Below are 72,089 nucleotides of genomic sequence, written 5' to 3'. Positions count from 1 at the left end.
TGTAAAGACACAACTTGTGCTCAAAGATTTGTGAGTGTGTGCCAACCTCCATTGTGCTCTAGTGAACATACAAATTAGAGGAGCACAAAGACAGTTACACTCATGTGTTCGGACTTGTGCGATACTAGTAAGATCTTCGTCAAATATGATTTTATTGAAGACACATCGCGATTTACCGCGTGGATGTGTGCCCATTCATGTGGCCTCGATGAAAAGTATGGATTCGGGAGTATTTTGGTGAAGCACTGTAGCAGTTTACTATAGCAATTCAATGCAACAAAATTACTGTAGCAGTTACTGTTCATAGCTCGCAGAAATTCAATTGCGGGAAATTCACACAGGCGTGTGGAAATTTCACACGCCCGTGTGAATGCCCGATTCAAGCACCATTTGAGCCACAATTTCAGACGTTTTAGGGTTCTTTTTCCCATCTTTTCCCCACTTTTGGAGGCTCTCGCGGCTAGGGTTTGGAGAGGCTTTGGTTAGGTCTTGGGAGTGGTTCTATGGCCTTTGACACAGCGTTCCTTTGGAAGATAGTTATTGGGAAGCTTTCGTCAGCATCGATTCGGCGAGGTGTGCCCTAGGCTTGATTAGGGAACCCTTGGAGAAGATGAGGCTATTCCACAAAACAATCGATACGGACTACAAGGGGGTTTTAATAATGGATTGCACGCTTTTACATTTGATTTCACTATTGATTATATCTTGCTCCATGGAGAGCTAAACCACTAGTGGGTTCTTGGACTTGTAAACCCTAGGATGATTTTGTTTCATTAACCTTTCATTATGTTTCTTTAGTTGATGTTTTTAATTGAGTTCCAACCTTGAATGCTTGTTAAATTGATTTTCCCTTAGAGTGACACTAGGGTTAAGAATCTATCTTGGTAATCTTTGCGGATGAGTGACACACCATGAGGGTTAGATAAAGCAAAATTGGAGAGGGTCAAGAGGGTGAGTCGGGAGGTAGCGGAACATCCCTTTTTCCTTCTGATGTGATTTAGCCTACCTCCATGTTCCAAGAGTTCTTTGCGGTCATAATAGAGTGAAGTTCTAAGAGACAAACTCTGCTGGGGCTTAGTTGCGCAAGCAACAGAGTGGAGCGTTGAAGTAATTCATTATGCTGGGGCTTAAGTGTGACTAGGGGTCTTTCGCCTGGACCAAAGGATTAGATCTATATTAGGGAATAGGATTTATTACTTGGAGTCCCTAGAGCTTCTTGCAACCCCACACATTGTGAGACGTCGAGAGTATTCCTTTCTGTCAGGGTATAGTGTAGGGTTAGTCATGGTTGACCTTAGGTTTGGGACTGTCTTTAAAGATTTCCATGACTCATTAAACATTATTTAGGAGACATAGTGAGTGGTCTTGCACTTGAAATAATAGTCCTAGGGAGAGCAATGTCTGGGTGCCCCACCTTTTATCGATTGTCTCTCCTATCATTTCATTGCGTCTCTTTCTTCTTTACTTTATTTCTATTCGCATTGATGTTATTCACACCACTATAGAATCATCTTTACTATAGTTAAATAGTAATACTTGTGTTTCCAAGCACTATTCCCTATGGATACCACTACCCACTCACTAGGGTACTTTATTACTTATATAATCTGTGCACTTGAGGTACGTACTCACAAGGGGTGTGTCAACTCATTAGGCATATATGAGAAGTATATTATAGAATTTGATGCTAAATATAGTATGTTTTACATTCTCAATCTTCAAGTAGCACTTAAAGATGAGACGGAACCAAAAGAAGCATTCCAAACCTTAAACGAAGAAGATGGAATTCTCTCGGCATCAATTAAATAAGGACAAGGCAAATAGGATGGCTTACGGGCTACTTACAATTGTAAGCCCCTTCCAAAGAACCTTGTCGGCATGCTTATGCCCATAAGGAGGAGTATAAAACCAAATCAGAGGACTTTATGTGCAGGACTTATGCCAGTAAGCATGACTATAAAGACCATCCAGAGGAGTTTATGAGCAGAGCTTACACTTGTAAGGGCTGTCGCAAGGGAAACACAGAGAAGCTTACCATCCAGCGCTTAAAATCATAAGCTGGATCGTAAAACAAGACAGAAGACCTTATAGATAAGACCTACAGCCATAAGTGATCCTGTAAGCCTCATGACCAATCATCTCCAGTTCCTTATAGCCACATCCTTATGTCTATAAGTTGCTCATTAGCTGCACAATATAAATAGATATGGGGAGGATTTTTAGGGTAATCAAGGATTTTACTCTTGGAGGCCAGACTAAGGAAGAAATGAGGTAAATCTATAGTGTTTTAAAGGTGACTTTTGAAGGAGATTTGATTCCATCATCGAGGAGAGGAGGATTGTATCTATCAAACTTACCTTGGAGGTGTTTGTGGAAGGTCCTTGAGCGTTCTCCGGCGATCAACCTTCGGCACGATTGAGAATGAGGTTTTAATGCTTTGTTTTAGTGTCTTCGTGCCTTATAATTTGAATGCTTTCCCTCCATTAATAAAGGGCTAATTTTATGGATGTTTGGACATAGCTAAACTCTAGTGTTTCATCTTTTGACATTGGTTGTGTATTCTTGTTATTTAGTTGTTTCCTAATTTCAATCCATGTTATTTGAATCTAATTACATGTTTATGTTTATTGATTGTTATCATGGTGAAAGCCCTAGTTATCATATTTAATGTGCTTTGTCATGAGTAGAAATACACACCTAGCATAGACATTCAGTGATTAGAAGGGATTGTTAGTAAGCCTAGCAATGGGGTACTTTGGAGAATTCTTCTCTCTTAATCCTCCATAGTGGTTAGCAAGTTATTTCCGCAATCTTCGCAATCATGTGGAATAGATTTTATGAGACATCGCATCTTTATTATGTATTCATATTAGGAGTAATCTCTTTGTAAGAAGGATTACCTATTTAAGAAATTCTTGTTAATTCACTTTAAGACTTCACAAAGTGTAAAGAGATTGTGTGGTGACTGTATCAGCACTGTACCAATTCAGTTACTATTTATCCTCCAAAGAAGGGTTTAGTATAATTTAGGAAATTTCTTGATTCAAATAGGATTGCATGTTTAGACAACCTTTGTCCTGCACTTAACATTCTCCTGATTTCTCTATCCCTTTTAGTTGGTATTATTTGCTTTTGCTTACTAGTACTTTTGCACAACATCACAATTTTGATTAGGCTAACTTTCAAGATTAGAGTTAGTACTAGTAATCTCAATCTTCTTTGTGGACCTACATCCTGCTTTTGATCACTTCATTACTCGATCAGCATGTACGCTTGCGTCCCTATCAAATTTACTTCATATGCTTTACCTTTATATTGACTAATATCAAATTTATTATTTTTGTTTCTATTATTTCAGTATTTTATTTTAATTGTCTATTGAATTATTATTATATTTGTTTTAATAATTTGATATTATTGCGAATATAGCAAGATGAGAATTTGAGGTTGTTATTATCTCTTGGAGCAATTATATATCATGGAATCTCGATGTTAAGCTCTTTCTAAATTCAAGAAACCTAGCAAAACAATTAAGTATGGTAATAATGAGCCCATTGATAATAAATCAAAAGCTTTGATATTCATATGGCATCATCTTAATGATAGCCTAAAAAATGAATAATTGACCAGTAAAGATCCACAAAAATTGTGCTTTTCCCTAAAAGAGAGAACTTAAAATCTCTAAATGGTCTAATTCCAAAAAACTCACGATGATTGGGCAAATATCATATTTCAATATTTTAAAAGTGTGCAAGAATATAATTTTGATCTATTTAAAATAGTTTCATTGCTACATTTACATTTCTATGGCGAAACATTAATAGAATATATGATGCTTGAAAAAAATTCACAACATTTCATACTCGAGATGTTATATTACAACAACAATACAAAGAAAAGAATTTACCAAATTTTCTAAAGTGATTTCTTGTTTCTTTGTGGAAGACCAAAATATTGAATTGCTGATGCTAAATCATCAAATCCGACCATCTAAATCAATACCACTACCAAAAACTAATTACAGGTGACAACGCCCCTTGCGTATATCCCGCAAGTGCATAGGTTTGTCGAAGTAATAAAATCCCAGGTGAGTGGTTATCGTATCCACAGGGAGTAGGGAGTAAAAATACTTAAATTGTTTCTTAACTAAGTGAAATATGAATAGTAATTTGTGTGACAAGATGTAATGCAAACAAAAGTAAAAGAGACAAAAGAGAGAGAGAGCACAAGTAAAGGAGAGGTAAGGCAATCAATATAAATGGGGTACTCAGATATTGATCCACCTATGACAATCATTTCAAGTGCAAAAACCCTTTATTATGCTTCCTAACTAATGAATTAATGAGTCGTGGAGATTCTTTAATACATGGTCCCAAATCTAAGGTCAACCATGCCTAACCCTATACATGTCCCGGAGGAGAAAATGAACAATCTCTCAACCTCGCACTCGTATAGAATTGCAATGAGTTCTAAGGATTCCAAATGATAAATTCTCTTCCTATATGTAGACCTAACCCTTTGGTCCAGGCGGAAGGTCCCTAGCCACAATTAAGCCCTAGATGCTAAAATCACTTCAACGCTTCACTCCATTGCACTCGCAACTAAGCCCCAGCGGAAGGTCATCCCTTAGCCCATTCACTCTACTATGACCACAAAGAATTCGAGGAATTGGAGGTAGAATAAATCACACCAGAGGGGAAAGGGGACGCTCCGCTATCTCTCTACTCACCTTCTTAAACCTCTCCAATCTAGCTTTGTCTAACATCGTGGTGTGTCCCTCACACACAAGGGTTACCAACAATAACTCTCAACCCTAGTGTCACTCTAAGGGAGTATTCATACAATCAATGCATTCAAGATTGGAACTCAATAAAAACATCAATTAATGAAAGCATAATAACAAGGTTCAATGAAACGAATACATCCCAAGTACCCACTAAGGGGTTTAGCTCTCCATGGAGCTAATTACAATCAATGAAATCGAATGTAAAAGTAATAATTCCATAGAAAACCCCCTCGATAGTCATGACGATGGTCTTGTGGAGAGTCCTCTACTCTTCTAAAGGTCCCTTTGTCCGGCCTAGGATACACCTCGCCGGATCGGTGCCGACGAAAGCTCTTCCACTAACCTTCTTCCAAATAGAGCACGATATCGGAGCCGTAGAACCTCTTCCAATCTCTAGCTAATACCTCTCAAAACCCTAGCCGCAGTCCTCTCTCAAGTTTTGGAAAAGATGGGAAAAAGAATGCTAAAATCGGGGCTGAAATCGGCTTTTATAGGGCTGAAATCGGGAATCCACATGGCCTTGTGGATATTCCACACAGGCCTGTGGAATTAACGCACGGGCATGTGGAATTTTCCACACGCCCATGTGGCTTCTCCGGACAACTCCTTCTTTGGGCGGTTGTGAACAATACCTGCTACAGTATTTTGCTACAAATATTGCTAAAGTGCCCTGCTACAGTACCGGTCCGAAACACTCCCGAAACCATGCTTCCATCGAGGTAACGTAAACAGGCACATGTTTACATCATAGATCGCTTCGCTTCTTCAATGAACGACTGCGTTGGTGGAGATCTTGTTACACATGCATAAGCCGGAATACTTAGAATGTGACTGCCTTTGTGCCCCTCCAAATCATTGTGCTAGCTTGAGTACAAGGAGGTTGGCACACATTCTAGCATCTTGAACCCGACTTATGTCTTCACGTTTGAACCTTCTCAAGATTTCCTCCAAATGGTGCACTCATGATCTATATTGGCTTCTTTCTCTAAGATTCGGCTTCATAACCTTATATGCATAAAAGTAACATAAATACATACATATTAGTATTAAAACCCGATAAAAATAATGCTCATCATAAGGAAAGAACACTTCGCATTCTTATTACCCAAGCACTTATCAACAGGCAAGAAAAATGCTATTGTGATAGTGATAAGTGCTTGTTTGTACATATTGTAAGTTAATATTTTATATAGATTTAACATTACTTTTATTACTTCCATGTGCTTATTTCAGGGGGTTTAAGCTGAAAATAAGCCCATTACAGATAGTAGATGATCACATCACCAATCACACATTCATTGGAGTTCATTGGATACTATACTATTGCATCGAGGCATAAATGACAGAGAGCACTATGGCCATGGGAAGCACTCCACGGCCGTGGAGTTGCTTGATTTTACTCTTTCTAGTCAAATTGGAGGACCTTTGCAAAAGTCTTGCTGAGGGTTTCTTGGAGAGAAAAGAAAGGAGCTTGGGCAAGAGCTTCATGGGAGGATAGATCCGGCCAAGCGAAGGCTCTAGCATCATTCTTCATCATCTACATCATCATCCACACAACCAACAAGCTTTGGGAAGCATCATTCGGCCCTTCTTGGTGAACCATCATTCGGCCATTTGGAGGGACAATTGTTGGGGGTTTCACCACGGACATGGAGAGAGTGTCCTTACTTTCTTTGATGTATTTGATGCTCATTCTTGTTTGTAGATTGCATTGCTCCATGAGGATTAAACTTTTGTTGGATGCTTGGGTGTATGTGTTAGGATTATGTCCTCGAATGCCAACGAGGATACTTGTATTAGGGCATTTCATTTGTATTATACATTCTTATTCTTATTAAATAGGCATTTATTTTGATGTTCATATAAATCTTGTGATGGCATTATAACTAGTTTGGAATATCATGTCCATGTGTATTAAGTTAAACCTTCTACTCTTTGTGGAATAAAGAGGAGAGCACTGGGAGGGTTTGGTACTTATACACTTAAATAGTTCACAAATCGGAGAATTTTTAATTGGACGTTAAAGTTTCTTAAGGATTTGTATAACATATACTTTGACAAATAGTGCTAGTTAAACACTATGGAATAGTAGGAGCATATGTCATAAATGCATCATTGGGAATTGGTGTATTCGAACATGACTCGCAATAATCCAATCACATGGGTTTTACTCTTTGACAGTCAATGATTGGAATTGTTGGTTTTGATCATATGAGTGGACCTGAGACCTGAGGTATCATGATCACAATGTACTTGTGATGTCTAGTCTGTTACTAGAGTTGTTAGGCTCAGTTTATCTTTTGGTAGGGCTGAACTCGAAGTGTGACTATGTCGGGCAAGTAGCAATTGTGAGTGATCACCAAAAAGGAATTCGTTCTTTTGGAAGTAAACGAGTTGGTATCCTATGCGATTATAAGTATGTGAGATTAGAAGACCATGGCCAAGGCAATCAAACTAATCATATAGGATACTAAGGATGGTTTGGTAATCTCACCCCACTATAGTTATTTGTATATGATCGAATTCAATGAGTTTGACAATTGCCATGCCTCTCACTCGGTTGGGATATAAGAACGAAAGGTTTATAGACATATGGTAATCATAATCGGAAAGGTTTGTAATGATCTACTCATTCATGTTCAATTGGGTTATGACGTGGGGCCACGGGGCTGGCTAGGTGTCACCCACGTCCTTTGGTATCCTCCATTGTCAATTGGAATCAAACTAGGGAGTCATGCTTAAAGGGATAAAGAATCAGTCTTGTTTTGAGTACTATGGTAAAATTGTCAATTTACAATTTTTCTTCATGGGATAAGTGAAATTGTAAATTGGTCTAGGGTTTTTGTCTTAAGTTTAAATTTTGATTTAAATTGGATGGGGTCGAATAGATAACTTAGATTATAAGGATTCAAAGACAAAAATGGTTTTAGTTAGATTAGGACTCATATTCCTAATAGAACTTCTATGGTAATGTTTATCATATTATGAAGGTTCATATTTTGAATAGGACTTTATACTTGAATGATGTTTATCATATTATGAAGGTTCATATTTCAGATAGAACTCATAATTGAATAATATTTATCATGTTTTATTAAGTCTTTATAAATATGACTCCTCTCTAACCATAGTATCACTCATTTAATTCTCTTGTGACAAAATCCCCAAGATCTCTCTTCCTCTCTAACCTTAGCCGCTATTTGGAGAAGAAGAGGAGATTATCTCTTAATTCTGGTGTGTGATCTAGAGGCATGGGACTTTCGTTCGGCGTTAGGCGATCTACGACAATCTGAGAGATTAATTAGGCACATCAAAGAAAAGCTTTTAAACATTAAGAGGTAATTTTCTACGCATTTTAATTAAATTATGATGTTCATTAAAACAATTAGAATATATCACAAATTTATTATGCTTCCGTATGCCTTTAATGATGTTATTTGATTTTTGCGATATTACCTAACGGTATGAACCCTAAGGTTGTATTTTGGTTAATTTAATTCATGCTTTTCTATTTCTTGTTCATTTGAGTTTCAACCTTGTGTTTTAATGCCATACTTCCATTTATACCAAGAGCTTAGATTGTCTGCTAGGCTTGACTTAGTGTTAAGTTAAGAAACCCACTAGGGCTAGACCTACCAAAGTTGGAGAGGGTAGAGAGGGTACAACCTTAGGTAGAGGAAAGCCCATTTCCCCTTAAATTTGATTACAACTACCTTCACACTCCTGTGAGTGTTAGGTGATCATGTGAGCCTTAGTGAAGAGAGAGATCACCGCTGGGGTTTGTATAGAATTAGGGGTTAATTGTCTCATGAGAGCTTTTGATCTATTTTTAGGAGTCTAGTTGATCATTCAAAATTCCTAGAACGCATTCCATTCATAATTGGGTTAGTCAAAGAGAGAGATCACCGCTAGAGCCTTTTAGGGGAACAGTCACCAGTTGCCATGAGAATTGGATTGGTGTATTTAAGGATTACTGAGACTTATCTCAACTTGAGTAGAAAGCATGTGTTAAATCCTATATTTCATGTTTATAACCCTAGGGGATCATCACCCAAGCATCCACTCCATTCCAAATTATATTCTCATTTTAAATTACTCTTGCATCTCTTCCTTTTCCTCTCCTTCAGTTAAATTTATAATTGCATCGAATAACTTGTTTAAGGCTAGATAATAGAGAAAAAGTGATTACTAGTACTCTCAATTTCCTTGTGGAGTCGACTACTAATAAGTGCTTGTGTATAACTATTACTAAGTATACTTTTCTTACATTAAGCATCACTTTTATCAGATTTCATGGCTCATTCATGTGTATTTATGTTCTTTTGTGTATTTAGGGTTGTGGAGACAAGTTTGGAAGAAAGGAAGCAAAGACAGATCATAAACGTGATTTTTAAGGAATCTCTTATACCAAAGAAGGACCAAGGCACAAGTTGTGATCACAGGCATGTGGGTGTATGCTAACCTCCAAAAATATGCAAGTGAATTTACAAATTGGAGGGGCACAAAGGAAGCCACAAGCATATGCTCCAACTTGTGTAATATTGTCAAGAGCTTCGCCAATGTGTTTGAAAGTGAAGATGCAACATGATTTACAGCATAGATGTGTCCCCAACCATGCCGCCTCGATTAAGAAGATGATTTTGGGAGTACTGTATCAAAATACTGTAGGAGTGTTACAAACAGATTTAGAAGAGGTTCTTGCGACTCAGGTTGCGAACCACACTGAGGTGATGGCACGTCTCACGATACTTCAGCAGATTCTTAAGCGAGACATGTCCTCACCGTTTGTTATGAGACCCCAAGCACCACTAGGTTCACCAATACCTCCAGTAGTACTAGGATCACCAGTAGCAGTAGCACCACCACCACCAGCAGCAGACGACACCAATGCTTGAGGCATCTTTTCTTTATGTTCCTTTATGTTTCTGTTATTTTATTTCAGTATTTTAGTTTGGACTTGTATTTCCAAGAGTTCTTTGCGGTTATAGTAGAGTGAAGGGCTAAGGGATGAACTCCGGTGGGGCTTAGTTGCATGAGCAACAGAGTGAAGTGTTGAAGTGACTTTAGCACTTGGGGTTTAATTGTGACTAGGGATCTTTCGCCTGGACCAAAGGGTTAGATCTACACATAGGAATAGGGTTTATCACCTAGAATCCCTAGAACGTCTTGCAACTTTACACAGTGTGAGGTTTGGGACTGAGTATTCAAGGATGTTCGCGACTCATTAAGCATAAATTAGGAGACATAATAGTTGGTCTTGCACTTGAAACATTAGTCCTAGGGGGAGCATTGTTCGAGTACCCCACTTCTATCAATTGCCTTTCCTCTCATTTATTTGTGCCTCTCGTTCTTGTTTCTTTTATTTTTGTTTACATTACATTTCATCAACATAATTATTGTTCATCTTCACATGGTTAAGTAGAAATCTTAGTATTTTAATTCCTTACTCCTTGTGGATAAGATACCCCACTCACTTGGGATTTATTACTTTGACAAACCCATGCACTTGCGGGTAACATGCAAGGGGCATTGTCATATTTCATTTTCTTATCTTTATAGGCTCAATTTTATTTTGTTTGTTGAGCTTTATTGAACCCCCTTGTGTATACGTATAGATGGTCTCGTGAGTTTTGGAATTGAGGAATAGTCATTAGCATGGTCATGTGGCATTCCATATGGCCGTGTATGCTCCACAACCCATTAAAACTCAACTCTCAATGAATATAACTCAATCAAATGCAAAATTAGGAGTACAGGAGAATATTGTTTTAATTACCCATCTTCACACATGTTTTACTTATTTTATTTTTTATTGTGCTTGCTTGCATACATTGAGGGTAATGTACATCTTAAGTGTCTGTGTGTGTGTGTGTGTGGGCTGGGGTGGGGTGGGGGTGGGGGGGAGTTCACATTACACATATCTTACACCTATGTATTCTATGTTCATGCTCATGTAGCCAACGATGGTTCACCTTAGTTGCAAAGGTTGTATTCCTAAGTCTAGGAGAATTTTGAACATTAATTACAATTATGCTCTAGTTTTACTTGAATTTTAAGGAATTTTTTGGCCGATTATCTCTTGTCACTTATAGGATTTTAGTAGCATTTTTTTTAGTACAAATACTTGTTTTAAAAAAAATTAGTCTTTTTATTGTGCATTGGGGGAGGAAAGAGCTACTACCTATAAAGTAGGAAGCTACTCTCATAAGTCGAATACTAGTTATGCCATAATGTGAGAAAGAGTTATCTAATAAGATGAGTGAAAGCTGCTACCCGGTAGAAAGAGCTACCACCTCAAAAGTGTAAAAGCCACCTTAGCAGCCAGCTAGGAAAGGTCTACATTAGAGGATGTATGAAGCTACCACCTATGAAGTATGAAGCTACTCTCATAAGTCGGATACTAGATATGCCCTAATGAGAGAAAAAGCTATCTAATAGAATGAGTGAAAGCTACTACCACGGTAGAAAGAGCTACCACCTCAAAAGTGTGAAAGCCACCTTGACGGCCACCTAGGAAAGGGCTACCTTAGAGGATGTGTGTAGCTACTACCTATTCTTGTTGTGTATAAATAAGTCCTTTTTAATAAGAACTTTGAGGAGTACATGATGGGTTGACTTGAGTAAGTTTACACACACTTACACAATATCGGGTTTGTCATCCTTTTTGATTTAAGTTTTAGCTAGAGCATTGAATTTTCTTATTTGAAGTTTGAATTTTCCTTGCTCTTAGAATGCTTCTTTTACATACTCTTGGTGAACCTAAGGCCGAGCACTTTCAATTTTACCTTTTTACATGCTTTAATGTTTTATTTTATTTTATTTTATTTTTGCTTAAGGACAAGCAAAGGCTTAAGTGTGGGGGAGTTTGATAAGTGCTTGTGTATAAGTATTACTAAGTATACTTTTCTTACATTAAGCATCACTTTTATTAGATTTCATGGCTCATTCATGTGTATTTGTGTTCTTTTGTGCATTTAGGGTTGTGGATACAAGTTTGGAAGAAAGGAAGCAAAGATAGATCATGAATACGTTTTTTGATTAATCTCTTGTACCGAACAAAGATCAAGGCACACAATTAAGCTCCAGCACTAAAGATTTCTCAGCACTTCATTAGGGAATATGGTTCATCACTTGGAATCCTTAGAGCTTCAAGCAGTCCCACATAGTGTGAGGTGTTGAGAGTATCCCTTCCCGTCGGGCATAGTGTAGAGGGCTAGTCACGGTTTACCTTAGGTATGGGACCGTGTATCTTTGGATTTTCATGAATTTTTACTTCAAGTAGGAGGCATAATATTGGTCTTGCACTTTAAACAATAGTCCTAGGGTGAGCATTGTCCGAGTACCCCATTTTATCAATGGTTACTCTCTCCAATTACTTTTGTTTGCTCTCTTTTTCCTTGGCTTTCATTTAATTTTCATTAATTGTTTAAATCACAATCACCAATCAATTTTCACTCTAGCTAAGTAGCATTACATCTTGTTTCTAGGCATTTATTGTCTTTGGATTCAACTACCCACCCGTTTGGTGCTTTATTACTTTGACAACCCATGCACTTGCGGAACACACATGCAAGGGGTGTGTCAACTACCCGACGTTTGGGTATTTATTACTTTAACACCTTGCACTTGGGGTACACACACACACAAGGGGGAGTGTAACATAGTGACAGTTATAAGAACTGAGGTGGAAAAGGTTATTGTGGTAATCATGATAAATGTCTTTATGCTGGGAGGTTGAGATCCGCAAATGCAAGGGTCATCAAGTAATACCTCTCACACAAGCACGAGTGGATCGTATTCCTTGGCGCCTGAGAAGCTACTCTTACTTCCTCTTTGTGTGTTGTTTAACCTATAACTTCGAGTGGTCCAATGGAATTACAAATAACAAATAAACTCTACTAGAATGTCTACTATTAAGGCAAATTATGGGTGATAATCAAGGAGGGAAAGTGGTCATGGACGAGGATCCCCTTAGGGCTACTACAATGTGAAGGATGCTAAAACAATCATTCAATTGGTAGTTTGGACTGAGAAAATCCTAAGTTAGGTCAACCTGATGATCACGGCGATAAACTACTAATCCGGTATGAGTATTGATACAGAATTTGTTCCGACCAAATCCTCCTATGATTGCAATGAAGGTGGTGGATTTCTCAATTTAGGGTCGAAACACAAACTAGGAACAACCCTAGAGTTGCAGGGGTACAAAATACCTGATGGTCACTACCAATTCGTACATGTATCCCTTCCAAGCATGGTGTGTCTAATACAAAGGAAATGGTCATTCAACCTTGTATAACCTAGAAATTGATACACAGAGTTCTCATGCATACCAAAACATCAAAGTACACCAAGCATGGATCACAAACATACCAAATGCAATAAATAAGTCAAAGCATAAAATCTACACACAAGTTCACCCCCAAGGTTCACCCACATCTGGTGACCTTAGGGGTTTACTTGTCCATACTAGCAAAATACATAATCAAGTCCATGAAAACAATTAAACAAAGCATGACAAACTCTCTCAAAAGATCGGAGGCCGAATGACTCTTGGAATCCCTTGTTGAAGACACTTTCCTCTATCGTCTTCAACCCTCTAGAATGTACCCTAGCAGTAGATCTTGCCAAATCATGCTCTTCCTGTCGAATTCCACATCAAAAATGCCCTCTCTTGCATTCTTCTACCTTAGATCGTGACTGCTATAACAAAACTGCTACACTAAAACTCAAGCTCAAATGCAAAAAACTTCACAAGCACAAGTGAGAAGAAATCAAGATAGTGAGTTGTTCTATAAGTAATCAAGTAATGATAGTCCTATTTTATCTAAAGGGCTCCTATGAGTGTGTGTTAGCTCCCTATCTTAATTTCCATACCCTGGATTACCCCAGGATGCCCATTCACCCCATGCATAATGAGATTGGTATCATAAGTGTTAAAGACACTCTAAATAATCAGTTATGAGTCCCTTGGTTCCTATATAAAACTCTAGCATTCAAGTGACAATGCAACATGCTCTAATAGATCAGTAGAGATATTTTATTTTCTTTTACACATATATGCGCATTTTTTTTTGAGTTTGACTAATGTATACCGCACAAAAATAAAATCTTTCTGAAGAATGCACATGCTGATAAAGCACAAAAGCCACCCAACTTACTCAATTACAGTCTACATAGACGTATTTGTTCTAAATTAGCAGAGGAATATTGTCATAGACTCTTTTTTTTATATGTACATACTATATCTCATGTTCGCTGGTATAAAACCTACTATAAAACTTTACTTAAGGCTAAAGACAACAATGAAGGAGCCAAAAGCTCTTAAAAGAGTACTGAAGATAGAATTTAACATTCCAATGCTGATATCATTGTGATGGGTTGGTTGGAGTGTATAAGGTGGAAGTAATCGTGAAAAAGTTTGAAGGTGCATTAAATATAAAATAGGACTACATTCTAGCACATGTAAGAAATACAACTCACATCTATCATTCTCTCAAGCTAGGAAGTTCTTAACAACGAAATCATAGCTATCATGGGTAATTTAAGCATGCAATGCACTAAAATATTCCATCCCCAAAGCTGTAGTGTACATTGTCCCCAATGTGCATGTGTTAGCAGAACATGGTGAAAGATATGCAATAAAAGTAAGGAAATGAGTGAAGAAACTTCCCCAATTAGTTGGTAAGAAATGCGATAGATGGGTATGGACATGGGGCAAGCTGTACAATGAGGGCCACAGAGTGTGAAGCTCCATTGATGATAATCCAGAAAGTAACAAAAAGCTTATCACAACTCAAGAAACATAAATAATGGAGATGAGCATAAAAATAAGAACCAAAATAAAGAAATAAAGTTTAGTAGGGACAAAACCCTTACTAACTCAAGTATACAAGCTACAACAAAACAATACAAAGTATGATAAAACTACAAGAATAACATAACATAACAAGAGAAATGCTCAGGTATGCAGTGAGCCTAAGGGTCTGGTGAAAGCGATGATGCCAACCAAGTAGTGGCAGCAGAGATGGTGCCAATTGATGATGATAAACCATGAAGAAATGCCAGGATCTCGGCCATGCCGCTCTCATTGCGGTGTTGTGATGTAGCCAAGTCCCTCTGCCCCCTGTCAAGAACCTGCAGCTGGTGGTGGACCTCAGTATGGAACTCCTCAAAACTCGCCTCAAGTGATGGTTGACTCTCCTTGGGCTTAGGCTTAGGCTCAGGCTCAGGCTCAGGCTCAGACTCTATCTCTATCTCATGTGAGGGACCAGGGTCTTGTGCACTTATCTCTTGATGCCGTGTAAGGTGGTATGTGCCCCCTCGTATCTCAACTATCCCAATGGAAGCAAGAGTCTACATCCTAAGCGGGGCAATGGCACCCATAACCTTCATGCCTTTGGTGCACTTAATGAGGCCCATGCCTCTAATCAATATGGTAATGTATGATCCGGCAAAAATAGCTCCAAGGCGGACACATTTCCCTTGATGTGCAAGGATTTCGGTGAAGAGATGGCCCATGTGAAGAGGGTAGCACTCAAGAACACTATAAAGCATAAAAAGATCGGTACATGAAACCACCCCCGTCGAGTGCAGTTGACCCCCTATGCCTCTTGTCAATAAAGTGTGGATGTAGCAATGAGCGGGGTTCAACATTTGGGAGGCCTTCCTTATTCTCGAGCTACTTGCAATGGAAGTCCAACACGAGTCACTTGACACGGGATATGCGAAATCTTGAGGTAAAGCCTTGAACTTAGGTGTTTGTGTGAATTCTTCCGTATAAAGTCCCAAAAGAACATCCAATTGGTCTTGAGAAATTCAATGCTTCTTACCAAATGCCTAAAAGGAAATGGAACTCTCTTGGTGGGTGAAAGGGCATTGTTTTGCAACCTCAACCTCGACCGTGCTTAACACCTCCAAGGTGAGTTCTTTATAGGTGGGTTCTTCAATGGAAAATATTTTATCCCACCCATCATGAGAAATGTATTCCAAGATGACACCATCCAACTCCAAAGTTTTTAACACATCCCAATCAATCTTTCGGACAGTGTCAAACCCTTTTTGGGACAATAGAGCGAACCTGATCTTGTGGTCTTCATTTGTAAATCGTGGCTCATCAATAGGAGATGAACGATCCCTCCTTGCTTATTTTGAGGCTACTTTCTTGATCTGCATACCGAGAAGACAATGGGTGCATCATCAAATCAAGATACAAGAGAGTAATACTCAATGGAATGAAGAAATTGTGAAAAATGGCCAGTGCTACAGTAAACCAAAAATATTTTTCAAGAGTTTCCTTTGTGAAAGTGATCAAGAAAATTTACAAACATCTAGAATCATTCCACCAGTGGTTTAGCAAGAAAAGAAATACAAAAAATCAAAGGTTCCACCCGAATAACCAAGAAAATCCAAGAGAATAGAGACAAAGAACACTAACCTTGCCCTAGAGTTTATGGAGTGGATCAAGTGTGAAAACCGGCTAAAATGGAGGTAAAACCTTGAAATATCTTCACAAAATCAGTTATTAGGAGGAGGAGAGTGATTTAAAGTAAGAAAAATGAGAAGAAATGGTGGATAAATGGAGGAGAAATGTGAATAGTAAGAGAGAAAAGATGGTGGCTCCTTAAGAGCCACCACCTGAGCCTTGCGGGCAAGCTTACGGGTGCAAGATTTCTTGTGAGGCCTTACTGACTTGCTTGCAGGCAAGCTTGCACCCACAAGCTTGCCCCAAAGAGGTCACTGGCTTGCTTACAGGTAATCTTGCGGCCCACAAAGCCTCACTGATTTGCATACAGGCTTCTTCATGGTCAATAAACGGGTGTTTTCTAGTTTTCTCCAAGTTTTCCTCCTAACAACCACAAAAATGATCAAAACAAAGCCTATTTCAACAAACAAATAGTCAAGAAAATAATCCTCAATGCACCAAGGTAAAGAATAACTCAAAGGGCTCACAATATGCATGCAATAACACAAGTAAAGGAGTTAAGAAAAACGATGGAAAACACTACTACAATACAATCATAACTAAAGAACATTTCCTAAAAAACACACAAAGAATACGGAAACATGAATGTAATGAGTTTAAAATCTTGGTTTGCCTCCCAAGAAGCACTTGTTTAATGTCATTAGCTCGACGTACCTTCTCTTACCTTGATGGTGGGATGAATGGGGGAGAGTTACCTCCAACTTTTGGTGTGTTGCCACATGGGAAGTAATGTTTCAATCGGTGACCATTGACTTTGAATGTCCCATTTTTCAGATGATTTATCTCGACACACCGTAAGGGAACACTTGTGAGACCGTATATGGTCCATGCCACCTTGAATTCAACTTTCCTGGAAAAAGTTTCAGTCTAGAGTTGAAAAGTAGCACTTGATCCCGCTTTTGGAAGTGTTTAGCTTATTTGATGTTTCGGTCATGGTACTCTTTCACTTTCTCCTTGTAGCGCACTAAGTTTTCATATGCCATCATTCGCCATTCATCTAGCTCATCTAATTGGAGCTTTCTCTTATGGCCAATTAGGTAGGGATCGAAATTTAATTGCTTTTTGGCCCAATAGGCTCTATACTCCAATTCAACAGGAAAGTGAGATGTGTTCCCATAGACCAATCTGTAGGGTGTTACTCCAATAGGCATTTTGTAAGCTGTTCAATAGGCCCAGAGTGCATCATCATGCTGATCTGCCAAATCTTTTTGGTGATGACTTATCATTTTCTCTAAGATTCGCTCTAATTCCCGATTCGATACTTCAACTTGACTGCTAGTTTAGGGGTGATATATACTCAAAGTTCGATGAGACACCCTGTACTGTTTCAAGACCTTTTTGAACTGAGAGTTACAGAAATGAGTGCCTCAATCACTTATGATCACCCTTGGTGTGCCGAATTGGGAGAACAATTTCTTAAGAAATTTTACCACCATTCTTGCATCACAAGATGGAAATACTTGTGCTTCCACCCACTTGGAAACATAATCAACTGCTACGAAAATTAATTTATTACTTTGGGAGCTAGGGAATTGGCCCATGAAGTCAATCCCCCACACAATCAAACACTTTGTAAGCTTAGTTCCAATTTTGCAGCATTTCTTCCCTTTTCAAAATATTACCAATCCTCTGGCACCTATCACAGTGTTGAACAAATGTTTGCTCATCTTGGAATATAGTAAGCAAGTAGAACCCCGCATCCAAGATCTTCTTAGCCATCCTATTTCCACTGAAATGGCCCCCGATCGGGCCTGAATGGTAGTGTCTTATAATGTCTTGCCCCTCCTCTTGAGAGACAAATCTTCTAACAACTTGGTCCGAATAGATTTTGACAAGATAAGGGTATTTCCAGATATAGTACTTCAGATCGGTGAAGAATTTTTTCTTTATTGATAAGTAAGCCACTTTGGGAAATTTTTCGCTACCAGATAATTTGCAAGGTCAGTGAACCATGGGGTTTCTTCTTCCTTCACTAACTGAATGCTACACAACTGCTCTCCTGGGAGTATGTCATCGATCTCTCTTCTCTCGAAACCATTTTCAGGAGATCCCTCAAGGCATGACAGGAGGTCTGTAGCTAAATTCTCTACCCCTTTCTTGTCTTTTATTTCCAGATCAAATTCTTGGAGCAACAGGATCCAATGGATCAGTTAAGGCTTGGTATATGGTTTGTTCAACAAGTATTTCAGTGTAGAATGATTTGTATAATCAATTACTTTGGAAAGCACTATGTAGGATCAAAATTTGTCAAATGCAAAGACCACTACAAGTAGTTCCTTCAAAGTGGTGGTATAGTTCTCCTGGGCATCGTTTAAAGTCTTGCTTGCGTAGTAAATAGGATGGAAATGGTTATCCCATCTTTGCCCCAATACTGCCCTAACTACATAATCATTTGTGTCACACATTACTTCAAATGGCAAGCTCCCAAAACGTGGTGGGGAAATTGAAGAAAAGTTCTTGACAAATTTTCTATAGAATCCAACATGTCCCAAAAAGCTTCTGATAGCCTTTACTGAGGTTGGGGGAGGTAAATTTTCAATGGTGGAGACCTTCGCCTTGTTTACCATGATCCCTTTTTGTGAAATCTTGTGTCCAAGCACTATGCCTTCTTTGACCATGAAGTGATATTTTTCCCAGCTAAGAACCAGATTGGTTTCCTCACACTGGGTCAAGACTCATTCCAAATTTCTGAGGCACAAGCTGAATGAGTCACCAAAGACCGAGAAGTCATCCACAAGCACCTCCATAATTTCTTCCACCATGTCTTTGAAGATGGCCATCATACATCTATAAAAAGTGGCTTGTATATTGCAAAGGCCAAAAGGCATACGACGGTAAGCAAATGTGCCATAAGGACAAGTGAAGGTCGTCTTCTCCTGATCTTCTAGAGCATTGGGAATCTGAAATACCCAGAGAGACCATCCAAGAAATAGTAATAAGAGTTTCTTGCGAGTTGTTCAAGCATCTAATCAATGAAAGGTAGGGTAAAATGATCCTTCCTTGTGGCATCGTTGAGTTTCCTGTAGTTATGCAAACACTCCAACCTGTAACAGTTCTGGTAGGAACAAGTTCATTTTTCTCATTGGTGATAACCACAATTCCCCCATTTTTTGGCAGCACTTGCATTGGACTTACACATGCACTGTCAGAAATGGCGTAGATTATACTTGCATCCAGTAACTTTATAACCTCATTCTTTACCACCTCTTTCATGTTGGGATTAAGTCTTCATTGGGATATCACCATGGGTTTGTGATTATCTTCCATGAGAATCTTGTGTGTGCAAAAAGATGGGCTAATCCCCTTAATATTAGAGATTTTCCAAGCAATCGCCTTTTTTATGCTTTTTTAGTACACTTAAAAGTTTGTCCTTCTGCTCAGCTGTCAAGTCAGATGCAACAATGACTGGGAGCTTGGACCCTTCTTCTAGAAAGACATACTCTAAGTGTTCAGGAAGTGGTTTTAACTCAAGGACTGGGGGTTCTTCAATTGATGACTTTAGTCTCCCATAATTCCCGAGTTTGAACTTCTCAATTTCTCTGTTTTCCCCCTCTAATGAGCTACCACTATTCAAATCCTCTTCCATGATTGGAACCTCATCCTTAGCCGCATTTGAGTTACTTCCAAGTGTATAATCCATCTCTTCTAAACTATTGGGCCTTGTTTGATCTGTCTCTTCCTCAACTAGCTTCATTAACTTTGAGGGGTTATCCAAACTACTTCTTGGATCTTCACTAACAAATTCAGGTTGACAGTTAGGCGAGCAAGATTCCACTACAGGGTTCATCCCTTTTGATTCCATATACTGCTTGAAGAAATCATGGACCTTTTGATTCTTAAGAGTTGGGATGGTTGATTCATCACAATATTGTTTCTTCCACTGTTTATTGTCGAAAGATATACTATTCAACCCTGATGATTTGCATGGGCGATGGAGGTATGGATCCTGTGGATGGTAGTAGTTAACCCAACCATTAGTCAAAGCCATGATTAAAAGAAGAGAAAGGAAGTATGTATGAAGATAAGAGTTAACACTAACAAATTTAAAAGATAGTAAAGAAAGAAGTAAGAAAAAGAAGATAAACAAACAATGAACAATAAACAAAATAAACACATAAACAAATAATGGTGAAACCAACAAGGTCTAAGTTTTCTAAGTATTCCTCATGGGATCCCCGACAACGGTGCCAAAAACTTGGTTGAGATCCAAAATCACACGGGTTGTCAAGTAATACCTCTCGCGTAAGCATGAGAGGGTCGTATTCCCTGGAGCCTGAGAAGCTACTCTAACTTCCTCTTTGCGTGTTGTATGGTTGCTTACCAGCAAGTGTACGGGGTCGGCAAGTAATACCCTGTGAGTGACACAGGGGTCGTATTCCATGGGGCTAAGGAGCTCCTATTACTCCTCCCTCACTTACTTTCTAACCTTACAACTTAAACATGTTATTTCAGTCTAATACATGCAACAATACTAATAAATCACAAGTATAACAATTCCAAGGCAAGCAAGAAATCACAAGAGCAATAATGATGATAAATAGGCCTAGGGATGAGGATCCCCATGAGGGGTCATCACGATATATGGATGCATAAGAACAACATGGCAAGGGTGATTTAGACCGATGGATCTCAAAATTAGTTCAAACCCAATCTCTCGGCGGTTAAACCCTAATCCCATACGAATAATGACAAGGATCTCTCCCTAATCACATTCCTATGATTACATTAACTGAAGGAAGATCAAGCAATAAGAATACACTTAACCTAATTCCATCCTTATAATTCGGAGGGGCTACCAACATCCAATTTCTTGGCATGCGAGTAGGTCACATCTACACGTACAACTCAATAAAGAACTAAGGATATCTCAGTTTTATAGTTCTAGACATGAAGAACAATGAGCCAAACCATAAATCACACCAATGCATTCCAAAATAAAAGTATAGCATCCATAATACATGATGAACCCCCAAGGTTCACCTACATCCGGTGGCCGTGTGCCATCATACAAACAAATATCACAAACTCAAGAAACATAAGAAACAAAAGCATAAATGGCACTCCCTAGTCCGAATGATGGTGAAGAAGGACAATGCCGGCCGAATGATGCTTCCTCTAGCCCAAGGAATGCCAAATGTTCCTCCTCCTTTGATGATGAAGCTCTCCCCTTGAAGTTCAAGCCCTTTATCACCTCCAAGTCTCAAGCTAAACTCTCCCCAAGATGATGTCTTCGTTTCTCCTCTCCCCTCCAAAGTGTTAGCTGCCTAAGATCATCAAAAGTTTTTAAAAGAGCCTCAAAATGCCCTCTTATACCCCCGGTATACTCCCTCTCAAAACCAGCCCGTATGTCCTAAAAATAGACTAAAAACACCCTCAAAATGGCCTCCATATTGGCGGTATACTGGCTCAAATTGGCCTCCATACTGGCGGTATACTGGCTCAATGAGCTCCTCATTGAGGCCATTGGGGGTAGGCAAAAATGCACTCCAGATCAAGTAATATTATCCAATTTGGCTCAATGAGCACCTCATTAAGCCAGTATGCCTTCAAACACATTATCCTCTTCTCTGGCTACAATAATCATCTCGAGCTCAATCCAGGGCAGCATTGAGGCCGAATGCCATGGTTCAATTTCTGACTTGAAAACTCTCCAGGTGCTATAGTGGCAGCTACAGTGATCTTGTTACAGTGCCGATGCTACAGTACCACTGCTACAATCTCTATCTACAATATTTTGCTACAGTGAATGCACTATGGTACTGCGACCTGGTTTTCTTCTCTTTTTCACCCAAATTGTATCTTTGTGTCCTCTATGGCTCTTAAATGCCGTGCGAAGCAAATAATACACGATTAAGCATAAAACGGGTATCAATTCTTATAAAAAGACATCCTAGAAGTATAGAATACATATACTAAACTACATATATTTAGACACTTATCAAATATCCCCACACCTAAGCATTTGCTTGCCCCCAAGCAAATACATCATAAAAAACAAAGATAATGATAAGTGGCTAAATGTATTACCTCTGGCTCAAATAAATACAAGACTCTACAAGCATTGGAAAATGATAACTAGATAATGAGTTACAAAACATTAAGCACAACAAAAAGATCCTGTCTCACCTCTTATATGTCTGTGCTATGTATGTAAATCTTGTATTTCATCTACCCTGACCTGGTCTAGCCTACTGACTTTAATCAGTACAGCTCTAGATGCTAATCACTCCACATGCAAACAGTACTAAGTCCTAAAATCCTAAGTGCTACTTCAATGAACAAGTCAGATACTTCCAAGTCCTGAACTCGAACTAAATCCCTTTTCCTTTTCAAAGCCTCTAGTAGGTAGTCAACAAGATCACTAGGGTTTTTATTTTCACTTCATTTCATCAAATTTTTTTCGAGTCCGACTAACATAGACTTCACAAAGAAATCTTTCTCGAGGGTGCACATGCTGGTTAGGCACAAGAGCCACCCAACTACTCGATTACAGTCTACATAGACGCATTCATGCTTCATTAGCAGAGGAATACTGACATAAACTCATTTTTCTTTTTATCTTTTCATTTTTTTTTCTTTTTCATTCATTTTCATCATTTTTTTTCACATTTTCCTTTTTCACATTCACCCTAGATCATGTCTTCAGACTACTCTACATGGCACAACACTAGGGCTAGCTCAACATGACTTACAAGTTCTTAAGAGTACATTGAAAGAAAGAACTTAGAATTATAAAGCCAAGTACTCAAAGTTGTGTGTTAAGCATTCAAGAGAGATAGAGTAGTCAAGTTGGCTATTCCTAGGGCATCAACACAAGATTCAGTGCACAAGATAATACTAGAGGTGAGATAAGATTCAATAGAGCACAATAACAAATATGTAACTCAAATCAATCATTAAACCATGCTAGAAGAGTCTTACAATAATGAGCAAGCCATCATGGGTAACACTAGCATGCAAATAATAACCCTAATACATACAATACACCCATCCTCACACCTAATATTGTATATTGTCCCCAATGTACACTAGTAATGAAAAACATAATAATATATGCAATGAAAACAACGGAGGAGGGTGGAATGAACTTCCCCGGTTAAATCTTGTGCACACGGTGAGTGGTGACCCGAACAAAAGGTGTTGTAAGCTTATCATGTCAGGTCCGGCTTCCATGGAATGTGGAGAGGCTCACCAAGCTCCCTTAATGCCCTGCAAGGCATAAAGGGGCATCATCATTCAAAATAAAAATTGAAATCACATAAACTAAATGCTAAGGAGTAGCTAAACACAAACATACTAGATAAAAGGAAGCAAAGTTCAACACAAGGTTTGTAGGGTGACAAGATCCCCTTGCGTATATCCCGCAAGTGCACGGGTTTGTCGAAGTAATAATCTCGGATGAGCGGGTATCGTATCCCCAGGGAGTAGGGAATAAAAACACTTCATTCGCTTCTTAGCTATGTGAAAGATGAATAATGATATGTGTGATAATGATTCAATTCTCAAAAGTAAAAACAACAAGTAAGAGAGCACCTAGGAAAATCATTTCAAGTGCAAGAACCCACTATTATGCTTCCTAATCAATACAAGTGAGTGGTGGAAATCCTAAATTACATAGTCCCAAATCTAAGGTCAAGTATGCCTAACTCTATACATGTCCCGGAGGAGAGATTGAATAACTTTTCAACCTTGCACTCGCATAGAATTGCAATAAGTTCTAGGGATTCCAAGTGATAAATCTCTTCCTAATTGTAGACCTAACCATTTGGTCCAGGTGGAAGGTCCCTAACCACAATTAAGCCCTACATACTAAGATCATTTCTACGCTTCATTCCGTTGCACCCGCGATTAAGCCCCAGCGGAAGGTCATCCCTTAGATCATTCACTCTATTGTGGCCGCAAAGAACTCGAGGAACAGAGGTAGAATCTAACACAACGGAGGGGAAAGGGGATGCTCCTGTACCTCTCGACTCACCCTCTCAACCCTCTCCAACCTAGTTTTGTCTAACAATCGTGGTGTGTCACTCACTCACAAGGTTACCAACAAGAACTCTCAACCCTAGTGTCACTCTATAGGAGTATTCACATAATCAAGCATTCAAGGTTGGAACTCACAATAAACATCAATTAATTGAAAGCATAATAAAGAGATTCAAAGAAATGAATACATCCTAGGGTTCACAAATACCCAAGTACCCACTAGGGGTTTAGGTCTCCATGGAGCTAAATACAATCAAAGAAATAGAATGTAAAAGCAATAAATCCATAGAAAACCCCATCGATAGTCGTGTCGATGCTCTTGTGAAAAGTCCTCTACTCGTCGTCCAAAGAGCCCTGTCCGATATAGGATACGCCTCGACGGAAGCTCCCCTAACAACCTTCTTCCAAGAGATTTCGATGTCAGAGCCGTAGAACCTCTCCAAAGCCCTAGCCAATACCTCTCAAAACCCTAGCCGAAGCCCTCTCTCAAGTTGGGGAAAAGTTGGAGAAAAGAATGCTGAAATCGGGGCTGAATTGGCTTTAAATAAGGCTAGAATCGGAGATCCACATGCCCCTGTAGACGCCTGTGTGGATTTTTCACACGGGCATGTGGAAATTCCACACGCTCGTGTACATTCTCTGTTCTGCAGCTTTCTCGGCCGGCTGTGAACAGTGCTGCTACAATACTTTATTACAGTGTTGCTACATTACTTTGCTATAGTACCCGGACTGAAATACTTCCCGAATCCATACTTTCATCGAGGTAACACAAACGGGCACACATTCACGTCGTGGATCGCTTTGCTTCTTCAATGATGGAAAAGTTGGTGGAGATCTTGTTCTATATGCATAAGTCAGAATGCTTGAGTATGACTGCCCTTGTGCCCCTCCAAATGGTTATGCTCACTCAAATACGAGGAGGTTGGCACACACTCTAGCATCTCACACCTGACCTATGTCTTCGCGTTTGAACCTTAGCAAGATTTCCTCCAAAATCGGTGCATTAAGATCCACATTGGCTTCTTTCCTTCATAATCGGCCTCACAACCCTACTTGCATAAAAGTAACATAAAAACACACATATTAGTGTAAAAACCCGAGAAAGGTAATGCTTAACATAAGGAAAGAATGCTTCGCATTCATATCACACAAGCACTTATCATAGGGCATCCCTTTCCCAACTTATTAAAATCAAACAAACACAACTTGCAACAAAAGTAAAGCGAAGAAACAAGCTGCAGAAATAAAAACAAGTGTCCATGCTCAAAAGTGGAAGATATCATCAAAAGGTGCTGCAGATGGCGGGGCGATGGAGCAGGAAACGGTAGTAGCCTGTGAGGATGATCCATGGGAGGAGATGACAAACTACTAGAAATGCTCTGTGAGCTGGCGCTGACCCTCTAAGACATGGTAAATCTGTCCTCGCATCTCGCGCTGCTCGTGACGGATAGCCTGAATGTCATCCTCTACAGTCTTGAATCTAGAGTCGAAGTCTGATAGAAATGAAGTGCCATGAGGGTCCTGAGTGGGTGCTCAATCAGATTCGGACTCTGACTCATCATGGTTATGCTGCCTAGATTCTCCTATGGTCAAGTGTAAAGCAAGTCTGCATATGCCACTCTTTTTCTCTAACAAACTAATTGCTCGCAAGACAGGCACTCCAAGAGGTGCCACATCCCCAACTATTGTCATGCCTCGAGTGCGGTCTAACAAATTTATACCGCAGATTAATCGTGTGATGTAGGGTCCTGCAAAGATAGATCTCAGACAAACAAATTGACCCCGATGAATGAACGGTTCTGCAACAAGATGCCCAAGATGGATAAGATACTCCTCGAGGATGCCATACATGGTGAACAAGTTAGATTGTGTAACTACGCCCGTGCTATCTTTCCAACCTCCAATAGAACGTGAGATGAGAGCATGAATGTATCTGTGGAGGGGGTTCACCAAACGAGTAGCCTTTCGCGTATTTGTGGTGTCACTAGGTACTAAGAACTTCCAATATTTGCTTGCACTCATGCCAAATGGATAATCAATGCGGGGCTGATTAAGCAACAACGTGCTAATGAACTCATCATCATAGATTCCCATGTATTTTGCAAACTCCATGTGGTTCATTTCATGAATCTTGCCAAAAGCTTGGAATCTAATGGCACCTTGTTGTTGAATGAGAACACTCCTCTCATCTTGCTTCACCTCAAATGTGCTTAACACCTCCAATGTGAGTTGGTGAAAAGTAGGTTCATTGATTGAAAATAATTCCATCCAACCATTTTGAGCAAATAAATCTTTCACTTACTCATCCCACCCGAGTTCTCCTAGGACATTCCAATTAATATGCCGAAAAGTACCAAATGGTTTGGTCTTTAAATTTTCATAGCAAGAGTTGTGAAGAGAACAAGAGAAACGGGGTTCTTCGGAGGTGTAAGTGTCGTTCCTCAACCATTTAGAAGTGAGTTTCTTGACATGTGGCATTCCTACGTCAATAATTGTTCAAGTAAGAATTAAAGGAATCCAAGAGGATGCATAATGTGGCATGAAAATAGATAAAAACATGATGAAACTCAAGAGAATAGGATCCATACGGGCATATGGAGCCCGTAAGGATACTATTCAACTTGCAAGAGGTTCCCATCAATCATGAGTTCGAAAAATTTGTACATATTTTCAAGAAATTCAAAGACATGATATTCATACCACACAATACAAGCTAAAAGATTGAAACAATCCACACAAAAACTCAAGAAAGAAAGAAGAAAAGAATAGAATAAATTTTTCACATCAAGTTTCTTACCAACAAAAGCTTGAGAGCACTTGAGTTTAGCTTGAAGAAGAACATTAGATCTACTTCCCAAGGAGATGAGGAGATGATTTAGAACAAGAAATGGTGAGATTTAGCCATGGTTTTATGGATAATAAAGGTTAGGGTTCGTTTAGAGAAGAAGAAGAATGAATAGAGACAAAAGGTGGGAAGGTTCCCATGTGAAAATAGACTCCAAACGGCCTCAATGAGCACCTCATTGAGGCCGTTTGGAGTAGTGAAAAGTTTTTGAATTTTCCAAACGGCCTCTATGAGGAGCTCATTGAGGCCGTTTGGAGTAGTTCAAACTTTCTGGATTTTCCAAACGGCCTCAATGAGGAGCTCATTGAGGCCGTTTGGCTTAAGCCAAACTTTTTGGAATTTCCAAACGGCCTCAATAAGTTTCTCATTGAGGCCGTTTAGAGTCAAAATTAAGCTTTAAGGCTTTTAATGCTACTCCAAACACATGGGCATGTCTACAAAGTGTTCTAAAATCATCTCCAACATAAAATAATGATTCAAAATTTTGATCTAATGCATGAAATGATAGCTCAAACAAGTGCTACTCAACAATAAAAATAAGTAAATAACCACATGTACAATGATCATGATACACAAAATAATGAGAGCATGGACTTATTCAAATTAATAACTCCAAGAGAATACGAAAAATAACAATGACATGAACACAAAGAGCACACAGACATCAAAATAAACACCCGCATGCTTGGGTTGCCTCCCAAGAAGCACATGTTTAATGTCACGAGCCTAACATACCTTGTCACTTACCTCACGGGGGTTCGAATAATTTGAAATTTCCCCCGGTCATCTTCGAATTGTTGTTATTAAAATATAGCTTCAACCTCTGTCCATTCACCTTAAAAGTGCCTTTTTTGGGGTGAGTTACTTCAATTACTCTGTGTGGAGAAACTTGAGTGACCATATATGGACTAGACCAACATGACCTGAGCTTTCCTGGGAATAGTCTTAGCCTGGAGTTGAATAGTAAAACTTGGTCTCCTACTTGAAATTGTTTAGGGTGCTTGATATGCCTATCATGGTACTCCTTCGCCCTTTCTTTATAAAGTTTGGAATTTTTGTACGCCATGGCACGCCATTCATCCAATTCATTCAGTTGAAACTTCCTTTTTTCACCTGCAAGAGTAGAATCAAGATTTAGAAATTTAATAGCCCAATAAGCTTTGTGTTCAAGTTCAACAGGTAAGTGGCAGGGTTTTCCATAGACTAATCTGTATGGAGTGGTCCCTATTGGAGTCTTATATGCAGTTCTGTATGCCCAGAGAGTGTCATCCAAGTGATCTTCCCAGTCTCTTCTATTCTGAGCAACATTTTTCTCTAAGATTATTTTTAAATCCCTGTTGGAAACTTCCACTTGCGCGCTAGTTTGTGGATGATATGATGTTGCTAGTTTGTGGTAAACATTGTAGTGCTTTAGAATTTTTGCAAACTGAGCATTACAAAAGTGAGTGCCTCGATCGCTAATGGTTGCCCGTGCTATTACAAACCTGGAGAAAAGTTTCTTTAAGAATTTTACCACTACCCTTGCATCGCTTGTTGGTAGAGCCTGAGCTTCCACCCATTTAGACATGTAATCGACTGCCACGAGAATGAACTTGCAGCCATGTGAGCTTGGGAATGGCCCCATGAAGTCAATCCCCCACACGTCAAAAATTTCACAAGCTTGATTCTAATTCTGGGGCATCTCATCTCTGCGAGAAATGTTACCTATCCTTTGACATCTATCATAAGATTGTATGAACTTTTGGGTGTCTTGAAATAATGATGACCAATAGAAACCTGAATCAAGAATCTTTTTTGCAGTTCGATTTGCATTGTAATGGCCCCTAGTTGGTCTCGAATGACAGTGTTTCAAGATACATAGACCCTTAGTCTGCGATACACATCTTCGAACAATTTGGTCTGAACAAATTCTAAAAAGGTAAGGGTCCTCCCACACATAGTGCTTCAGGTCTGAAATTTTTTTTTTCGTTGTTGATGTGTAAACCATTTCGGGATGACACCCCCGACTAAATAGTTGGCAAAATCGGCAAACCATGGTGGTTCACACTCTTCTACTGTTCGAATACTGTACAAGTGTTCCTCAAGAAATGAATCATTGATATCCTTCTAACTCAAAGTATCAAGATTGAAATTCTCTAATCTAGATAAATGATAAGCTGCGAGGTTTTCGGCCCCTCTCTTATCCTTAATCTCCAGATCAAATTCCTGGAGCAATAGGACCCATCCAATCAAGTGTGGCTTGTCATCAGATTTGCTAAGTAGATATCGCAAAGAAAAATGATCAGTGTATACAACCACCTTGGATAAAACTAGATATGATATGAATTTATCAAATGCGAACACGACGGCAAGTAACTCTTTTTCTGTTATGGTATAATTCTCTTGGGCATTTGTCAATGTTTTGCTAGCATAGTATATAGGATGGAAATGTTTCTCTCGTTGTTGCCCAAGAACTGCACCCACTGCAAAGTCACTTGCATCACACATTAATTTTAATGAAGAATCCCAATCTGGAGCTACCATTATGGGTGCTTGAGTGAGTTTTTCTTTGAGTGTGATAAAAGCTTCCATGCAATCATTGTCAAACTTGAATGGTACATCTTTTTCCAGCAATTTCGTTAAAGGTCTCTTGATTTTGGCGAAGTCCCTGATAAACCTTCTATAAAAACCTGCATGCCCAAGAAAACTCCTAATAGCTTTTACTGAAGTCAGGGGAGGTAATTTCTCTATAACAGAAATTTTTGCTTTGTCTACCTCAATTCCCTCCTTGGAAATTTTGTGACCCAGAACTATCCCTTCTTGAACCATATAGTGGCATTTCTCCCAACTAAGTACAAGGTTGGTCTCCTCGCATCGAGTAAGAACACGCTCAAGATTTCTGAGACATAATTCAAAGGAGTCACCAAATACAGTTAAATCATCCATGAACACCTACATGACATCTTCCAGCATATCCTCAAAAATTTCCAACATGCATCTCTGAAAAGTGGCAGGGGCATTATACAGGCCAAACGGCATTCGGCGATATGTAAATGTTCCATAAGGGCATGTGAATGTGGTTTTTTCTTGGTCTTCTAGAGCAATGGGGATTTGAAAATATCCTGAAAAGCCATCCAGAAAATAGTAATATGAATCCCAAGCAAGCCTCTCAAGCATCTAATCAATAAATGGCAGTTGGAAATGGTCCTTTCGGGTGGCATCGTTCAATTTCCTGTAGTCAATGCAGACACGCCACCCTGTGATTGTTCGAGTAGGAATCAACTCATTCTTCTCATTAGTGATCACAGTCATCCCTCCTTTTTTAGGAACTACTTGCACCGGGTTCACCCATTCACTATCAGAAATTGGTTAGATAATACCTGCATCAAGAAGTTTGATGACTTCAGCCTTTACCACTTACTTCATGTTTGGGTTTAATCTTCTTTGTGGTAAGGCTGACGGTTTATGATTATCCTCCGGCAGAATTTTGTGAGTGCAGAATAAAGGACTTATTCCTTTAATGTTAGCTATCTTCCAAGCAATTGCTTCTTTGTGCTTTTCAAGACATTAACCAAATCTCTCTTTTGTTCAATTGTAAGATTTGAGGCGATCATAACTAGAAGCTGAGTTTCTTCCCCAAGGAAAGCATATTCAAGGTGCTTAGGTAACTTCTTCAGTTCTAGTTCAGGAACTTCCTCTGTTGAAGGTCTCAGATTTTTATTCATAAGCATGTTACTTTGTTCTGGCTCCTCTTCTCCAGCTGATATTGAGCTTTCATCTGAACTATCAAATATACCACACACAAGCTGCACATTGCCCTTGGTCTTTTCCCTTTGATCTATGCTAGGTTCAGCTACTGGAATTGACTGAGATGTTTGCAGTTTATCAATGTCCAGCACAGTCAAGTTAGTCGGTATACCAATTTCTTCCTTTAGTGGAACTTTTTCAAAATTCATGAAGTCTGTGAGCATAGCCTTACAAATATTATTTTCATCTGCTATGACCATGCCTTACCATGGTCTAAATCTACAAATAGAATTATCGTGTATGCGGAATAGGTGCTGCAAAGGTGGTACCGAATCATGCCAAATATCAAGCATAATTTGCTCACTCCCTGGTGTAGAGTCCAAACCTGCCATGATTAAGCTTCTTCAACTTTCTCTAGTCCTCGATGTAAGGTTCTTTAAATTTCACTATCTAGTTAACTAGGTTTGATGGATTTGCACGTGTCATGCACCGTACCTTGCAAAGTCAATAAAGATAAAGAAAGTTCAGCTCAAAAAGAAGTAAAACAAATGAAAAGAAGAAATAAAAGAAAATAAAAATGGTTAGAACAATAAGCTAGAAGTTTCCTAGAATTCCTTAAGTCCCCGGCAATGGTGCAAAAAACTTGATTGCTTGCCAGCAAGTGTACGGGGTCACCAAGTAATACCCTGTGAGTGACGCAGGGGTCATATTCCATGGGGATAAGGAGCTCCTATTACTCCTCCATCACTTACTTTCTAACCTTACAACTTAAACATGGTAGTTCACTCTATTACACGCAACAATACTAATAAATCACAAGTATAACAATTCCAAGGCAAGCAAGAAATCACAAGAGCAATAATGATGATAAATAGGCCTAGGGATGAGGATCCGAATGAGGGGTCATCATGATATATGGATGCATAAGAACAACATGGCAAGGTTGATTTAGACCAATGGATCTCAAAATTAGTTCAACCCAAATCTCTCGGCGCTTAAGCCCTAATCCCATACGAATACTGACAAGGATCTCTCCCTAATCACATTCTTATAATTGCATTAAGCGAAGAAAAATCAAGCAATAAGGATACACTTAACCTAAGTCCATCCTTATAATTCGGAGGGACTACCAATGACAAGGTCCTCTTGTGTATATCCCGCAAGTGCACGGGTTTGTCGAAGTAATAATCCCGGGTGAGCGCGGTCGAATCCACAGGGAGTACGGAGTAAAGACACTTAATTCGATTCTTAACTATGTGGAGTATCAACAATGATAAGTGTGGTAATGATTCAATTCTCAGAAATTAAAATCAACAAGTAAGAGAGCAAAAGTAAGGAGGAGGCAAGGCAATCGATAAAGATGGGGTACTCGGATGATGCTTCACCTAGGATAATCACTTCAAGTGCAAGAACTCTCTATTATGCTTCCTAATCAATGCAATGGTGAGTCATGGAAATCCTTACATACATAGTCCCAAATCTAAGGTCAACTATGCCTAACTCTATACATGTCCCGGAGGAGAAATCGAACAATCTCAACACCTCGCACTCGCATAGAGTTGCAATGAGCTCTAGGGATTCCAAGTGATAAATCTCTTCCTACCTTTAAACCTAACCCTTTGGTCCAGGCGGAAGGTCCCTAGCCACAATTAAGCCCTAGATACTAAGATCACCTCAACGCTTCACTCCATTGCACGCGCAACTAGGCCCCACCGGAGGTTCATCCCTTAGACCATTCACTCTATTATGGCCACAAAGAACTCGAGGAACGGAGGTAGAATCTATCACGTCGGAGGGGAAAGGGGACGCTCCTGTACCTCTCGACTCACCCTCTCAACTCTCTCCAACATAGATTTGTCTAACACTCGTAGTGTGTCACTCACTCACAAGGTTACCAACAAGAACTCTCAACCCTAGTGTCACTCTAGGGGAAATGTTCATACAATCAAGCATTCAAGGTTGGAACTCATAATAAACATCAATTTATTGAAAGCATAATAAAGAAGTTCAATGAAGCGAATACATCCTAGGGTTCACAATCACCCAAGTGCCCACTAGGGGTTTAGCTCTCCATGGAGCTAAGTACAATCAAAGAAATCGAATGTAAAAGCAATGAATCCATAAAGAAACCCCCTCGATGGTCATGTCGATGGTCTTGTGGAAAGTCCTCTACTCGTCGTCCAAGGATTCCTTCGTCCGGTATAGGATACGCCTCGATCGAAGCTCTCCTACCAACCTTCTTCCTAATGGAATCACGATGTAAGAGCCATAGAACCTCTCCAAAACGTTGGCTAATACCCCTCTAAACTCTAGCCGAAGCCCTCTCGCAAGTTGGGGAAAAGATGGAGAAAAGAATACCAAAATCGGGGCTGAATTAGCTTTAAATAGGGCTGGAATCGGGCAACTCCACTGGCGTGGACGATACACGCGCCCGTGTGGAATTTCCACATGGGCGTAGATAATTTCCATACGCCCGTGTGGATTCTCTATTTCTCTGGTTTCTCGCCCAGCTGTGAACAGTGCTGCTACAGTACTTGCTATATTGTTGCTACAGTCTTCGACCTGAATAACTTCCCAATTCCATACTTTCATCGGGGTAACGCAAATAGGCACACGTTCACGTCGTGAATCACTTGCTTCTTTAATGATATATATGTTGGTAGAGCTCCTGTTCTTATATGCATAAGATGGAATGCTCGAGTGTGACTGCCTTTGTGCCCCTCCAAATGGATGTACTCACTCGAATGCGAGGAGGTTGGCGCACACTCTAGCATCTCACACCTGTCCTATGTTTTCGTGTTTGAACCTTAGCAAGATCTGCTCCAAAATAGGTGCATTATGATCCACATTGGCCTATTTCCTTCATACTCAGCCTCACAACCATACCTGCATAAAAGTAACATAAAAACACACATATTAATGTAAAAACCTGAGAAAATTAATGCTCCACATAAGGAAAGAATGCTTCGCATTCATATCACACAATCACTTATCAACCAACATCCAATTTCTCAGTATGTCGATACAAGAATACCCCTTCTAGCTCATTAATGATCTAGTACATGCGAGTAGGTCACATCTACACGTACAACTCAATAAAGAACTAGGGATCTCTCCATTTTATAGTTCTAGACATGAAGAACAATGAGCCAAACCATAAATCACACCAATGCATTCCAAAATAAAAGTATAGCATCCATAATACATGATGAACCCCCCAAGGTTCACCTATATCAGGTGGCCTTGGGGGTCTAGTGTGCCATCATACAAACAAGTATCACAAACTCAAGAAACATAAGAAACAAAAGTACAAATGGCACTCCCTAGTCCGAATTATGGTGAAGAAGAAAAATGCCGACCAAATGACGCTTCCTCTAGCTCAAGGAATGCCGAATGTTCCTCCTCCCTTGATGATGAAGCTCTCCCCTTGAAGTTCAAGCCCTTTATCACCTCCAAGCCTCAAGCTAAACTCTCCCCAAGATGATGTCTTCATTTCTCCTCTCCCCTCCAAAGTGTTGGCTGCCCAAGATCTCCAAAAGATTCCAAAAGAGCCTAAAAAATCCCTCTTATACCCCCGGTATACTCCCTCTCAAAACCAGCCTGTATGCCCTCAAAATAGACTCAAAACACCTTCAAAATGGCCTCCGTACTTGCGGTATACCTGCTCAAATTGGCCTCCATACTGGCGGTATACTGGCTCAATGAGCTCCTCATTGAGGCCGTTTGGGGTAGGCAAAAAAGACTCCAGCTCAAGTAATAGTATCCATACTGGCTCAATGAGCACCTCATTGAGCCAGTATGAAAGCCTTCAAACACATTATCCTCTTCTCTAGCTACAGTAATCATCCCGTTCTCAATATAAGGCAGCATTGAGGCCGTATGTCATGGTTCAATTTCTGACTTGAAAACTCTCCATGTGCTACAGTGACAGCTACAGTGATCTTGTTGCAGTACTGTTCCTACAGTCACTACTATAATAACCCAGCTACAGTACCGTGACCTGGTTTTCTTCTCTTTTTCGCCCAAATTATATCTTCGTCTCCTCCATGGCTCTTACATGCCCTGCGAAGCAAATAATACATGATTAAGCATAAAATGGGCATCAATTCTTATAAAAACACATGCTAGAAGTATAGAATATATATACTAAAATATGTATATTTAGACACTTATCATTGTTTAACCTACAACTTCGAGTGGTACAATGGAATTACAAAATAACAAACAAACTCTACTAGAATGTTTATGGTGAAGGCAAATTACCAGTGGTAATCAAGGAGGGAAAGTGGTCATGGATGACGATCCCCTTGGGGCTACTAAAGTGTGAAGGATGCTATAACTATCATTTAATTGGTAGTTTGGACCGAGAAAATCCTAAGTTAGGTCAACCCTATAATCACGGTGATAAACCCCTAATCTGGTATTAGTATTGATATGGAATTTCTTACAGTCAAATCCTCCTATGATTAGAGTTGGAGGGGTACAAAAAACCCGATGGTCATGACATATTCATACATGTATCCCTTCCAAGCAAGGTGTGTCTAATACAAATGCAATTGTCACAGAACCTAGTAAAACCTAGAAATTGATACACAAAGTTCTCATGCATACCAAAGCATCAAAGTACATCAAGCATGGACCACAAATATACCAAATGCAATAAATAAGTCAAAGAATACAATCTACACAAGTTCACACCCAAGGTTCACCTACATCGGGTGACCTTGGGGGTTTACTTGTCCATACTAGCAAAATACATAATCAAGTCCATGAAAATAACTAAATAAAGCATGACAAACTCCATCAAAATATCAGAGGCCGAATGACACATGGAATTCATAGTAGAAGAGACTTCCTCTGTCGTCTTCAACCTTCTAGAAGATGCCCTCTCTTGCATTCTTCTACCTCAGATCAAAGGTGGTGGCTATGAGCTCCAAGAATAAGGCTTCCTCCCCTTCTAAAAAACCCCTTTTAAACGCAGATCTCGGGATGGCTTCGACCTAGCTCACGGTCAGTAAACGGGCCATGAGGATCCTCAGAATTTTGCCAAATTTCTAGTAAGTTGCTATAATGACTGCTACAACATAACTGCTATAGTAAAACTGCTGTTTTTGGTACCAATTTCTTCTTGAATTCCGTTGTCAAGCTCACCTAGGCATCTTTTATGCCTATAACACGAAAGGAACCAATTAAACCATAAAAGAGCATTGATTTATTAAGGAAATGCACAAATTATACACAACAAATACGTATAAAATGCATACATTTAGGCGTTTATCACTGGGGGCCAAAATTATTTCGAACCACACGATGGTAAAATAAATGTGCTTCAATGAGAACAACAAAACCACAATGATATATTGATAAAAAAAAATGATACATGTCATCATTTTGGACTAGAGGGCCATTGACTCCATGTTGTTGAACTTTACTAAGATTCACTTAAAAACAAAAAAGGGAAAAAATGTTGAGACAAATTTTGTGGATAACTCTATAGTGATTAACTTTGCTGCAGATATAATTCATAATACTCACTTAGACTTTTTGATAAATTAGATTTATAATATATGTCATTTTTTTTATTTAATTTGTTATACTTTTCTGTAAAGTTATATTCTTTTGTTATACTTTTTATATAGATAAATTATGGATGATGATGAATGCATTGTTGACTGCGGAATGATGCATAATGTATTGCAAAAGCAGATATATTTTACATCTTTATTAATGAAAAAGGCTTTTATAATAGTTGGTTTTTCACTTAAAATAATAGTCCTAGGGGGAGCAATGTCCTGGTGCCCCACTTTCTATCAATTGCATTTTCTCTCATTTTTATAGCGTCTCTCTTTCTTGTTCTTTTTATTTCTTTTCATATTAATATTGTTCACACTACTATAAATCCATCTTCACTTTAGTTAAAAAGCAATCTTTGTGTTTCTGATCACTATTCCCTGTGGATACGACTACCCATTCACCAGGGTATTATTAATTCGACAAACCCGTGCACTTGCAGTGCATACGCAAAAGACATTTGTTAAAGAGATAGCAGTAGGAAAGACATTGGCCTAGCTTTATCCCCTTGAGAAATGCAATGACTAAGCAATAAATCAAGAGTTCACTTGGACCATGGTGAACACCACGAAGGGTTTGGTAACGTATGTCCTTGCTTGTGGCTCAGAGCAGACTCAACCCCTTTCCTGATGTGTGCCCTAGCTAGACGAGTATCACCCACTAAACAGCAAATTTATCTAAGGTTAAATAGTAACATAAAATGCAATGGCAACCCAATGAGAAAAATAGCAATGAAAATTCACCCATACGCGACTAGTCAGAAGTCCCTCATTAAGCTAGCAACATAGAAGTATCAAGACAAGAAACACATAGAACGATAAGCGATGTGAACAATAGGAAGACCACAAGAAAACTCAAGAATCAATTCCACTAAAATCAAATCATTAGAAGTCAAGGTTCATAATCAGAGGCACCGAAAGATGGTTAGTGGCTCATTATCTTACAAACAACCATAGGAAAGCAATAAGAGAAATAGTGAGTATCCATTAAACTTCCTTCTTGCTTCACAATCACATCAGAGAAGGCTTGACAATAATTATCACCGACGATCCTCCATTCCCAAGCTTATCACCCCTTTGGATCTGGCCCTAAATGATACCGACAACTGCCCTAACCCGCGCCTCTAAAACGAGAGAAGAAGATCCCATTGAAATCTAAATTTACGGCTTTAATAACCCTTTCCCGATGTAAGCACACCCGTGCTAATGGCTGATAAGTGCTTGTGTATAAGTAATATGAAGTATTCTTTTCTTACATTGAGCATTACAGCAGTTACTGTTCACAGCTCACAGGAAATCTGATAAGTGTCTAAATATAGGTGTTTTCATATATTTATCGTATTCACTTTGCATGTATTTTGTGAGGTTTGATGCCCGTTTTATGCTTAATCGTCTTCTATTTGCTTTGTAGGGCATAAGAAAGCCATGGAGAACACGAAGATATCATTTGGGCAAAAAGAGAAGAAAACAGGAATTTCATACTACCTAGTATGGGGGCTGTATGCACTGTAGCAGCGGATTGTTTTGGAGTGTCTACCCAGATTTCCATACTACCAAGTATGGGGGCCGTATGCACCCCGTATGGATTGCGAATCTACGGTTTTTGGGTGCCATACGACCCCTATGCCTCGGGGGGGTATAAATACCAACTTTAGGGCAGAAAAGAGGGACTTTTTTCAGCTAGGCTTTTTCTAGACCTTTTCTTGGCCGATTTTGGAGAGACACTTGAGAGGTTTTTGAGCGACCTTGGGGAGGAGAAGAAGGGCAAGGAAGCTAGAAGATCATCTAAGCCCAAGGTCCAAGACTCTCAAGGCAAGAAGCAACATCATTCAAAGGGGAGATCTACCACGCTTTGAAGGAAGGAGACCCGCGGCCAGAGGAAGCGTCATTCGGCATTCCTTTGGCGAGGGAAGCATCATTCGGTATACATTCCACCTCCTCCTACACCATTTCATCTAGGGAGTGTCACTCATGCTTTTCTTGTGTGTTTTACTTGATTATGTTACTTGTTGTGGGATGATGACACACTAGACCCCCAAGGCCACCGGGTGTTGGTGAACCTTGGGGGTGGATTTATCATGTATTTTGGATGATTACTTGTTAATTCTTTGCTTGGGTAATTTTGAGATCTAATCCCTTTTTTCATGCTAAATGCTACATTAAGGAGAAATCCGTAGCTCTTTTATGAGTGATGCCTGTAGATGTGACTTGCTCGCATGTATTAGATCATGAATGGATTAGAAGGGGATACTTGTATCATCACGCCGAGAAATTGGGTGTTTGGTAGCCTCCATGTAGGTTTAATCTGAAGAAGAGTAGGTTCATTCCTAAGCGAGATTTCCTCATACTTAATGCAATCGTAGGGATGTAGATTTGAGAGAAATTCCTATCTATGTTCGTATGGGACTAGGGTTCAATCGCCGAGAAATTGGGGTTGTTCTAAACTTGGAATCTTATGGTCCATTTTACCCTTGCATCTTTAAATCATCATCCATGTTGCATGATAACCCCTCAAGGGGATCCACATCCATAGGCCTTTGCATTTTTTTGTATTTCTTGCTTGCCCATTGCTTGTTCTCTCTAATTTGGTCATAATCTCATTTTAGTTTTAATTGCTTTAGTAGAGTAAAAATCCATCATTTGAGATCTTAGGCTAGATAATAGCTCGAGAAGGAGTAATAGGAGATCCTTAGCCCCGTGTAATACGATCCTCGTGTCTTCACGTGAGGTATTACTTGGCGATCCCGTACACTTGCGGGGAAGCAACCAAGTTTTTGGTGCCGTTGCCGGGGACTTTAAGGAATTCTAGGAAACTTTTAGATTATTACTCTAGCCATTTCATTCTTTACTCATTTTTTATCGTTATTTTTCTTTTCCTTCGATCTTAACTTTCTATCATCTTTCTTGGTTTTGCAAGGTACGATGCATGACACATCCGTCTCGTTCATACATCATGGCTAATCCGAACATCAAGTTGGAAGATTGCGTACACAGATTTGATGGTTGGATGAATTTGCAGACTCAGCAACATTTTTCATACCCTCGAGACAACCATTTATATACTCTGCTGCTATCTGGGGATTCTAGCATATCTTCTGATGGTTGTAGCTGGCACACAGTGTTCGAGACCTTTATGAAAAGTGGAACACGATCAGTGAGTGAAGGCAGCACATCACCAATTGAATAGTTTGTTTTGACCACCGAGGGTCAACAGTTGGCCACCATGAATCCCACCTTGGAGGACCGAGCTGAAATGGGCCAAGTGTCAGCAAGGGTACAGGTGTGCACCTTGGGGCAACAGTTTGGGCCGCATGATGGTCTTAGAAGTAATCCCGAGTGTTGTGAACTTCGTGTTCATAGTACAGATAACAGTTCTGATGAGAGTGCAGGGTCTGCAGAAGAGGTAGAATCCGAACAGGGTGATGGGCTTTGGAACAGAGGGTTGATGCCGTCAACTGAGGAAGCACCAGATTTGGAGTTGAAAACATTACCTGAACACCTGGAGTACGCCTTCTTGGGAGAAGATACACAACTTCCGGTCATCATTGCTTCCAACCTAACAGTTAAGCAGAAGAATGGGTTGGTGGATGTACTAAAGAGACACAAGAGAGCAATTGCTTGGAAGATCGCTGACATTAGAGGGATAAATCCATCTGTTTGCACTCATAAAATTCTAATGACAGATGATCACAGACCCAAAGCCTTGCCACAACGAAGACTCAATCCAAATATGAAAGAAGTGGTACAGGCAGAAATCATCAAGCTTCTCGACGCGGGCATTATCTACCCGATATCAGACAGTGAGTGGGTTAGCCCTGTACAAGTGGTCCCAAAGAAGGGGGGATGACCGTAATCACCAATGAGAAAAATGAGTTAATCCCGACTCGTACAACAACTGGGTGGAGGGTATGCATTGATTATAGAAAATTGAATGATGCCACCCGAAAAGATCATTTTCCCCTACCATTCATTGATCAGATGCTAGAGCAGTTAGCTGGGCATGCCTACTATTGTTTTTTGGATGGGTTCTCTGCTTATTTCCAAATTCCTTTCACCCCCGAAGATCAGGAGAAGACTACGTTCACTTGTCCATATGGCACATTTGCTTATCGCCGCATGCCTTTCGGGCTATGTAACGCCCCGGCCACCTTTCAGAGATGCATGACGGCCATCTTTGAAGACATGGTAGAAGATTTTATGGAGGTGTTTATGGACGATTTTTCCGTCTTTGGTGATTCATTCGATGTGTGCCTCAAGAACCTTGAGCGGGTCCTCATTCGATGTGAAGAGACCAATCTTGTGCTAAGTTGGGAGAAATGCCATTTCATGGTCCAAGAGGGGATAGTCTTGGGGCACAAAATTTCGAAAGATGGAATTGAGGTTGACAAGGCAAAGATTTCCACCATCAAAAAACTGCCACCTCCAAATTCTGTGAAGGCCATAAGAAGTTTTTTGGGACATGCCGAGTTCTATAGAAGGTTCATCAAGAATTTTTCAAAAATTGCTAGACCCCTAACAAGGTTATTGGAAAAAGATATCCCATTCGAGTTTGATAATGACTGCATGACATCCTTCATGGCACTCAGGGAGAAACTAATTCAAGCGCCGATCATGGTATCTCCAGATTGGGACTCCCCATTCGAATTGATGTGTGACGCAAGTGACTTTGCAGTTGGGGCAGTGCTTGGTCAGCGGAGGGACAAACATTTCCACCCCATTTACTACGCAAGTAAGACTCTAACGGGAGGCCAAGCGAATTACACTACGACTGAAAAGGAGCTACTTGCCGTGGTATTTGCCGTTGATAAGTTCCGGTCATATTTGGTTCTTTCTAAAGTAGTGGTGTACACTGATCATTCAGCTTTAAGGTACTTGCTTAGCAAATCTGATGCCAAACCACGTTTGATCAGGTGGGTCTTACTGCTTCAAGAATTTGACCTGGAGATTAAGTACAAACGGGGAGTAGAGAATCTTGCAGCTGATCATTTATCCCGTTTGGAGGGCTCTAGCGCAGAAACTATGAGAGATAAGGACATTAATGACGCATTCCCTAAAGAACACTTGTATAGTATTCAGGTGGTAGAAGAGAAAGAACCACCCTGGTTTGCCGATTTCGCTAATTACTTGGTTGGTGGGGTCATCCCAAAATGGTTTACATATTAACAGAGAAAGAAATTCTTTTCAGACCTCAAGCATTACATCTGGGAGGATCCATACCTATTCAGGGTTTGTTCCGATCAGGTAGCTCGAAGATGTGTTTCTAGGGCAGAGGGTCTAAGCATTTTTAGACATTGCCACTCGAGACCCACTGGTGGCCATTATGATGCGAATAGAACAACAAAGAAAATTCTTGATGCAGGTTTCTATTGGCCATCGGTATTCCATGACACCCAGAAATTCATTCAAGCTTGTGACAGATGTCAGCGGGTCGGTAACATATCTCGCCGGGACGAGATGCCCCAAAATTGGAATCAAGCCTGTGAAGTCTTTGATGTGTGGGGGATTAATTTTATGGGACCTTTTCCGAGCTCCCATGGATGCAAGTTCATACTTGTGGCAGTCGATTATGTGTCTAAATGGGTGGAGGCTCAAGCATTTCAAACAAATGATGCAAGGGTGGTGGTGAAATTTTTGAAGAAATTATTCTCCAGGTTTGGCGCACCACGTGCTATCATTAGTGACAGAGGCACTCATTTCTGTAATGCCCAATTCGCAAAGATATTGAAGCGCTATGGAGTCTCCCACAAAATGGCAACAGCTTACCACCCACAAACTAGCGGGCAAGTAGAAGTGTCCAACAGGGACTTAAAGCGAATCCTGGAGAAGACTGTCTCTCAGAACCGAAGAGATTGGACAGATCATCTCGATGATGCCCTCTGGGCATACAGAACAGCCTACAAGACTCCCATTGGAATCACTCCATATAGACTAGTCTATGGAAAAGCTTGCCACTTACCAGTTGAGCTCGAGCATAAAGCTTATTGGGCCATTAAGTTTCTGAATCTTGACTCTTCTCTCATAGGGTGCAAGAGGAAGCTTAAACTGAATGAACTTGACGAGTGGCGCTCCACGGCATACGAGAGTTCAAAACTCTATAAAAAAAAGTAAAAGAGTACCACGATAGACGCATCAAGCACCCTAAGCAGTTTCATGAAGGCGATCAAGTCCTACTGTTCAACTCCAGGCTGAAATTATTTCCGGGGAAGCTAAGATCATGTTGGTCAGGTCCATATACGGTTACTCAAGTCTTCCCACATGGAGCGGTTGAGGTAACCCACCCGGAAAATGGCACTTTTAAGGTCAATGGGCAACGATTAAAATTTTACTTTAATAACAATGCTACAAAGGAAACTGGGGGTGGCATCAAACTCTTTGAGCCTCCATGAGGTAAGGAATGAGGTACGTCAGGCTCGTGACGTTAAACAAGCGCTTCTTGGGAGGCAAACCCAAGCTGCTCGGTGGTCTTTGCTTGCATTTTTTTCGTATTCTAGTTCATAGTTCATTTCAAATTTTTTTGTATTTCTTAGTTTTGCTTTTACTTTTTGAATAAGTTCATGCTCACACACTTGGCGTAGTGCTCTCATCATTTTAATTGTGGTATGTTTGTGCAACTTCTTGAGAAACTCATGTTTAGGTGTTAATTCATGCACCAGATCGTCGTTTTATTCAATTTACTCATTTTTGGAGGAGTCTTTGAGCTTTCTATATCATTTTTTCATCAATTGGGGGCAGATTTTCGAAGTTTTAATTGATTCTAATGGGTATACGGCCTTACTGGGCCGTATGGTAGCCATCTGAGACGAGCACATAGGCTCTGTGCTGTAGCAGACGGCCCCCATACGGCCCCCATACGGGGCCGTCGGCTACGGGCAGATCCTCTCGGCCGAGAGGGCCATTTGGCCCATACGGCCCCCATACGGGGCTGTATGGGGGCCGTATGGGGTCGGGTCCCCCCCCATATAATCTCTCTCTCTCTCTCTTTCTTCCATTCTCTTCTTTTCTCTCTTTCTCCACCGATTTTCTCTCTTCTTTCTCACTCATTTCTTGGCCAAATCTCCTCATTTTTCCTACTAAATCTTCTCCTCATCCATTTGAGATGATGATCTAGTAAATTTCCTCGAGTTTAAAGCTTGTTTTCTCAAGATTTCATCGGTATGCTTTTTCTATGCCCTAGTTTTATCTCATTCATTTCTTGGGCATTCTTGGAGCTTTTGTGTGGAATTTCTTTAGCATTTTGCTTGGTTTAGATGGTGTGATTGTTATGGATGAAGTCTCCCTTGAATTTATGTACAAAGTTTTTCGATTTTCATGTTTTTGGGGAGGTTCTGTCGAAATGAACAGTACCCATACGGCCGTATGGACACTATCCATCATAGTTTTCATTGTTTCTTCATCTCTTACACTACTTTTTGAATCATATTGGATTCCTCTATCCTTGAATGGATTTTTCATGGTTTGTAGGATTTTTGGGGATGAAGAAATTGACAAGCAACCATGGTTTGATTTTTTCACCACAAGGGGTGACCAAATGGAACAAGATGTCATTTTTTGATGAGAGACTTAATTCTAAGGACAAGGATGGAGCATGGACACCTATCATTTACTTTAATTTGCTTTGTTTTGCATTTTTGTGTTTTGATGAGTTGGCATGGTTCTACCCTACCGACTTGTGTTGTCGAACTTTAGTTTATTTTCATCTTTGTGTTTTTGTTGACTACTCTCTAGTTTCCCCCTTGTGCTTATCTTTTTAAATCTTTGTGGAATGATGATGTCCGCTTTTTGCCTCGCAGGTCATTGAGGGAATTTGGTGAGCTTCCCTAGTTCTCAATGGAGGTCGGACGAGACATGTATTGCTCACCACACCTTTTGTCAAGTCATAACTCACGGCGAGCACAAGTTGAACCGGGGAGTTCATTTTCACCCTCCTTTATTATTTGCATTGCTTCATCTTGCATGTTTTTCATGATTAGTGTACATTGAGGGCAATGTACAACACTAAATGTGGGGATGGGTGTATTTCATGTTTTAGGATCATTTGCTGCATGCTAGTGTTACCTATGATGGCTTTGTTCATTCTTGTAAAATCCTTTTAGCTTGGACTAATGATTGATGTGAGTTACTTATTTCTATGCTTTATTGAATCCTGTTTTACCCCTAGTATTGTCATGTGCACTGAATTTTTTGTCGATGCCCTAGGAATAGCCAATGTGACTACTCTCTAACTCTCTTGTATGCGTAACACACTATTTTGAGTACTTGGCTTTAGAACACTAAGTTCTTTCCATCAATGGACTCTTAAGAACTTCTAAGTCTTGTTGAGCTAATCCTAATTTTGTGGCATGTAGTGTACTCTAAAGATGTGATCTAGGGTGAATGTAAAAGAAAAAAAAATGAGTCTATGTCAAGATTCCTCCGCCATCGAAGCATGAATACGCCTATGTAGACTATAATCGAGTAGTTAGGGTGGCTCTTGTGCCTAACCAAAGATGTGCATCCTCCGTAAAAGATTTAAAAAAATGATGTTGATGCAGTTCACGTTAGTCGAACTCGAAAAATGAATGAAATTGAAAAGAATGATGAAATGAAAATAAAACCTAGTGATCTTTTTGAGTACCTACCAAAGGTTTTGAGATGAAAGTGGATTTAGTTTCAAGATATAGATTTAGAAGGATCTTACTTGACCATTGAAGTAGCACTTAGTAGTTTAAGACTTAGTATTCATTTTAAGTGGAGTGATTAGCATCTAGAGTCAGTATCGATTGAAGTCCTTAGGCTAGACCGCATCGAGGGCAAATGAGACATAAGATTCACTTACACCGCATGTACATATAAGTGGTGAAACAGGATATTTTTATTATGCTTATTGACTTTGACTCAACATCTATGTATCATTGTCCATTCCTATTGGAATCTTATATTTGCTTAGCCAGAGGTAATGCATTTAGCCACTTCTCGCCTCTTTGTTTTTCATGAGTTGTTTGCTTGGGGACAAGCAACGCTTAAGTGTGGGGAAATTTGATAAGTGTCTAAATATAGGTGTTTTCATATATTTATCGTATTCACTTTGCATGTATTTTGTGAGGTTTGATGCCCCTTTTATACTTAATCATCTTCTATTTGCTTTGTAGGGCATAAGGAAGCCATGGAGAACAAGAAGATATCATTTGGGCAAAAGGAGAAGAAAACAGGAATTTCATACTACCCAAGATGGGGGCCAGTATGCACTCGTAGCAAACTGGATTGTTTTGGAGTGTCTCGCCCTGCATTTCCATACTACCCAAGATGGGGGCCGATACACCCCGTATGGATTGCGAATCTAGGGTTTTTGGGTGCCATACGACCCCCATACGACCCCCATACGACCCGTATGCCTCGGGGGGTATAAATACAACTTTAGGGCAGAAAAGAGGGACTTTTTTCAGCTAGGCTTTTTCTAGACCTTTTCTTGGCCAATTTCGGAGAGACACTTGAGAGGTTTTTGAGCGACCTTGGGGAGGAGAAGAAGGGCAAGGAAGCTAGAAGATCATCTAAGCCCAAGGTCCAAGACTCTCAAGGCAAGAAGCAACATAATTCAAAGGGGAGATCTACCACGCTTTGAAGGAAGGAGACCATGGGCCGAGGAAGCGCCATTCGGCATTCCTTTGGCGAGGGAAGCATCATTCGGCATACATTCTACCTCCTCCTACACCATTTCATCTAGGAGTGTCACTCATGCTTTTTCTTGTGTGTTTTACTTGATTATGTTACTTGTTGTGGGATGATGACACTAGACCCCCAAGGCCACCGGGTGTTGGTGAACCTTGGGGGTGGATTTATCATGTATTTTGGATGATTACTTGTTAATTCTTTGATTGGGTAATTTTGAGATCTAATCCATTTTTTTCATGCTAAATGCTACATTAAGGAGAAATCCGTAGCTCTTTTATGAGTGATGCCTGTAGATGTGACTTGCTCGCATGTATTAGATCATGAATGGATTAGAAGGGGATACTTGTATCATCACGCCGAGAAATTGGGTGTTTGGTAGCCTCCATGTAGGTTTAATCCGAAGAAGAGTAGGTTCATTCCTAAGCGAGATTTCCTCATACTTAATGCAATCATAGGGATGTAGATTTGAGAGAAATTCCTATCTATGTTCAGTATGGGACTAGGGTTCAATCGCGAGAAATTGGGGTTGTTCTAAACTTGGAATCTCATGGTCCATTTTACCCTTGCATCTTTAAATCATCATCCATGTTGCATGATAACCCCTCAAGGGGATCCACATCCATAGGCCTTTGCATTATTTTGTATTTCTTGCTTGCCCATTGCTTGTTCTCTCTAATTTGGTCATAATCTCATTTTAGTTTTAATTGCTTTTGTAGAGTAAAAATCCATCATTTGAGATCTTAGGCTAGATAATAGCTCGAGAAGGAGTAATAGGAGATCCTTAGCCCCGTGGAATACGATCCTCGTGTCTTCACGCGAGGTATTACTTGGCGATCCCGTACACTTGCTGGGAAGCAACCAAAACCGACTTCTGAAAATTCACACGTTCGTGTGGATGCCTGATTTCACGGCCTATAAAAGCTATGATTTCATACATTTTAAGGGATCCTTTTTCTCATTTTTTCCCCATCTTTGAAGGCGCTCTCGGCTAAGGTTTGGAGAGGCTTTGGCTAGGTCTTTATAGGGGTTCTACGGCATTTGACACCGCATTCCTTTAGAAAATAGTTATTGGGAGAGCTTTCGTTAGCATCGATTTGGCGAGGTGTACCATAGGCTTGATGAGGAAACCCTTAGAGAAGACGAGGCAACTCCACAAGACCATCGATATAAATAACGAGGGGGATTTACTTATGGATTGCAAGCTTTTACATTCGATTTCATTATTGATTATATCTTGCTCCATGGAGAGCTAAACCCCTAGTGGGTGCTTGGACTTGTAAACCCTAGGATGATTTTGTTTTATTGATCCTGTATTATGTTTCTTTAATTGATGTTTTTAATTGAGTTCCAACCTTGAATGATTGTTGAATTGATTTTTCCTTAGAGTGACACTAGGGTTGAGAATCTATCTTGGATATCCTTGTGGATGAGTGAAACACCATGAGGGTTAGATAAAGTGATACGTCCGAATATGCGTGTACACCGCAAGTGCACTGGTGTCGAAGTAATAATCCCAAATGAGTGGGTAGCGTATCCATAGAGAGTAGGGAATAAAGACACTTAAATTGTTTCTTAACTAATGTGGAAGATGAATAGTGATATGAGTGACAAGATTCAATTCTCAAGAGTAAAAACAACAAGAAAGAGAGCATAAGTAAAGGAGAAGGTAAGGCAATCGATAAAGATGGGGTACCCGGATATTGTTCTCCCTAGGACAATCGTTTTAAGTGCAAGAAACCTCTATTATGCTTCCTAATTAATGTAATAGTGAGTCGTGAAAATCCTTAATTGCATAGTCCCAAATCTAAGGTCAACCATGCCTAACTCTATACATGTCCCAGAGGATAAATCGAATAATCTCAACACCGCGCACTCGTATAGAATTGCAATGAGCTATAGGGACTCCAAATGATAAATCCTATTCCTATGTACAGAACTAACCCTTTGGTCCAGGTAAAAGATCCCTACCCACAATTAAGCCCTAGATGCTAAAATCACTTCAACGCTTCACTCCGTTGCACTCGCAACAAAGCCCCACTAGAAGGCCATCACTTAGCCCATTCACTCTACTATGGCCACAAAGAACTCTTAGAACATGGAGGTAGGATAGATCACACCGGAGGGGAAAGGGGACACTCTGCTACCTCTTGACTCACCCTCTCAATCCTCTCCAATCTAGCATTGTCTAACTCTCATGGTGTGTCACTCACTCACAAGAGTTACCAAGAAGAACTCTCAACCATAGTATCACTCTAGGGGAGTATTCATATAATCAGGCATACGAGATTGGAACTCACAATAAACATCAATTAATTGAAAGCATAATAAAGAGATTCAATGAAACGAATACATCCTAGGGTTCACAAATACCTAAGTACCCACTAGGGGTTTAGCTCTCCATGGAGCTAGATACAATCAATGAAATTGAATGTAAAAACAAAGCATCCATAGAGAAACCCACTCGTTAGTCATGGCGATGGTCTTGTGGAGAGCCCTCCACTCGTCGCAAGGGTCCTTTTGTCTGGCCTAGGATACACCTCGCCGGATTGGTGCCGACAAAATCTCTCCCACTAACCTTCCTCCAAACTCCGTGTGATGTCGGAGCTATAGAACCTCTCCAAAGCCCTAGCTAATATCTCTCAAAACCCTAGCTGCTGTGATGGAGAAAAGAATCCTGAAATCGGGGCTGAAATCGGCTTTTAAAGGGCTGGAATCGGGATTTCACACGCCCGTGTGAGCGCCCCTGTGGATTTTTCACACGGGCGTGTAGAATTTCCACAAGCCCATGTGGATTCTCTGTTTTTCTATTTTCTATTTTTCGCGTTTGAACCTTAGCAAGATTTCCTCCAAATTGGTGCATTTACGACCCACATTGGCTTCTTTCTTTCATATTCGGCCTCACAACCCTACATGCATGAAAGTAACATAAATACACACATATTAGTGTCAAAACCCGAGAAAAGTAATGCTAAAACCAAGGAAAGAACGCTTTGCATTCTTATCACACAAGCACTTATCAAACTCCCCCACACTTAAGCTTTTGCTTGTTCTCAAGCAAAAATTAAAACATTAAAGCACAGATGAAGGAAATATTGGAAGTGCTTGGCCTTAGGTTCACCAAAGCATACAAAGAGTGCATTCTATAAGTATGGGAAATTTCAACACTAAATACGAAAAAATCACTGCTCTAGCTAAAAACTTGAATAAAAAAGGTGACAAACTCGAAATCGTGTAAGTGTGTGAACTCAATCAAGTCGACCCAAAGTATACTCCTCAAAGTTCTATGTATAAGGGACTTATTTATCTACAAAAAGTGAAAAAAATTCAAAAGGGAAGTAGCTTTACACATCCTCTAAGGTAGAACTTTCCAAAGCGGCCGCTAAGGTGGCTTTCACACTTTCGAGGTGGTAGCTCTTTCTACCAGGGTGGTAGCTTTCACACATCCCTTGAGATAGCTCTTTCTCTCATTAGGGCATAACTAGTATCTTACTTATGAGAGTAGCTTCATACATCATAGGTGGTAGCTCTTTCCATCCAACAAGCACAACTAAACAACAAAACAATTTTGTTCTTTTTTTTCATTTTTTTCATTTTCATTTTTTTTTTCATTTTTTTTTTCAGAATTAACACAAGAAACAACTAAAACTAGTCCCTTATACATCAAATATGAGTTTCCAATAGGGCAAAGGGTGAGTAGTGCAACAAGTGTCAATCGGGCGAAAATTCCTAGAAATTCAAGCAAAACCTAGAGCATGAAAATATTCAATGTGAAAAATTTTCCTAAACTCAAGAAGACAATCAATGCAACTAAGGTGAACCGCCATTGGCTATGTGAGCATGTATATTAATCAAAAATAGTACAAAAGAGATGCGTGCGCTATGAAACTCCCCCCACACTTAAGTTGTACATTGTCTCCAATGTACGCATGCAAGCTCATTCATAATGTAACTCAATTAGATTCATATGTGGGAGAAGCAATCAAAACAATACTCCCCTGACCCCTAGTGTTGCATTTGATGGAGCTAAGTCCTTGGGAGTGTTGTTCCAACGGGTCGTGAAGCTCACACGGCCAAGTGCCAAATCACCTTTTCTGTGCCTATGACTAATCCTTAATTTCCATGATGACAAGACCATCTGCACGCATACACAAGGGGGTTCAGAGAAGCTTAATATAAACAAAAATAACTTGAGTATATAAAAGATAAGACAATGAATACAACTCGAGATACAAAATGAAAATAAACTCAGAAGGAGAGTCATTTCTGAGTATACAAGTCCAAAATAAAATGCGGAAATAAAAGACGAGTAAAATAAAATCAAGTGTCGATGTCATGCTTTGGATCCTCTGCTGCTGCTGGTGCTACATCAAAAGGTGCTGGTGGAGGTGGTGAAGGAGATGCCGGAGGAGTCCTCGGTCGTAGGACAAATGATGAGCCGACATCTCGCTCTAAGATCTACAGTAATGTGTCAAAACGTGCCATGAACTCCGTATATTGTGCGGCCTGCGCAGCCCTAATATCAGTAATCTCTGCTTGGGCCTCTGCTACCTCTGGTCGTATCACCCCCACATCGCTCTCAAGCCTCTCAAAGCGATCTTGGGCTCGAGATAGTGAAAACATGCGCACGGGAGTGGGTCCTCTATTACCCGAGGTGCCTCGGTCTCCATATGTGCTGACTGAGGCTCGGGGGTAGGCTGGGAAGCCTCAGCATCATCATCCTCCTCCTCGGCTATCTCTGGAGTCGGTAGAACCAGAGAATAAACCCCTGTCTGAACCCTATGGACCATGCCCATCAATCTCATTATCTCCAGGCTCAGCGGTACAGGTATACTCGTCTTCTCAGCTCCGCGAATCGCGCCCAAGAGACCCATACCCAGTGCTAATCTCGTAATGTATGGACCCGAGAAGGTTGCTCCTAATCTGGCATACTGGCCCTGATGTTGAATGTACTCAGCGACGATGTGCCCTAGATAGATCGGTGTGCTCTGCATCATCAAATACAAGTACAAAAGCTACTGTTGGATCAGAACGACAGTGCTATCACCATGACCATTCACCGATATGCTCATGATGACATGTAGATATCGGTACGCAGGTCACGAAAGGCACGTGGCCTTGGACACCCCCGGCTCATGTTGGCCCTGACCACATAATGCTCTGTAAGCTCTCTGTAGGGTCAGAGCTCCAGAATAATCCGTCGGTAACTGAGAAAACTCCTCAGTGTTTGTAAATGCCTCCTCGTACAAGTTGAGTCGAACTGAAAACTGCGTGATACTCAGACTATAGTGATGTCCAAGTGCTCTGAACTGAACTATGTCGAGATCGTCGAATATCACATAGGATCTATCGAACTCGAATGACGACAGAACCTCCAGTGTAAGCTCCCGGATGACTTGCTCAATAATCGACAATAACTGCCTCTGACCACCTACTGAAACGAGATCCTCGACTTCATCAGTGAACTCATCCCCTTGATGTAAATTTCTCAATATACTCGTGTCCAAGAACTGAGCCTGTCTAAATCGAAGTCTCGACAGACGCTCAAAATGAGCCTGATGCTCGGGGATAATAAATCTCATGCTCTCGGTGATTGCTTCCCCGCAAGTGTACAGGATCGCCAAGTAATACCTCATGTGACGACACGAGGATCGTATTCCACGGGGCTAAGGATCTCCTATTACTCCTTCTCGAGCTATTATCTAGCCTAAGAACTCAAGTGATGGGTTTTACTCTACTAAAAGTAATTAAAACTAAAACAAGATTATGACCAAATTAGAGAGAACAAGCAATAAGCAAGCAAGAAAATCAATGAGGTGCAAAGGCCTATGGATGAGGATCCCCTTGAGGGGTTATCATGCAACATGGATGATGATCTAAAGATGCAAGGGTAAAAATGGACCATGAGATTCCAAGATTAGAACAACCCCAATTTCTCAGCGATTGAACCCTAATCCCATACAAACATAGATAGGAATTTCTTCCAAATCTACATTCCTATGATTGCATTAAGTACGAGGAAATCTCACTTAGGAATAAAACTACTCTTCTTCGGATTAAACCTAGATGGAGGGCTACTAAACACCCAATTTCTCGACGTGATGATACAAGTATCCCCTTCTAATCCATTCATGATCTAACACATGTGAGCAAGTCACATCTACATGCATCACTCATAAAAGAGCTACGGATTTCTCCTTAGTGTAGCACTTAGCATGAAAACAATGGACTAGATTTCAAAATTACCCAAGCATGGAATTAACAAGTTATCATCCAACATACATGATAAAACCCCCCCAAGGTTCGCCAACACCCGGTGGCCTTGGGGTCTAGTGTGTCATTATCCCACAACAAGCAATACAAACAAACAAAACATGAAATAAAAGCATAAATGACACTCCCTAGATGAAATGGTGAAGGAGAAGGTGAAGAATGTGCTGAATGACGATTTCCCCGCCAAAGGAGTGCCAAATGACGCTTCCTCTAGCCGCGGGTCTCCTTCCTTTAAATCGTGGTAGATCTCCCCTTGAATGATGTTGCCTTCTTGCCTTGAGAATCTTGCACCTTGGGCTTGGATGATCTTATAGCTTCCTTGCCCTTCTTCTCCTCCCAAAGGTCGCCCAAAAACTCCCAAGTGCTCTCCCAAAGTCGGCCAAGAAAAGGGCTAGCCAAAAAGTCCCTTTTCTGTCATAAAAGTTGTTATTTATACCCACCGAGGCATACGGGTCATATGGGGGTCGTATGGGGGTCGTATAGCACCCAAAACCATAGATTCGTGATCCATACGGGGTACATACGGCCCCCATATTTGGTAGTATGGAAATCTGGGCAGACACTCCAAATCAATCTGCTTCTACAGTGCATACGGCCCCCGTACTGGGTAGTATGAAATTCCTGTTTTCTTCTCTTTTTGCCCAAATGATATCTTCTTGTTCTCCATGGCTTCCTTATGCCCTACAAAACAAATAGTAGATGATTAAGCATAAAACGGGCATCAAACCTCACAAAATACATGCAAAGTGAATACGATATATACATGAAAACATGTACATTTAGACACATATCAAATATCCCCACACTTAAGCGTTGCTTGTTCCCAAGCAAACAACTCATGAAAAACAAAGAGACTGAGAAGTGGCTAAATGCATTACCTCTGCCATCAAGTAAATATAAGACTCCAAAAGCAATGGACAATGATACATAGATGTTGAGTCATAGTCAATAAGCATAATAAAAATATCCTGTCTCACCCCTTATATGTCTGTGCCGTGTAAGTGAATCTTATATCTCATATGTCCTGATCTGGTCTAGCCTAAGGACTTCAATCAGTACAGCTCTAGATGCTAATCACTCCACTTACAAAGAATACTAAGTCTTAAACTACTAAGTGCTACTTCAATGGCCAAGTAAGATCCTTCTAATTCTATAGCTTGAAGCTAAATCCACTTTCTACTCAAAACCTTTGGTAGGTACTCAAAAAGATCACTAGGTTTTATTTTCATTTCATCATTCATTTCAAATTTTTTTTTTTCGAGTCCGACTAACGTAGACCGCAAGAAAATCATTTTGAAATCTTTCTGGAGGGTGCACATGCTGGTTAGGCACAAGAGCTACCCAACTACTCGATTACAGTCCACATAGACGCATTCATGCTTCAATAGCAGAGGAATACTGACATAGACTAATTTTTTTTTCACTTTTTTTATTCATTTTTTTTTCTTTTACATTCACCCTAGATCAAATCTTTAGAGTACACTACATGCCACATAATTAGGATTAGCTCAACAAGACTTAGAAGTTCTTAAGAGTCCATTGATTGAAAGAACTTAGTGTTCTAAGGCCAAGTACTCAAAATAGTGTGTTACGCATACAAGAGAGTTAGAGAGTAGTCACATTGGCTATTCCTAGGGCATCGACAAAAAATTCAGTGCAGATGACAATACTAGGGGTAAAACAGGATTCAATAAAGCATAGAAACAAGTAACTCACATCAATCATTAGTCCAAGCTAAAAGGATCTTACAAGAATGAACAAAGCCATCATAGGTAACACTAGCATGCAGCAAATGATCCTAAAACATGAAATACACCCATCCCCACATTTAGTGTTGTACATTGCCCTCAATGTACACTAATCAAGAAAAACATGCAAGATGAAGCAATGCAAATAATAAAGGAGGGTGAAAATGAACTCCCCGATTCAACTTGTGCTCGCCGTGAGTTATGACTTGACAAAAGGTGTGGTGAGCAATACATGTCTCGTCCGACCTCCATTGAGAACTAGGGAAGCTCACCAAATTCCCTCAATGCCCTGCGAGGCAAAAAGGGGACATTATCATTCCACAAAAATTTACAAATGAGAGATGGGGAGTGATCACGCAAAAACTAAAAATAAATACAAAGAGAACACAAAAACTCGAAAATAAAGTCTAAACAATAAAATAAAGTCTCCATGCTTATCCTTGTCCTTAGAATTAGGTCTCTCATCATAACTTGACAACTTGTTCCATCTGGTCACCCATGTGGTGCAAATATCACTCCATGGTTGATTGTCAATTTCTTCATCCACAACATTCCTAAGAAACATGAAAAACCCAATAAAGCATAGAGGAATCCAATATAATTCAAAATTTAGTGCATGGGATGAAGAAACAATGAAAAATATGATGTAACGTGTCCATACGCCCGTATGGGGGCCGTATGGTTACTGTTGATTTCGAAAGAAACTTCCCAAAAACATGAAAATCGAAAAACGTTTTACATAAATTCAAGGGAGACTTCATCCATAACAATCACACCATACAAACCAAGCAAAATGTTAAAGAAATTACACACAAAAGCTCCAAGAATGCCCAAGAAATGAAAAAGATAAAACTAGGGCATTGAAAAAGCATACCGACGAAATCTTGAGAAAACTAGAGTTAAACTTGAGAAAAAGTACTAGATCGATGTCTCAAATGGATGAGGAGAAGATTTAGGAGAAAAAAATGAGGAGATTTGGCTAAGAAATGAGTGAGAAAGAAGAGAAAAAATCGGTGGAAAAAGAGAGAAAACAAGAGAATGGAAGAAAGAGAAGAGAGAAAAGAGAGAGGAGGGTTAAATAGGCTAGAACTGAGCCATACGGCCCCCATACGGCCCGTATGAGGGTCGTATGGCCTGAGAAGCCTTCTCGGGTGTTCTGGATGGTGTCACAGACGGCCCAGTATGGGGGGCCGTATGGGGGGCCGTCTGGGGGGCCGCCTGGGACAAAGCCGAGGCTCTGTTTGGTGCCCCAAATGGCACAGACGGCCTCCTTACGGGTTATGGATGGCCGCATGACTATAATTTGCTCTCTAAACCCCAAAATCCTTATTCAAATGATGTAAAAATGAAATAGCAAGTTCGAAGACTTTTCTAAAAATGATTGAAATGAATAAAACGACGATCTAGAGCATGAATTGACACCTAAACATGAGTTTCTCAAGAAGTTGCACAAATACACCACAATTAAATCGATGAGAACAATGTGCTAAGTGAGTGAGCATGAATTTATTCAAGCACAAGCAAGTCTAAGAAATATGAAAATTGAAATGAACTAAGACCTAAAGTACAAAAAATGCAAGAAAACACCCCCGAATGCTTTGGTTGCCTCCCAAGAAGCGCTTGTTTAATGTCACAAGCCTAACGTACCTTATTCTTACCTAAGGAGGCTTGAAAATGGTGTGTTCATCTCGGATACATGTAGCATATCTACTTCCATGAAAGAAAATAATTATCTTCTGGGATGATGAGCTTGTGAAGACCTTGGACATGGTACCTTTAGGCCTCCAAGGGAAAAGTTTAGGCCGGGACTTATGCACTCGTGGCTTAGGTGGGTCATTTGATGGCTTGAGCATCCTCTCCACTTCTATTCCACCCTAGGTAAGATCTTCTTCAAGCAGTCTAGAAAATTGTTTGGGCCTCCAAGGAAATAGCTTCGTTTGTGAATTGCTCAAGCAGGGCATGGGTGGATTTTTGCATGGCGTTAATGACCTACCCAAATTTTGCTCCTCAACCAATGTTAGATGCTCTTGAATTGCCCATAGACATTGTTTGGGCTTCCATGGAAAAATTTTTGGTTGAGAATCATCCAACCAAGGCATAGGTGGGTTTTTAAATGGCTTTAACTTCCTATCCACATCTTCAACTATTCTGGATATTTCTCTTTTGTGCTTGGTGTGTTCATTCACTTCTATGCCAAGGACGTGCTCAAGGGATATTTATGCCACATTTTCTACACTTCCAACCTCCAAAGCATCAACAATTTCTTCCACCTCATTTTCATCTTTACTTTCTTCATTTTCATTGTTAGTTGTACTTGGACTTTCTATTTGTGGCTCATGAATTGGTTGTTTCTTGGTCATTACTTCAGCAAGTTCTTCAACCCGTCTCTCTAGACTATGGAAGGATTCTTGGACATCTCTTAAAATAGTGCTCAATTCATTAAATTGTCCTTCAGACTGGGTGTTTATATTAACCAAGCAAGTGTTTGTGACCTTGGAATGAGTCCCGAGCTTAATGTCCTTAAGTAAAAATTGGGCCTCAAGGCTTCGCATGAATGCTGCAAAAACATCCTCGGGTTTAAATTTCTTTCCTTGTAGTTGCTCACACAAAGAACTTGACTGATTGTAAGCCCCATACATTTGGCAAGAAAATTATACCTTGCACAAAAGAGGATATATATAAAGAACAAAGTTAAATAAAATAATAATAATATGCATAAAGATTAATATGTACAAGTAAATTAAAAATGGATAGAGTAATAATCTAAAAGTTTCCTAGAATTCCTTAAGATCCCCGGCAACGGCGCCAAATACTTGATTGCTTCCCCGCAAGTGTACGGGATCGCCAAGTAATACCTCGTGTGAAGACACGAGGATCGTATTCCACGGGGCTAAGGATCTCCTATTACTCCTTCTCGAGCTATTATCTAGCCTAATAACTCAAGTGATGGGTTTTACTCTAATAAAAGTAATTAAAACTAAAACAAGATTATGACCAAATTAGAGAGAACAAGCAATAAGCAAGCAAGAAAATCAATGAATTGCAAAGGCCTATGGATGAGGATCCCCTTAAGGGGTTATCATGCAACATGGATGATGATCTAAAGATGCAATGGTTAAAATGGACCATGAGATTCCAAGATTAGAACAACTCCAATTTCTCGGCGATTGAACCCTAATCCCATACAAACATAGATAGGAATTTCTTCCAAATCTACGTTCCTACGATTGCATTAAGTACGAGGAAATCTCACTTAGGAATAAACCTACTCTTCTTCGTATTAAACCTATATGGAGGGCTACCAAACACCCAATTTCTCAGAGTGATGATACAAGTATCCCCTTCTAATCCATTCATGATCTAACACATGCGAGCAAGTCACATCTACATGCATCACTCATAAAAGAGCTACGGATGTCTTCTTAGTGTAGCACTTAGCATGAAAACAATGGACTAGATCTCAAAATTACCCAAGCATGGAATTAACAAGTTATCATCCAACATACATGATAAAACCCCCCCAAGGTTCAACAACAACCGGTGCCCTTGGGGGTCTAGTGTGTCATTATCCCACAACAAGCAATACAAACAAACAAAACATGAAACAAAAGCATAAATGACACTCCCTAAATGAAATGGTGAAGGAGGAGGTGAAGAATGTGCCGAATGACACTTTCCCCGCCAAAGGAGTGCCAAATGACGCTTCCTCTAGCCGCGGGTCTCTTTCCTTCAAATCTTGGTAGATCTCCGCTTGAATGATGTTGCCTTCTTGCCTTGAGAATCTTGGACCTTGGGCTTGGATGATCTTCTAGCTTCCTTGCCCTTCTTCTCCTCCCTAAGGTCGCCAAAAAACTCCCAAGTGCTCTCCCAAAGTCGGCCAAGAAAAGGGCCAGCCAAAAAGTCCCTTTTCTGCCATAAAAGTTGGTATTTATACCGCCCGAGGCATACGGGTCGTATGGGGGTCATATAGCACCCAAAAAACCTAGATTCGTGATCCATACGGGGTGTATACGGCCCCCATACTGGGTAGTATGGAAATCTGGGCAGACACTCCAAATCAATCTGCTGCTACAGTGCATACGGCCCCCATACTGGGTAGTATGGGGGTAGTATGAAATTCCTGTTTTCTTCTTTTTTCGCCCAAATGATATCTTCTTGTTCTCCATGGCTTCCTTATGCCCTACAAAACAAATATTAGACGATTAAGCATAAAACGGGCATCAAACCTCACAAAATACATGCAAAGTGAATACGATATATACATGAAAACATCTACATTTAGACACTTATCACTCGAACTCAGGGGACAACTATCACAGTCGCTTATCAGCTTGCTTCTTTGACCTGGGTGCCATAATCGTCGAGTTAAGATGAGAAAGCTTTGAAAATGGCCAAGAAACCAAGTAAAATCCTTCCAAATAGGCGTTATGAGGTCAGGAAAAAAATGTAGAAGTGCTTTCAAACAACAAGAGGATATTAGGGTGAAGAGGATCAATAATCCTTTTAAAAGTACTCGCGCCTCTTGGAGTTCTGTACATCCGCATGGGGGTGTGGAAATTACACACACCCGTGCACCTCCATAGGAAAGCTTCACAGGGGCAGGTGCATGCCCCTGTGTGCTCTCAGGAAAACACTCATTGCCTCTAAACGCAAATACACGGGCTTGTGAGAAATACCCATGCCAGTGCGCCTGACCCACAGGGGTAGCCGCATGCCCCTGTGGCTACTCTGGACATCTGAGAAAAATTGCTAAGTGTTCCGCATGCCCGTGTGGAAATTCTGCACGGCCGTGGGCAGTCACAAGCCCAACTCATAGGGGCTAGCGCATGCCCCCTGTGTCTTCTCATGATGGGGAGAGTTCCTCTACAGAGATTCGCACGGGCGTGTGGAAATTACCCACGCCAGTGCGATTTTTACAAGGTCGCCCACAGGGGCGAGTCCACGCCCCTGAGTGCTTTTGGGAAAGTTTGCCAATCTCTGTAGGACTTCACACACCCGGGCGGAAATTACCCACGGGCGTGAGAGGATTGCATGGTCGTTCACAGGGGTGAGTCCACGCCCTTGTGCCATCTCTGGATGAGCTCGCAATACAAAACCACAGGCGTGTGTTAATTCCAAACGCCCGTATGTTTTCTCTGGATCCTTAGAAAACTCTGCAGGCTCTGCAGAAAATTTCTGAACATGCTTACACACTAAGAGCCTGCCCCAATATGCAATTTATACCAGTAAAAAACATGAGAAATAGCTTAAATGACCAAAACTTTGCCAAATTCACATGAAAACACACGATGAACTTGAGAACCCATGATAAAAACACAGCAGAAATATAAAACATCAAGACATCAACACTCAACAATTTATTTATGTAACACTAAGCTACAAAATTAAGAAAATAGTAAACACTTGGGTTGCCTCCAAAGAAGAGCTTGTTTAACGTCATTTAGCTTGACGTACCTTGTCTAACCTCACGGGGGCTCATAAATGGAAGTTGCCCTCTTACCCATGGCTTGGAAACATGATGAGCTAAATCTCTTGAGGGTAGAGGTTGAATTCTCGGGCTTGGCACTGCCTTGAAATGGTTGACCCAAATTGTTCGGTTCACGCACGTCTCCAATATCCTTGGAGTGTTTTTCGTGGCGTCTCCTAGCCGTCTTCAATTTCTGGAGCATCTTCTTCAAGATCCCCGGGGTAGATGGTACTTCTTCCGTAGAACCAAGCATCATTACTTCTTCATTGTCCTTCTCTTGGTCGAACAAGCCTTCGTATTGATCCAGATTGAACATCTTCTGCATGTATTCATCAACAATTCATCAGTAGTGTCTAGAAAATATAAAGTATTATCGAAATTAAGAGAATGCTGCATGGCTTCAGCAAGGCGGTATGTAAGCTTGTCATCTCCAACTCTCAAAGTTAGCTCTCCGCCGTCCATGTCAATCAATGCCTTGGAAGTATGCAAAAACGGCCTTCCAAATATCAAGGGTACATCCACATCCTCATTGACGTCTAGCACTACGAAGTCAACCGGAATAATGTACTTGTCCACCTTGACAAGCACGTCCTCGATAATGCCTCTCGGATGTCTCACCGTTCGGTCCGCAAGTTGCAAAGTCATCTGAGTGGGTCTAGGCTCGCCCAAGCCTAGCTTTTGAAAGAAGGTGTATGGCATGACGTTGATGCTATCCCCTGAATCTGCCAATGCCATTTCTTCACCTAGATTGCTGATATTACATGGAATGATGAAGCTTCCCGGGTGTTTCTTCTTGTTCGGCATGTTCTTTTGCAAGACCACTGAGCAAGACGCATCTAAGATCATTGAAGTACTCTCCTTTAACTTCCTCTTGTTGGTCAACAAGCCCTTCAAGAATTTGGTATACTTAGGCATTTGGGTCAATGCCTCAACAAAAGGAATATTGATGTGGAGTTGCTTAAACAAACTCAGGAACTTCTTGTACTGTTCATCCCCTCGGTCATTCTTCAATCTAGAGGGATAAGGGATCCTTGACTTGAAAGGTGGACGTGCCACCTCCTTCTCTTTGCTTAGTCCCTCTTCAACCTCTATAACCTCGGGTGCGTGTTCATTTAGCTTCTCACTCGGAAGCCTACCGTCGACCTCACGACCACTTCTCAAATTGATCGCCTTCACATGCTCTCTAGGGTTGGTCTCGGTATTGCTCAGCAAACTTCCATGTGGCCTTTCCGATAAGGACTTCGCAATCTGCCCCATTTGATGTTCAAGATTATGTAAGGAGGTGGTATGGTTGTGAAGTGTAGCCTCAATTGATTCAAACCTTGTATTTGATGATTGCACAAACCTAGTTAAGGCCTTTATCAAATCGGTCATTCGGGTCTCCAAACCTGAAACTCTGTTTTTCACATTTGGGCCTTGTTGTTGGAAACCCGGTGGCCCCATGGCCTTTTGTGGACCTTCGTTGCTCCACGAGAAATTGGGATGATTCTTCCAACCCATATTGTAGGTGTTGTTGTATGGGTTCCCTTGAGTCCTCATTCTATTACCTAGAAAATCGACGTTCTCAACTGAAGATGCATCACCAATAGATATCGGGCAATTGGAGGGAGCATGTCCTCCACCACACCCGGCGCAAGTAATCACGGCTGCTACTATGTCTGAAGTTAGAAGATCTAACTTCTTACTCAATGATTCCACTTGAGCCGCCAATGAAGTCACCGCATCTATCTAATGAAGACTGGCCACCTTTTTCTTCTCCCTGGCATTCCCCTGGTAGCTGTTTAACCCCATTTATTCAATTAATTGACGGGCCTCACCGGGGGTCTTAATAACTAAGGTACCTCTTGCTACCGCATCCAAGAGTTGAATTGTACTCGGATTCAGACCATTGTAAAAGGTCTGAACAATAACCCACTTCGGGAATCCATTTTGCGGGCACTTTCTGAGGAGCTCCATGAACCTTTCCCACATCTCAAATAGACACTCCAATTCTAATTGTATAAAGGATGAGATCTCATTCCTAAGCTTTGCAGATTTTTTGGGAGGGAAATAACGGCCAAGAAAAGCTTCTACCATCTCCTCCCATGTGATAATTGATGCTCTAGGTAATGAGTGTTGCCACTGCTTCGCTCTCCCTTTCAAGGAAAATGGGAAGGCCCTCAACTTGATGGCTTCATCTGTTACCCTATTTATCTTCAGCATATCACACACCTCGAGAAAGTTCTCTATATGATTGTTTGGATCCTTATCGGCCCAACCATTGAACTGTACAGATTGCTACAACATATGGATGAATGTCGGCTTCAGCTCGAAGTTCTGAGCTGTAATCAGGGGACACAAAATGCTCGATTGTGTCCCCAATATTGAAGGTCCTGGCATAATTGGATAATATCTGCTACTACTCATTTTATTTTACCATGTTTTCAGATTCTTCTACTTCCAAATCAGCTAGATTAGACTGTTCTTGCACAGGTACTTTCCCTTTTCTTCTAAGTGTACATTCGAGCTCAAGATCTCCTTCAATCAGTATGGAGGGGTTCCCTCGGGTCATAACTTGGAGCTGCAACAAAAGAAAGGAAACAAAATCTGAACGATGATTGAATAAGGAAATATGAAATAGAATGAATATATGAATTGCTAAGAAAACAAAGTGCAAAGTATCTCTAAACACCTACTCCCTGGCAACGGTGCCAAAAACTTGACACGTCTGAATATGCGTGTACACCGCAAGTGCACGTGTGTCGAAGTAATAATCCCTGATGAGTGGGTATCGTATTCACAGAGAGTAGGGAATAAAGACACTTAAATTGTTTCTTAACTAATGTGGAAGATGAATAGTGATATGTGTGACAAGATTCAATTCTCAAGAGTAAAAACAACAAGAAAGAGAGTACAAGTAAAGGAGAAGGTAAGGCAATCGATAAAGATGGGGTACCCGGATATTGTTCTCCCTAGGACAATCGTTTCAAGTGCAAGAAACCTCTATTATGCTTCCTAATTAATGCAATAGTGAGTCGTGGAAATCCTTAATTGCATAGACCCAAATCTATGGTCAACCATGCTTAACTCTATACATGCCCAGAGGAGAAATCGAACAATATCAACACCTCGCACTCGTATAGAATTGCAATGAGCTCTAGGGATTCCAAATGATAAACTCTATTCCTATGTATAGACCTAATCCTTTGGTCCAAGTGAAAGATCCCTAGCCACAATTAAGCTCTAGATGCTAAAATCACTTTAACGAATCATTCCGTTGCACTCGCAACTAAGCCCCAGCAGAAAGTCATCCCTTAGCCCATTCACTCTACTACGGCTGCAAAGAACTCTTGGAACGTGGAGGTAGGATAAATCACACCGGAGGGGAAAGGGGATACTCTGCTACCTCTTGACTCACCCTCGCAACCCGCTCCAATCTAGCTTTGTCTAACTCTCATGGTGTGTCACTCACTCACAAGAGTTACCAAGAAGAACTCTCAACCCTAGTGTCACTCTAGCGGAGTATTCATACAATCAAGCATATGAGATTGGAACTCATAATAAACATCAATTAATTGAAAGCATAATAAAGAGATTCAACGAAACAAATGTGAAACGTTCTTTCCTTATGATGAGCATTACTTTTGCCAGGTTTTAGCGCAAATACGTGTGTATTTATGTACTTTTATGCAGGTTGTGTTGTGAGGCCGATTATTTATAAAAGAAGCCATTGTAGATCATTTTACGCATTATTTGGAGGAGATCTTGAGAAGGCTCAAACGCGGAGACATGAGTCAGGTTTAGAATGCTAGAATGTGTGCCAACCTCCTTGAATTCGAGCTAAGGCAATGATTTGGAGGGGCACAAAGGCAGTCAGATCCTAGTATTCCAGCTTGTGTATATTTAGCAAGATCTCACCAACGTGACCGTTTATTGAAGAACCAAGACAATCTACGACGTGAACGTGTGCCTATTTACGTTACCTCGATGAAAGCATGGATTCGGGAGTATTTCAGGCTGTTACTACAGCAGTATACTATAGCAGGTACTGTTCACAACTAGCCGAAGAAGGAGCAAAATAGAGGAGCCACACGGGCATGTGGAAATTCCTCACGCCCGTGCATTAATTCCACAGGCCCGTGTGGAATCCCGATTCTAACCCTATTTAAGGCCGATTTCAGCCCCGATTTCAACATTCTTTTCTCCATCCTTTACCCAACATGAGAGAGAACTGCGGCTAGGGTTTGAGAAGTATTGGCTAGGGATTTGGAGAGGTTCTACGGCTCCAACATCATCATCTCTTTGGAAGAAGGTTGGTAAGGGAGCCTCCGTTGGATTGATTCGGCGAGGCGTATTTTATATCGGACAAGGGGATCTTGCGACGAGTAGAGGACTCTCCACGAGACCATCACCACGACTATCGAGGGGGTTTTCATATGGATTGTTTTATTTTACATTTGATTTTATTATCGTTTGTATTATGCTCCATGGAGAGCTAAACCCCTAGTGGGTACTTGTGTATTTGTGAACCTTAGGATGTATTAGTTTCATTGAATCTTTTTATTATGCTTTCAATTAATTGATGTTATTGTGAGTTCCAATCTTGAATGTTTGATTTTTTGAATACTCCCTTAGAGTTACACTAGGGTTGAGAGTTCATGTGGTAACCCTTGTGAGTGAGTGACACACCACGAGAGTTAGACAAAGCTTGATTGGAGAGGGTTGAAAGGGTGAGTCGAGAGGTACAGGAGCGTCCTCTTTCTCCTCCGGTGTGATAGATCCTTTGTGGCCATAATAGAACGAATGAGCTAAGGAATGACACTCCGCTGGGGCTTAGTTGCTAGTGCAATGGAGTGAAGCGTTGAGGTGATTTTAGCATCTAGGGCTTAATTGTGGTTAGGGAACTTTCTTCTGGACAAAGGGTTAGGTCTACATTTAGGAAGAGATTTATCACTTGGAATCCCCAAAGCATAATGCAATCCTTCTTACGAGTGCAAGGTTGAGAGGTTGTTCAACCTCTCCTCCGGTATATATAAAGGATTAGGCTTGGTTAACTCTAGATTCGGGGCCATGATTTAAAGGATGTCCCTGACTCACTATTGCATTAGTTAGGAAGCATAATAGAGAGTTCTTACACTTGAAATGATTTTCCTAGGTGGATCAATACCCAGGTACCCTATCTTTATCGATTGCCTTACCTTCTCCTTTACTTTTGCTCTCTTTTGGGTTGTCTTACTTTTGAGAATTGAATCTTGTCACACATATCATTATTCATCTTTCATATAGTTAAGAAGCAAATTAGGTATTTTTATTCCCTTTTCCCTGTGGATACGATACCCCACTCACCTGCGATTTATTACTTCGACAACTCCGTGCACTTACGGGGAGCCCTGTCAAATTTTTGGCACCGTTGCCGGGGAAGAGGTGTTTAGAGATACTTTGCACTTTTGTTTTCTTAGCTATTCATTTATCCATTATATTTCACATATTCTTTTCTATAATCGTTCTAATTTGTTCTCCTTTTCTTTCATTTCAGAAGAATGATTTACATACCCGAATTAATCGACACCATCACCAGAATGGTTGAAAATGTAGAGGAGAAAGTTCAAGCATTTGCAGTACCGGACACACTGTGCTACTTTTTGCAAGAGCCGGATACCATTCAACATGTCGTGGAAGAATCAGTTGAAGAGTACATCGCCAGAATTCAGAAGCTGGACTACGAATTAAATAGTGTGCTGGATCAATTTTAGAGGTCCACATTGGCATCATTGAGTGATCATTTAGAAGAAAGTTTGGAAGCAGTTCTCGATCAGTTTGACTCATTTTATTATGAAGAAACACAGGAACTTTTCTCAGTAGGGGAGATTTGCAGTTTGAATACAGTGACAGTTGTTGATTACCATACAGAAATACATTCACAGTTGGGAGATGGGAAGAATGAAGTTGAGCAGGAAACGGACGAGTTTGAGGAAATTGACAGGTTGAAGGAGAGTAGGTTACGTCCGTCAGTTGATGAACCGCCAACCTTAGAGCTCAAGACCTTACCAGCACACTTGGAGTATGCTTTCTTGATGGAAGAATCTAAACTTCCGGTGATTATAGCCTCGAATTTGTCGGTGGAGCAAAAGGACAAGCTTGTTAGTATGCTACAAAAGCATAAGTTGGCTATTGCATGGAAGATTTCAGATATCAAGGGCATAAATCCGTCCTTTTGCACCCATAAAAACTTAATGGAAGATGATTACAAGTCTGTAATCCAACCACAGTGAAGACTAAATCCAAACATGAAGGAAGTTGTCAAAGCAGAAGTAATGAAGCTACTAGATGCTGGAATTATTTATCCCATATCTGATAGTGCATCGGTGAGTCCAACTCAAGTGTCTCCGAAAAAAGGAGGCATGATGGTGGTAATCAATGAAAAGAATGAGTTAATTCTGACCAGGACAGCTACAAGATGGCGAGTTTGTATTGATTATAGAAAACTAAATGGCACCACTCGCAAAGATCATTTTCCGTTGCCATTTATAGATCAAATGTTGGAGCGTTTAGCAGGGCATCAATTTTATTGTTTCCTTGATGGTATGTCAGGATATTTTCAAATCCCTATAGCTCCAGAAGATCAGGAAAGACCATTTTTACTTGTCCTTATGGTACATTTGCTTACCGAAGAATGCCTTTTGGGGTGTGCAATGCACTAGCTACATTCCAATATTGTATGATAGCCATTTTTGATGATTTGTTGGAGGACATTATGGAGGTATTTATGGATGATTTTTCGGTATTTGGAAACTCTTTCGACAGTTGTTTGAATAATTTGGAGAAAGTTCTAGTGAGATGTGAAGAAACAAACCTCTTCCTCAATTGGGAGAAGTGGCATTTCATGGTTCAAGAAGGCATTGTCCTTGGAAGTAAGATTTCAGAAGCAGGGATGGAGGTGGACGAGGCAAAGATTGAGGTAATCGAGAAGCTTCCTCCACCATAAAAATGTAAAGGGGGTCTGCAGCTTCTTGGGGCATGCAGGGTTTTATAGAAGGTTTATCAAGGACTTCTCGAAGTCCACACAACCATTGACTAACCTCCTAGAAAAAGATGCTCCTTTCAACTTTGGGGATGATTGTTTACATGCATTTAAGTTGTTGAAGGAAAGATTAATGCAAGCACCAATCCTGACAATACCGGATTGGAATGAACCCTTTCAGCTCATGTGTGATGCAAGTGATTACGCTATAGGGGCGGTTTTAGGATAGATGAAGGACAAGCAATTCCGTCCAATCTATTATGCTAGCAAGATCCTCACAAGCGCACAGGAGAACTATACAACTACCGAAAAGGAATTATTAGCAGTGGTATTTGCTTTTGACAAGTTCAGGCCATATCTCATTTTATCAAGGGTGATAGTATTTACAGATCATTCAGTACTCCACTATCTCATGAATAAAGCTGCCGCGAAGCCAAGGTTGATTCGGTGGATTTTATTGTTACAGGAGTTTGATATGGAAATAAAAGACAAGAGGAGAACTGAAAATGTGGTTGCAAATCACCTTTCGAGATTAGAAGGATGTGAGGGGCAATAATCGGTGAGCAAAGAGATCAACGATTTTTTCCCTGAAGAACATTTGTATGCGATACAGGAGTCAGAATCAGAGGGTACTCCATGGTTCGCAGATTTTACAAACTATTTGTCAGGGAAGGTAATGAAGCAAGGTCTCAGTTTTTAGCAGAAGAAAAAGTTTTTCATTGATTTAAAGAACTACTTTTGGGATGATCCTTACTTGTTCCGTAATTGCGCCGACCATGTTGTTCGATGATGTGTATCTAGGCAGGAAGGTTGGAGCATTATTGTACATTGTTATTCGTGTCCCATTGGAGGGCATTATGCTTTGAGTAGGACTGCTGAAAAAGTTCTTGCCGCCGAATTCTATTGGCCAACTTTATTCCAGGATACTCATCAGTTTGTTCTTCGATGTGATAACTGTCAGAGGGCTCGGAATCTATCGCGAAGAGATGAAATGCCTCAAAATCTGATGTAATTTTGTGAGGTGTTCGATGTGTGGGGTATTGATTTCATGGGACCATTCCCGAGGTCTAATGGAAATTAATAATCTTAGTGGAGGTTGATTATGTCTCTAAATGGGTAGAAGCTCAAGCCTTTCCAGCCAATGATGCTAGAACAGTGGTAAAATTTCTGAAGAAGTTGTTTGCTCGTTTTGGAACTCCAAGAATTATCATAAGCGATCGAGGAACTCACTTCTGCAACATTCAACTTGGTAAAGTATTGAAGCGCTATAGGGTGCATCATCGTCTTGCTACCCCTTATCACCCACAAATGAGTGGTCAAGTAGAAGTCACAAACAGAGAACTTAAGAGGATTTTAACCAAATATGTGGAACAAGGGAAGCGGGATTGGTCAGAAAGGTTAGACGACGCACTTTGGGCATATAGAATAGCATACAAGACACCAATAGGGACCACTCCCTATAATCTGGTTTATGGAAAGTCTTGTCACTTGCTTGTGGAGTTGGAGCATAGGGCGTACTGGGCAATCAAGGCCATGAATCTTGACTTGCACAAGTCGGGGGAACAGAGAATGCTAGATCTTAATGAGCTGGATGAGTAGAGGATGAAAGCATATGAGAATGCAAGGATTTATGAGGAAAGAATTCGGAAATGGCATGACAAGCATATTAAAAATCCGAAGGAGTTCAAGGTGGGAGATCAGGTGTTGCTATTCAATTCTCGTGTATGTTTATTTCCGGGGAAGCTCAAGTCCAGATGGTTTGGCCCTTACACGGTGACTAAAATTTCACCTCATGGGGATATAGAGATTACCCATACGAAGAAGGGTACGCTTAAGGTAAACAGACACAGGCTGAAACCATACCATGGAGGAGAGGTTAGTAATGCCGACAAAGAAGTATTTTTCCTTCATGAACCCCCATGAGGAAAGACAAGGTACGTCAAGCTTAGTGATGTTAAACAAGCGCTTCTTGGGTGACAACCCAAGTGTTTACTATTTTCCCCAGTCATAGTTTAGTTTTGCATGAATAACTTGTTAAGTGTTGGTGTCTTCATGTTTAGATGCTTGTGCTGTTTTCATTTTGGTGGATTTCTGTGTCATCGTGTGTTTTCATGACGATTTGGCAAAGATTTATTCGCTTGAGCCTGTTTCTATTGTTTTTCGCTGGTGATTGTTGCATAAAAGAGCAAGCTCTGAATGTGTAAACATGTTCAGAAAATTTCTACAGAGCCTACAGAGTTTTTTTAAGTCATCCAGAGAAAACTCACGGGCGTGTGTAATTTCCACACGCCCGTGGGGTTGTATTGCGAGCTTATACAGAGAAGACACAGGGACGTGGACTTGCCCCTATGAGCGACCTTGCGATTATCGCATGGATGTGCAGAATTACCGCACGGGTGTGCGTTATTCTGCAGAAACCTGGGAATTTTTTTCCCAGAGCACACAGGGGCGTGGACTCGCCCCTGTGGGCAACCTTGTGACCAACGCATGGGCGTGGGTATTTTCCACACGCTCGTGCGGATTTCTGCAAATAATCCCTTCTCCATCCGGAGAGCGCATAGGGCCGTACGAATGCCCTTGTGAGTTGGGCCTGTGATTGTCCACGGCCATGCGGAATTTTCGCACGGGCGTGCAAAACATTTAGTAATTTCTCTCGGTTTGATAGAGAGCGCACAGGGGTGTGCGGCTGCCCCTGTGGGTTGGGCGCACGGGCATGGGTAATTTCCACACGCCCGTGCGGTTGCGTTTAGAGTGGGTAAATGTTTTCCCGAGAGCGCACAGGGGTGTGCGTCCACCCCTGCGAGTCTCTCATGCAAAGGCACACGGGCGTGCTTACCTTTGGCACGCCCGTGTGGATGTGCAGGCATCATAAAGTTGCGTCTCTCGTTATAAGCCTCTCTCCTTAGCACACTTCCAACTGAGTAGAGAACATTCCCCAGCACTTCTCCCAACCTCCCAGTCGTGATTTTTCGTTGATAACTTGAGTTTCTCGCCGATTTCAGAGATTTTTCGGTTCAACTCATTGGTAAAACCCCTGTCTCATTTTGAGGATGCCCTTATTTTGATTCTATTTGATTTTATTCGATTGAACTGGAAAATGTGCCTCGGTTCCAGGCTAAAATGATCTTTGATATGTTTTCATGGGCTTTGAAAGTGAGAGGGAGACATATTCACAGCTTTTGGCAAAGGGGCCGTGCGGTTTTTCACGCCCCGTGAATCCCCACGGACGTGTGGATTTTCCACACGACCGTGTGAATTCCTGCAGAATTATATTTTCGTCAAAACTAATTAAGCCCTTTTCCAAAACATGCAGGTATGGCCCCCAGATCAATGAAGGCAGTGGGTAAGCTTCCTAGGGAGCCTACTCATTAACCGGAAAGCATAGAATTCACACTTCCCGAACATAAAACTCGATTTGAGTGACTAGCAAAGCTTAAATTTGGTCAAACACGGATCCCTGACATGAGCTCAATGAGGGAGGTGCAATTCGCAGATGACATGGATGATGAGGTTGAGGAATTACTATCGGTGGGTGGTTGGCGTAAGCTTTTGAGTATTTGTGATCCCGCCATTCACCCACTCACATTGGAGATGCTCGTTTTGGGCAGCATCATAACATTTAGTGTCGGTACCATTCAATTTAGAGCCTTTGGGCAGCATCATAACATGAGCCTCACACAGTTTTCTGTTAGACTTGGGTTATATGATGAGGAGTTCATTAGAACAGAAGAGTATGATGAGATGCCGACTGACTATTGTGGAAACTTAACCCCCAGAAGGCTTACCGAATATTATATGGATGGGGGCGATACGAGCCAGGAGTGTCTAAGGCCACGTGTCTTTCTAGACCTAGTTACAGATACCTTCATGCCATCTTGAGTAGATCAGTGAACGGTCGCGGCGACAGCACGGGAGTCCTTAGCAAACAAGAACTTTTAAAATTATACTCCATGGTGCGAAATGAGCCGATTCATCTGGGACACATTGTAGTGGAGTATTTGAGGCATCAGGGACATTAACCCAGGCTTGGTGTCATTTTCTCTGGTCCATACATCACTAGACTCATTCTTGGGATGGGTTTACGATATACGATTAGAGGTGCTAAGAAAACGATAATTCCAGCACCCCTCTGTTTGGAAACAATGAGGCTTATGGTTATGATCAAGAGACATCCAAAGGTTGTTTTTGTGCTGAATATGCCAACTGGGTCCGAGGAAGCTGCAGTGGAAGGGTCTCAGCCAACTTTAGAATCACAACAAGAGAGAGATCAGACAGAGGCGGTCCCTCCAACAAAGGACCGACCCCCAGTTCGCATGTTTTCACCATCTAGTGTTTATAATCATTTTGAGGGGCTCGAGAATGATGTGGGGGTGATATGGACAGAGATTATTGAGGCACAAGCGCAGATAGTAGAGGTGCGCGGGATGCAGGCCGCACAGTTCACACAGTTCATGGCGCGTTTCGACATTTTACAGTAGATCCTTCAGAGAGATGTTGCCGTACCTTTCGTACTGTGACCACGCACCTCCCTGATGCCCCTTGCATCACCATCATTGGACCCACCAGCACCTTCTGATCCAGCACCAGCAGCAGAGGAGCCATAGCGTGGCGCCGACACTTGACTTGCTTTTATTTTTACTTGCATTTTATTTTGGATATGTTATCCTCAGAAAGGACTTTCCTTCTAAGCTTATTTTCATTTTGTTGTCTTGAGTTTTATTTCTTGCTCTATCTTATATATACTCGAGTTTTGTTTTTCTTTTATTGAGCTCTACTGAACCCCCTCGTGTATGCGTGCAGATGGTCTTATCATCATGGGAATTGAGAACTTGTCATAGACACAGCCAAGGTGCTTCGGCACTTGGCCGTGTGTGCCTCACAACACATTGGAACATCACCCCCAAGGATTTAGCTCCATGAAATACAATACTAGGGGTCAGGGGAGTATTGTTTTGATTGCTTCTCCCACATTTATTCTTGATTGATATACATTACAAGTGAGCTTGCATGTGTACATTGAGGTCAATGTACAACTTAAGTGTAGGAGGGGGAGTTTCATAGTGCACATATCTTTTACACTATTTTGATTGATATATATGCTCACATAGCCAATGGTGGTTCACCTTCGTTGCAATGACAGTATTCTTGAGTTTAGGAGAATTTTTAACATTGAATGTTCTCATGCTCTAGTTCTTGCTTGAATTTTTAGGAATTTTTGCCCGAATAACATTTTGTGCACTTCTCACTCTTTAAACTCTTTTAGAAAATCAAGTCTAAGGTTAAAGGGACCAGTTTTAGTTTTGTTTCTTGTGTTGCTTTATTATTATAAAAAAAATGGAAAATGGAAAATAAAGAAATAACAAAGTGTTTTTATCATTTAATTGTGCTTGTTGGGTGGAAAAAGCTACCACCCATGATGTATGAAGCTACTCTCATAAGTCGGATACTACTTATGCCCTATTTATAGAAAGAGCTATCTCATGGGATGTTTGAAAGCTACCAACCCTGTAGAAAGAGTTACCACCTCAAAAGTGTGAAAGCCACCTTAGCGGCAGCTTTGGAAA

The 72,089-nt window shown here is 40.6% G+C and overlaps 1 protein-coding gene and 1 non-coding gene across 2 annotated transcripts; both read left to right on the top strand.

The window, feature by feature from the left end:
- Positions 1–39,615: 39,615 nt before the first annotated feature.
- Positions 39,616–65,776, top strand: LOC120271614. Its single transcript, XM_039278290.1, has 5 exons — positions 39,616–40,134; positions 40,206–41,494; positions 42,044–42,496; positions 65,041–65,239; positions 65,351–65,776. Exons 1-5 carry the CDS (start codon positions 39,616–39,618, stop codon positions 65,774–65,776), a joined length of 2,886 nt encoding a protein of 961 aa, XP_039134224.1.
- On the top strand, positions 61,447–61,553 carry LOC120272743. Its single transcript, XR_005540283.1, has one exon. It is a non-coding gene; the product is annotated as a small nucleolar RNA R71 (small nucleolar RNA).
- Positions 65,777–72,089: the final 6,313 nt, after the last annotated feature.

The sequence above is a fragment of the Dioscorea cayenensis genome, chromosome 11 (genome assembly GCF_009730915.1).
Source record: "Dioscorea cayenensis subsp. rotundata cultivar TDr96_F1 chromosome 11, TDr96_F1_v2_PseudoChromosome.rev07_lg8_w22 25.fasta, whole genome shotgun sequence".
Classification (NCBI taxonomy): domain Eukaryota; kingdom Viridiplantae; phylum Streptophyta; class Magnoliopsida; order Dioscoreales; family Dioscoreaceae; genus Dioscorea; species Dioscorea cayenensis.
Note: the sequence above shows the minus strand (reverse complement) of the source record. Positions and strands in the feature narration are given on the sequence as shown.

What these genes read in the sequence shown, in the direction of transcription:
- LOC120271614 (XM_039278290.1), top strand. Translation starts at nt 39,616, where the DNA reads ATGAATCCCACCTTGGAGGACCGAGCTGAAATGGGCCAAGTGTCAGCA. An exon ending in ATCCAAATATGAAAGAAGTG is followed by an intron (nt 40,135 to 40,205) that starts GTACAGGCAGAA and finishes TGAGTGGGTTAG; the next exon opens with CCCTGTACAAGTGGTCCCAA. An exon ending in TGGACTACGAATTAAATAGT is followed by an intron (nt 65,240 to 65,350) that starts GTGCTGGATCAA and finishes GAAGAAACACAG; the next exon opens with GAACTTTTCTCAGTAGGGGA.